The sequence below is a fragment of the Vulpes vulpes genome, chromosome 11 (genome assembly GCF_048418805.1).
Source record: "Vulpes vulpes isolate BD-2025 chromosome 11, VulVul3, whole genome shotgun sequence".
Classification (NCBI taxonomy): Eukaryota; Metazoa; Chordata; class Mammalia; order Carnivora; family Canidae; genus Vulpes; species Vulpes vulpes.
Window position 1 is genome coordinate 22,763,943 of NC_132790.1, and position 72,089 is coordinate 22,836,031.

Genomic DNA, 72,089 nt, shown 5'->3' on the forward strand with positions numbered 1-72,089 from the left:
TCAAGTTCTCCAAGAACTGCAAATAGCTATTGGAAAAATCAGGATGGGATGTCCCTAGAATTCCATCCTAGGTGTGTTAAATTCAAGAGTAAATCTCTATCCTCACTCTACAGCAAAACCAAATAGAACTGAAATCCAAAACAAAAGTCCCAGCTTCCCAGAAAATGCTAATGTACAGTGAGGGTAAAGATGACTATACTCAGATAAACATGTTCTATTTTACCAATGTCAAAGCAATTATTATTGATTTAGACAAATGTCCATTTCTTCGTTTATAATCAGAGAATAGTATCCTTATTTCTAATATGTTAACCTGAATTTGTTTTTACATTTAAACTGTGTGGATTAAGATTGCATTTCATAATCAACATATATAACTATTGTATGATTTTTATTTACCTAAAACATATTAATAAACTAATGTGTTTCTTACCATTGATTAAATATATATTTTTATGTTTTAAAGCATTATATATATAAATAAGTATATATAAAAATATATATTTTATATATATAAATAAATATAAATATTTTTATATATATAAGAATCATGAAATTTTGCTTTCTCTCTCTCTCTTCTAGCACAAAAGGTCAGATTTATGGTTACCATAAGTAGTATGGAGTATGGGGAGGAAGAATTGGGGAAAGGTGGTCAAAAGCACAAACCTCCAGTTATAAGATAGGTAAATACTAGGGATGCCCTATACAGCATGATAACTATAGCTAACACTATTGCGTGATATTTAAGAAAATTCTGAAAGAGTAAATCCTAAGAGTTCTCATCACAAGGAGAATATTTTTTCTTTTAATTACAGCTATATTAGCTGTAATAGCAAAAGCCATTATAATCATTTTACAAAGTATGTAAGTCACACCATCATGCTATATGCCCTAAACATATACAATAATATGTGTCAGGCATTTCTTCAACAACCTGGAAAATATTAATAGTAATCTGAGCTTCAATTTGCACTATGACAAAACAGTGATAGAGATATCCCATGCTTAGTCCTCTGAATTCTCATTTGTTATCCAAAGAACAATAATGATAATTTTTACTTGGGGATGTGTTCATGTCCCTTCATAATTAAATCCTACTGTTCTTTATTGTTTCAGAATAAAGCTGAAAGCCATGCTTTCCTAGGCTCCAGCTGCAAGCCTTCCTTCAGATTCTTTCATCCTCGGGTCTTGAACATGCACAGCTTCCGCTTGAACCACATCTCATCCTCCACTCTCTCATTTATTCCCTGTTTACCCTTTAGGCCCAAGCATAAGGTACATTTAAGTACATTTAGGGTATCTGTTTACCTCATTATTAAACCTCACCATCAGAACAAGATAGCTCATAGTAAATATTCAACATAATTTTTTAAAAATCAATTTGTTAATTAAAACAATGACAAGTGGAAGTATTAAGCCATAAAATATAGCATATGGTGGCTGTTCAAAAAATAAAAAAATACAATAATAGTAGTTCAGCAAATAATTTCAGCAAATGCCAAAAAATTCTACTTTTTGGAGACTCACTTTCATGCTTTATTTTTGCCTTTGATCCTTTTTCCTTCCTTAATTCATGAAAAATAATATATACTAAGTGCTTTCTTCCTTCTGTTTATGGTACTGAGTCTTTCTTTTAATACAGGAATGAGACAAAAATTAAGAATGTTGATAGAACTGGAGGGTATTATGCTGAGTGAAATAAGTCAATCATAGAAGGACAAACATTATATGGTCTCATTCATTTGGAGAATATAAAAAATAGTGAAAGGGAATAAAGGGGAAAGGAGAGAAAATGAGTGGGAAATATCAGAGAGGGAGACAGAACATGAGAGACTCCAAACTCTGGGAAACGAACAATGGGTGGTGGAAGGGGAGGTGGGTGGGGGGATGGGGTGGCTGGGTGATGGGCACGAGAGGGGCACTCGATGGGATGAGCACTGAGTGATATGCTATATGTTGGCAAATTGAACTCCAGTAATAAATAAATTAGTTAGTTAGTTAATTAATTAATTAATTAAGAATTTTAGATGATGCACATACCAAATCTGGCCCTGTGCTGGCCTTGTTACACTCAGTTACACTACTTCCCTTCCCTTTGCCTTGCAGTCCACTTCATCCACAGCTGGAAAGATTTGGCTAATGTCCAAGCAAGAATGTTCCTTAGTGAGGGTTTCCTCAAGCACACTGGATGCCTGAGGAAATTATACATTTTTCTTAGTGATGGGTTAGGAGGCCGCACTGGAGCCACGGATCCTGCTCTTTGTAACTCAGTCACCTGGATACTTGGTTCCTACCAGAAAAGGTTGAAATTCTCCCCGACCAAGTATCTCAGAAAGAGCTCAGGAGTTCTCACTTCTCTTCTGATAGGACGCTGCGAGGACAAAGTAACATCTTCCTCCCATGATTAGCAGGTAAGGAATCAAAGAGAAGAGCAGAAGAAGAAACAAGGAGACAGAGAAGTGGGGAAAACTGGAGTAGAAATGTGAAAAAGAAAGAAGGAGAACTATCTCTTTCTTTCCTCTCTAAACTCAGGGGAGCCGTGGGAAGGGTATTGGAAATGGTGAGTGAGGGGAAAATATCCTACAGATGCTCTCTAGAAGTCTAAAATAAACATGAGTATTCAAACTTACCCTGAAACTGAGAATCATGAAAATTTCCCTGGCCTCATTCTTTTGAGATGCAGAGATACATATCAAGACCAGGAACTTCTGAGGGACAACACTACCTTCAGGAGAGGGCAAAATTTAGGGCAGACATAAAAAATTCTGTAATGGTGATTAGAAAATTTTAGCACAATATTCTTAAAATCTAAATTATTTTTAATCCATAATTAATAAAATGCCAAAATTTTAAATAAACCCCAGAGCTATGCCAAACCATATTAGAGCCTAAGGCAAAAGGAAAAATGTGCCTAGTAGTTTTTATGGAAGCAAATTTATCTCTAATACTTTGAATATGTACTTCTCATTTCGAAATGAGAAAACTGTCCTGCTGGAAGTTTTCACCTGCCTAAGTGAGGATTCTAAACAATTTTAATGGACTGTAGATGAAATAAAATTATTAATAAATTCTATTATGATGTAAATAAAATATTTAAATTTAAAATAATGATGTGATGTTTAACACAATTACTTTTCAAGTTTTAAGTATTTTAATGTTTGAAAAGATTAAGTATTGAAAAATATATTCAAATATGTACATGGGGATGCATATTTTGCATTTTGGCACAGACCACTGTGGCTTGGCACTGCTGTAGTGTTTTTTTCAGAATTTTGATGTTCTGTTCATCATGGATTTTTGCATTAATTTTGATTTCTCTAAATATTGCATAAAATGTTATTTAACTGACTGGTGAACTTTTTATAGCACCCTTCTTATATTTCATGCCCAAGACAAATGATGGCATTCAAATCTTGCTTTCAGCTCAGGTCATGATCTTAGGGTTGTGAGACTGGGATCCACAAGGGGCTCTGTGCTCAGTGCAGAGTCTGCTGGAGATTCTCTCCCTCTTTCTCTCTGCCTCTCCCTTGCTCTCTCTCTCTCTCTCTTAAATAAATGAAAAAAATAGTCTTAAAAAACTAGTATTACAGAAATATATAGACACTGAAGAAGATATCTAAATCATAGTGGAGATTCAAAAAATCCTTAAAGGAAATGACTACTTGGACTAAAAATAATATGAAACAAATAAAGATGGAAAGAGTTGTCCAGGGCCAGAGCATGGCACTATGAAAGCAATGAAATATGACAGAGCCTAAGACACCAAGACCTTGTATGTGGTCAGTAGAGCTGCAGTAAGGGAGGTATATGATGGGGGCAAAAGGAAGAAGGTTATAAATGAGATTATAAAATAATATTTTTGTTAGGAAAAGGTAAAGTGGAGAAACTGAAAAAAAAAAGAATGATTAACTGAATTGAGAAGCTTTCTTAGATTCCCTCTTAAGGAAACTCCATTGGGTTCTGGAGAGAAACATTCTTCCTTTAGACTCCTGATTTAAGACAATCTTTATGAAATCTTACTGTTGTCCTTCCAGTGTAAATTTGGACTACCTCATAATACTTTCACTCCCTGAATGTCATCTGATAAGTTTTCCTTTATTTGTCTTGGTTTATATGTAGGAGTTACTTCCGTTATTATCATCTACTATTTCTAGACTTGAAATAGATTCTAAGATTTCTAGTATGAGTTCAGATCCTTAAATCGTCAAAGGTAGATAACTAACATAAGATTACAAGAGCTCCACGGAGAAGACAGAATTGAAGCAAAGTTTAGTGCTTTCTCCTCTCTCCTAACAGTATCATTTCCAAATATCCTCCCTCTTCTCCTCTCACAAAACCCTCTAAGATATAAGATGTATAAAGGGTAGGTCAAAATTGGGAGGAGAGTATGAAATGTTTCACTAAAGAAAGATATTTTAGAAAAAATATCTTTTAGGAAAATTTACATCTTAAAGTGATGTGTAACTCATCGGGTTTAAGAGGATTATGGCAAGAGCTTACTATAAGCAATATTGTTGTTTTTTCCTTTGTTAAATTTCCCCAAAAGTAGCAAAGGAATTGAACTAAAAATGGAAGATAGAGAAATGATATATTAGTAGAATTGTAATATTAATTATGTATATGCAAGTATGCTTCTGGTTACCCCCTAGTAGGTTTTATTATGCCTTTCCCCATTTTCATCCTCCACAAATGTAGTCTCATCACTTTGTATGTTTCCTTCCTGTTGTAATACTATTATATATTTCCTTCTCTTGCCATTTCTTCTTCAGCAAATCAAACATTTGGAGATCCAGCTAAAACTGGGCTTAGGAAGAAGTTTCTGGACTAAACTATATATGATAGGAAATAAATGGAAGGCTGAAGACACATTATTTAAGTATTCATCTCCAAAATTTAGAAAATAGAAAAAAATTAAGTGTAATAATGAAATAATAAACATTAGTGCAAAATTTCATTTTATAAGTCATCACACAAAATATTAGTCATAAATAGAAAGAGATCTTGCCATTAGCAACAACATAGACATAGAAAGTACAATGCTAAGTGAAATAAGTCAGAGAAAGACAAATACAACATGATTTCACTCAGATATAGAATTTAAGAAGGAAAACAAATGAAAAAGAAAAACAGAGATACACAAAAAAACAGACACTGAAATACAGAGAACAAACTGGTGGTTTCCAGAGGTGAGATGAGTGGGGGGATGGGCGAAAAGATGAAGGGAATCAAGAGTATAGTTATGTTGATGAGAACTAAGTATTAACAGAATCATTGAATCGCCATATTATACACCTGAAAGTAATATAACACTCTACGTTAATTATACATACATACATGCATAAATAAATAAATAAATAAATGCCATAAGACAATAAATAAGACAAAGGAAAAAATTAATCCAAAAGACTAATAAAATTGACTGGCAAGAGTGATCAGTTATAATTGAGGAAAAATGAAAATAATCAATGTCAGGAATGAATATATAACAACACTACTGAACCCACACTTTTAAAGAGGTAAAAGAAAATAACTTTTAAAAACTTCATGACAATTTTCTGAAAATTTATGTGAAATGTAAAACATCTGGAAAGCACAACTTAGAACAGTAATAAAAGAAAAAGAAAGGCTCAATCATCCCATGTAATACATTATATTCACACTCATAAACCAATACAAAAACAAAGAAGTAGAAACAAAACAGGAAGGAAAGGAGGGGGGGAAAAGAAAGAGAAGAGAAAAAAAAAAACTGAGAGAACAACTGGCTTCTAACCCATAGGCTCCAACTTCATACAAACTCTAAGAGTGCAGGAAAAGAAGAAGCACTTTCTAAGGAGTTTTATAAAACCAATTTTATCTATAACGCAAAGAAGGATCCAACCAATGCAGTAAGGCAAAGGAAAATAACAAACACACTCATGCACAGACACACACATGCACATAATAAATACAAAAGACATATAGTTTTATTTATGGAAAGCCCTGATAGGTTACACAGAATACAAAAAGAATGGACAAACTTTTAAATTAACATATGGATGTAGTAAGATTTGTGACTCAATGTCACCACACAAAAGTGTTTTTGATTTTTTCCATTAACAAACAAAAGAGTATATTTGAAGGGTTACCATTTAAAATACATAAAAACCAAACACTTAAAAATAAATGTTATACATACCATAAAATACCTCTACTCTGAAAACCATAGAACAACATTGAAATTAACGAAATCCTAAATAAAGGGAAAGATAAACCACATTCAAAGATTGGATAATTCAGGACTTTAAAGTATTGCAAATTCTCAGGTTATAGGTTCAGTGCAATCCCATCAAAACCTCAGAATATCTGTGTGGACTTGTATGTGTGTGTGTGTGTGTGTGTGTGTGTGTGTGTGTGTGTGTACATATAGTGAATTAACAAACTAAATCTAAAATCTATAATGAAAGATTTAAAATTGAAGTCTTAATCAATGAAGAACTATTACAAAGCTGTAGTAATCAACACAATTTGGTTTTTGCCTAGAATTAGACAAACTTATTAGAATAAGCAAGCAGAGAGTCCAAAGCAGACACAAGAAAAATATAGACACACTATAATAAATGTGTAACACACAGCAATATAGGAAAAATGGTTTCTTCAATTAAAGTTGCTGAGTTAATTTTATATTCATATACAAAATTCTGACATACGTTATGATACAGATGACTGTTGGGGCTACTACACTAAGAGAAATATGCCAGTCACTAAAAGACAAATACTGTGTGATTCTACTTATGTGAGATATTAAGAGTAGTCAGAACTCTAAATAGATAACTGGGAATGAGGAAAGTTTAATGGGTACATAGTTTCAGTTTTACAAGATGAAAAGAGTTATGGAGATGGATGGTTGTGACGGTTAAACATATCTTATGTATTTAATACCATTGAACTGTACACTTAAAAATACTTATCATGGTAAATTTTATATCAGGTGCATTTGACCACAATTTTTTTAAAAAGAAAAAAAGAACAAACCAAGTAGGCACTGCATTATAATGCTCTCACACAACCCCCCACCAATCTCCCCTTTTGCCATTTATCTTTGAGGATCAGTGGAAAGGATGATCTTCATCTTTTTGAGGGTGAATTACTATCATGCTCCATATTCAATCACCTACTATTTTCTTAATGAGTTTTCTATACCAATTAATCTCTAGTGTTCTATATTTTCCATCTCTCACTATCTTCTATAACTTTACATTTATCTAAGTCTGTTCAAGCTTGTAAAAATCCTTCATCCATCTATGGTCTTAGTGATGGCCTATTTCTCTCCCTGCCTTCACTGAGGAGTTTCCAGAAATAATATACACTGTAGCTCTACCACTTATTTGTCCCTTCATCCTCAAGCCACTGTAGCCGGTTCTCAGCTTTCTTCATTGGACTTCAACTGTTTTTCCTAGGGCCACTATGCTCTTGGCTGCATTTGAATTTTTTCATCCTTAGAGGACCTGAGCACTTCAATAATTTGACATTGTTGTTCATGTAACACCCAGTCATTACACCACCTCTCTTGGTTTTAATAGTTTAAGTAAAGCCGTCTAGGCTCATCTTGCTTTAGTGTATACAGTTCTTTCCCATAACTCTGTGATAAGACAGAGTTTGTCTTCATTGGTTTTCTCTTGTAAATGTACTCTGAGGTTCACTCACACTGTTAGACTAAAATGGTATGTATACAATGATAACTTCAAAATGTTCAGGTGACTTTTGCCTGGAAATTCACACCTATGTGGGCACTTAAGATTCATGGAAATAAAAAAAAAAAAAAGATTCATGGAAATCTTTAGGTGGTTTTCCCTTAATCATTTCATATACAACATATTTAAAATCGAATGCTTTGTTTTTTTATTAATTATTATATATTATTTATTCATAGAATCTTATGATATAATGGTGCTTAAAATTCTGTCAGTATAGGAAAAATTATCAAAATGTGTAAGATTAGTTGAATTTAAAAGTGTTTATATATGTGTGTGTTTTATAGAGACACAGAAATACTTAAAATAGACTAAAATGTATAGAACTACTATACATTTGCTGCATACTTAAAAAATTTATTTCAGATTTGAACTAGAGGTGGAATTGCTATGTCAAAAAGATGCTCATTTTATTAAAAACTGCCTAAATGTTTGCAATGTAGCTGTACTCAGTGCCTGGCTGTTCCAATTGACCCACATTTTCACCGCTACTTAGTGCTGTTATTGTAATTGATTTTAGTTATACTAATAAGTTTTTATTAGTATCTCATTCTGACTTTTTTCTTATGAATAATAAGAAATTGTATTAACCATTAATGGTAATTAGATAAAAGCAATAGAAAATGGTTAATACCCATTCATCTACTGCCTTTAGTCAAGTGCTTGTTTAAATCATTTCCTTAAATTGTTAGTGAATTACTTGTCTTTCCATTAAATGATTGTGGGACTTTATTTTTCAGTTACATGCATTGTGAATATTTTCTCCATCTATGACTTGCCTTTTCAAATTTATAAGGCTGTCATTTTAAATTGATGTTTTTATCTTGATCAACTTTTTTTCTTTTCTCTCTAATGCTTTTTGCAGAGTAAGAAACTTTCCATTTCTCAAGTTCATAAAAGTATTATTCTATTTTTTTCTTTTCAAATCTATACAGCTTTGGCTTTCAAATTTAGGTTATTATAACTCAAAGGTTTTTCTGTGAGGTAGGACTAGGAGGTGATACCCCGTCATTGAGGTAGGAGATGAGTTACATTTTGTTTTAATATAAACAATTAGTTTAGTGCCATGACATTTTTCTGTTTCTTAATTTCATTGATCTCCACTGCAAATTAACTGTGCTTGGAACTATTTCTGCTTTCTTTATCATTTTTCAATAATGTACCGATCTATCCTTATATAAAAACAAGGCCACCATGTAGGATACTGCCGGATCCCTGTCTGGATAAAATATTTATTAAAATTATATTTAAAATCCATGGCTTGGGATCCCTGGGTGGCGCAGCAGTTTAGCGCCTGCCTTTGGCCCAGGGCGTGATCCTGGAGACCCGGGATCGAATCCCACGTCGGGCTCCCGGTGCATGGAGCCTGCTTCTCCCTCTGCCTATGTGTCTGCCTCTCTCTCTCTCTCTCTCTCTCTCTCTCTCTCTCTCTCTCTCTCTTTCTGTGTGACTATCATAAATAAATAAAAATTTAAAAAAAAATCCATGGCTTCTGTAGAGTACAATTATTTATAGATGAAGACTTGAAATAATGGATAAAAATGTATTTATTGTTGTATTAGTTTTCTAAAGCTGCCATAGCAATGTACAACAAACTAAATAGATTGTACAACAGAAATGTATTGTGTCATAGTTCTAGAGTTTAGCAGGCCAGGATTAAAGAATCATCCAGGTTGGTTTCTTCTGTTGGCTATGAAGATGAATCTGTTCAATGCTTTCCTCTGCCTTCTGGTGGTTTGCTGGAAACTTAGACTAGAGACACATTATCTTTTTATTTTAAGATTTTAATTTTATTTATTTAATCATGAGAGACACAGAGAGAAAGGCAGAGACATAAGCAGAATGAGAAGCAGGGTCCCTGCTGGGAGCCTGATGCAGGACTCAATTCCAGGACCCTAGGATCATGCACTGAGCTGAAGGCAGACACGTAACCACTGAGCCACCCAGGCATCCCTGGAGACACATCATCTTGATCTCTGTCTTCTTACCCTCATGGCATTTCCTCTCTGTTTATATGTCTCTGTGTCAAATTTGCCCTTTATAAAAGGACACCAGTTACATTGGAGTAGGGCCTACGCTACTCCACTATGACTACATCTTAACTAAACTACATCTTTAATGACCCTATTTCCAAATAAGGTCATATTCTGAGGTATAGGGATTAGAACTTCAACATGTGAATTTGAGGGGGGAACACAATTCAAACCATAACAATTCTCCAATCAATGACATACATTTTCTTGCCTTTTTGCAGTGGTTAGGACCTTTGTTATAATGTTGACATCAGTAAGGTTCTCCCTGAGGATTGAGGAAGCAGAGCATAGACCGAATTATTTCCCCTCTACCCAGATTTGATTTCCTTATTTGAATGTGGTAATGAACCATGAATGCTGGAGCAACTGGCAATGAGAACAGCTGGCTCAGGTATGTAAGAAATGAGGCAGGCAAAAGCCATCTGGTGTTACACCTTCTGAGGCCCAATAGAAGGAGGTTTCCTCTTCAACATTATGGTTGGAAGTTCTGCTTCTTGAGGTGATGCAGAAAAGAAAAGAAAAAGATTTTAACTATAATTAGGGGACAGAGTCTGAATAATATACTTAGGGAAGCCAGTTATTATAGTTTCCTAGCACCATGTCTCAGCACAATGACAGTGAGAGAAATGTGAAAATAGTTAGGGCTGTTTTGAAAGCTCAGGTAAAGTCAGTTACCATGAAACTGTGATGGCTCCAATATGATCGTTACTACTTCTTGCAGTTGCTGTAGTGCAGGGGTAGCAGGAGACTATCACACTCGGAGTAGTGTGTTTAGAAAACTAATACAACAATAAATACATTTTTATCCATTATTTCAAGTCTTCATCTATAAATAATTGTACTCTACAGAAGCCATGGATTTTTTAATTTTTTTTAAATTTTTATTTATTTATAATAGTCACAGAGAGAGAGAGAGAGAGAGAGAGGCAGAGACACAGGCAGAGGGAGAAGCAGGCTCCATGTACCGGGAGCCCGACGTGGGATTCGATCCCGAGTCTCCAGGATCGCGCCCTGGGCCAAAGGCAGGCGTTAAACTGCTGCGCCACCCAGGGATCCCAAGCCATGGATTTTAAATATAATTTTAATAAATGTTTTACCTAGACAGGGATCCAGCAGTATCCTACATGGTGGCCTTGTTTTTATATAAGGATAGATCGGTACATTATTGAAAAATGATAAAGAAAGCAGAAATAGTTCCAAGCACAGTTAATTTGCAGTGGAGATCAATGAAATTAAGAAACAGAAAAATGTCATGGCACTAAACTAATTGTTTATATTAAAACAAAATGTAACTCAACTCCTACCTCAATGAAAGGGTATCACCTCCTAGTCCTACCTCAAAGAAAAACCTGTGATGCATAGATAGGTGTTGAGATTATTCATATGAGTATGGTGAAATGATGAACTATGAGGACTAGATTTCATAGAAAAGAACTATAAAAGAAAAGAGGGCTAAAAGGATTGGAACAAATATATAGGGTTTAAAGGATTTGATGATGTAGAAAATAGGGAATGAGTGTCAAAAAAAACTAGAAAGATAACGTGGTTATTAGATGCTCGAGAATTCAGAGATTGAGTAGCTCTGAGCTGTGACAAGGTACAGTCCATGTCCATACACGATTGACTGAGTACTATGTAGATAAAGGTCAACACGAGTGAAGATATAGGAGTTATGAGGTTATGAATGTGGATGAGTTTTCAACATAGTTATATTGAACTGTCCCAGAATTCTCATGTCAATATTCTCAATAATGTTTTATTCCATCAAAACTTCCTTTCCAAACATTTTTCTCTGTCTCCCCCCTCAAAAGCCTACAAAGCATAATTTACATGCGTGTGCTTAAAAGTTTATAGTAACTAACTGTAACTAGTCTCTTAATATAGCTCACAAAACTGCACATTCTACTGGAGACTGAGGTTTAGAGCAGGGCTATGAGTCAAGTGCCCAAATCCTCAATGCATCCTGCAGAGATACCAACTTTTGTGATAATAACCATGAGGAGAACTTTAAGAGGATAAATCAGGAAAGGACTCATCTGCCTACAGTGCACTCATTTCAGCAATTCATGCCCAACTACACTTGATAAACAATGTAATTATCCTAACAATAACTTCCACAAGAGCTTGGATGTCATGTGTGTTTGGAGCCACCATGGCACCTGCAACTGGGGAAGATTCAAGAGATAAAGACACACAGGACCTATCCCTAGATATCACATTTTATTTGAGGGGAAAAGTTCCTCCAGTTATGAAGGAGGAGGAGGAGGAGGAGGAGGAGGAGCAGAGGAAAGGGAGACTGGAACTCGTTTCTACTTTCCTAATACTGAATTTTTAATCTACAAGGAATAAAAGAAGCAGACAAAGAAAAAGAATTTGCAAGCAGAGATAAATCTAAAATACCAGCCTGATTCCCAAAATAAAAAAAAAAAAAGAAAACCTTGGATCTGTCCTGTAAACCTGGACTCTCTCACAAAAACAGTTCTATCCCAGATTTTTGTTATGGTGATATCTTAAAATAAATCCTGACTTTGTGAACATGATGATGGCAATTCACCATAAACAGATTACTATAAACCTAAAGTCATGGTAAAATTCTAGGTGATTTGTTTCCCTATAAATGTATGTGGGGTTGTGGATTTTGTGAGGCATAGCTTCTGAAATCTGACAGTTTTGAATTCTACACATAAATTCTTACTTTCTGTTTTCATATACTTTTCTTCTCAAATCTTCATTTGACGTATCAGACATCAGGGAATGCTGAGAAAAAAGAAGAAAGAGATTCCAGCAAGGCCCTATATGGGGAGTAAATGAGAGGAAGCTCTGCATAAGCTTAACTGTTCAGGCTGAGTGAGGAGGGCCTTCCAACTTCACTAAGTTTCAAAAATAACTATGGCAAGTCCTCCATCTGGAAGTCCTCCTGCCTTTCCAGGTAAGAAGGACAACAGAACCAGAACTACCTAGGTACATATGATATCACCAACAAATTGTTGACACCTCTTCAAACCACACAATTTGTCTATACATGCCCATGCATATACACACACTGATATATAATCTCACACTGCCAGCTTTGGAGCTCAGGATATGTCTTCACAAAGTATGTGTATGCAGTGGCCTTGTACTCACAGAGCCATGCTGTCCCACTAAATGTGTATACTTACCACCAATGATTAGTCACACCTGCACAAACACACAAGGTTATGCACACGCATTCACAGGCAAATCCAGTCCTTACATACGTTTATTAACACGTCTCTCAGGTATACACTCCAACAAGCATCAACAAACTTTCACGTTGTATAAAATACCTCTCAATTGTAAATACTTTTGACTAACAAAAAATACATGCATAGCAATAAGCTCACAATTGTGTTTTCTCAACAACACACATTCTTGGCCATGCATTCAATTCCCCACCCTTTGCATTTGTGTACACAGAGGACAGAGGAAAGTTAGGGGTTAATGGTTCTAGCTTCACTCTCTGGTCTCAGAGGAAGCCAGAGTGGGAGGCAGGGGAGCCTAGCAGGAGGGGGAATATTAATGCTTGGGGAAGGGAAAGGCCAGACTTTAAAGGTCTTTAAATAGGTCCTAATCTACAGTCTGCTAAAAGCTGAATCACAGGAGCCAGTTAGAGATGCTCAACCAGTTAGAGAGCCAGTCAGAGGTGAAGCAGAGCTCAAGGTGAGTGCTTTCCCTGTGCCCCAGTCACTTCTGCCCTTCCCAGAGAACAGCAGGACTCACGGAGTTTCCAGAAGCTGGAAGACAAGGCAATACTTTGTGCAGATGGCCTGCTTCCCTGGGCGCTCCAGGTCCAGAGATCTCTGACTGATGGATTTCCTTCTGAGATGGAGAGAAGATCTGCTATTCACACTGTGTCCTCCAGGGAAATTCTGGAAAAGTAAGAAGGCGGCCTCCACACACAGTCCCTCCAGGAAGGACACTGTATCTGAAACCATGCTCCAGCATCATTACTCTGTGCCTTAGTTTTAGATACCCCAAAGTGAGAAAACAGACTAAATGTCTCTGAAACTATTCCTTGGCAAGCTCTCAGTCCACTTTATCCTCCACCCTTTCAGGCTTGAGCAACATAGTTAAAATGATGGACATAAATAACTCCACCTAATGAAAGGAGTACTTGAAGTCCAGTAGAGCCAATGGTACCAGCACTGGACTCAAACCAACACTCACAGATGAAATGAGCTCCCTCAGTGTAAGAACATCCTTCTTGCAACCATATTTCCTCAACCAAAAGCTATGCCAAGTTTGCTCAAGTTAGCCTGTACTTTGGAGAACAGAAAAATTGACTCTGAAGTTCAATGTGTGATCACCCTAGCTTTAAGATCAAAAAAAGATAATTTAATTTTTCTTTCACTAGATATGAGACTCACAAGATGTCTTGCCCCTGAGGGACAGGGACGGGTACATATTTAAAAGCAAGGAAAGAGGGAAGGAATATTGGGCAAGAAGGGAAAGTATATTGCTCTTCTTTTCCTACTCTTTCGGGAATGCACATTTCCATCCCTCCCCCCAGCAGCAAGTTGATAACCTGTGCCTCCCTCAGAAATACTATTGCAAACCTCACACACTATAGAGAATGATCTAACATTGGTTAACTCCCTCTCCAAGCCACATGACTTGTAGTCCTCACTCTACACATGCTGAGTTTAAGCCTGAGGGTGAAAAAGGCAAAAGGATTGCTGATAGTGAGGATACCAGATTCCATGGTATTGTAAGTGTAGAGAAGAAAGAAAGGCACCTGTCAAGAGCCCTCATCTCCTGTTTCAGACTTGGGTCAGGCTCACTACCTACAAAGACTCACTACTCCAAAAGGAGTATGGAGAACAGGTGAGTTCTCCATTAAGGTTCTCATTAAGGCTTATGGGCAGAAACTTTATGTGAATTAAAAACAATAAATGTAAAAGCTTACAGTGTTATATTTATAAAAACAGCAATGTCTTCTACTTTTAAAGAGATTATTATGCACTTTGAGAAATTGTAGGTTTAGCCAGCACCTTCACCAGCACCCAGTGCAGGAACGAAGATGGTCTAAGTAGTTTTTCAGGTGCCCATGAGTCTCAGTGACCATGTCCTGACAAATGGAGGGTGACATACGGGGGTCAGAGGGAGGTTAGATAGGAAGACTCTGGTTCAAAGAGAACATACGATTAGAAGACCAAGCCAACAGAAGGGGAGAAAGCTAGAGCCCTGGATCCCAGATAATTTGTGTGTTGAATTTTCACCATATCCTAGATAGGAGTATTGTTTTGAGCAAGCCTATAGCTATTTTCAAGTTAGGATGGTAAACTTTCCAATTAGAGTAAAATTGATAAAGCCTGAGCCTCATTTCTTCAAGATGTTATAGAGGTAGGAAAATCAGAAAGATCAGGTCTATTTGGGATCTCAAAGATAGTCTTTTTGGAACCATTAGGTCTGGTTGTATGAAACATTTGTTGGTCACTAGAGGTGATTTGTTAAGGGGGATTTGAAAAACACTCCTCTTGTCTCAGTGTTTTTGTTATGGAGACCTAAAGTCATGGGACAACCAAGATGAACTCGTGAAAAAGTCCCTAGTAAGAACCAGATAAGCTTTTTGTGTCATCAACTAATATAAGTGATAGTAATCACTAGGATCAGACAAAAAGACCATGTAATGCAATCCTAGGCAGAGGAGGCATCCATGTCCTTCTTATGCCAGCAATAGCAGACTCTAGTAGGAGAATTATATATAACTCTCTGGTGGCCATGGTGCCAAGTAGTATTTAAAAAGTATCTCTCAGGCTTTTATTTTTTTCCTCTCAGACTTTTAAGGTATGGCTCATTGGTTAAAAAGTCCAAAATTACATTTAGCCACACTCATAAATTGCTCTATTGACTGTGGCTACTATTATGCCATAGTGCTAAGCTGACTAGTTACAACTACAGATCACAGAGCTTAAAATATGTATGATCTGGCTTGTTACAAAAAAAGTTTGCTGGCCTCTAATCTAGGAGGACATACACTAAGGATAGTAGGTTTAATTAGAGGTGTATAATCCTCAGTTATCCTTCAGCCCAAATTCTCCTGGTAACTCCTAGATTCAAAGCAAGATCAAAATCACTACATACATTAGCCTCCTACCCTGAAATGTTGCCTAAGTGGCTTAAAAAGAGGCCTGAAAAGAATCTATGGGAAAAGTTAAACAAGTCAATTAGTTCTGAAGAATAGAAAAGCAAGAATTAATATTACTGACATTATTAGGATAGTTTCCCCTTGGCAGATTCTACTTTTAAAATATATATATATTATTATTGTTCTACAAAATCACACAGCTAGTATGTTCTGATCCCATTTGATGACAAAATATAAATGAGGAATAAAAAGTTTCATCGCTTTATGTTGCAAAATTTTATTTATTAAAACAGTTAAGATTATTATATTTTATTATTAAATGCTTTTGCTTTATTATTCAATTGTTCTTTACAAAAGAATATAAATAATATTATATAATAATATATTATATAATAATATATAAATAATATTAATTATTTGATTACTATAATCTGTATAGAGTATATACCTTCTCAGGGGAGAACAATTTTCCCATCCAGTGATGCTGGCTTCAGGGAACAGCTCTTCACAACCTGTATCCTTTATCCTACTTGGGATCCCAGGACTGGAGAATTACCAATTTTGGATTGCCTTTCCATTTTGTGCCATGTATCTCATAGCTATAGTAGGCAATGTCATTGTCCTTCATATAATCCGAACTGACCACACCCTGCATGAGCCCATGTACCTTTTTCTAGCCATGCTGGCTATCACTGACCTGGCTCTATCCTCCTCCACACAACCTAAAATGCTGGCTATACTCTGGTTTCATGCTCATGAGATTGAATACCATGCCTGCCTCATCCAGGTGTTCTTCATCCATGCCTTTTCCTCCGTGGAGTCCGGGTTGCTCATGGCTATGGCCTTGGACCGTTATGTGGCTATCTGCTTCCCACTCCACCACTCTACTTTCCTGACCCCAGCTGTAGTGGGTAAACTGGGAGCAGCTGTGATGATGAGAGGATTGCTATGGGTGAGCCCCTTCTGCATTATGGTCTCCAGGATGCCCTTCTGCCCCAACCATGTCATTCCCCAGTCATACTGTGAGCACATGGCTGTGTTAAAGCTGGTGTGTGCAGACACTAGAGTAAACCGTGCATATGGGCTCTTTGTGGCCTTCTCTGTGGTTGGCTTTGATATGATTGTCATCAGTATATCCTATGTGATGATTCTGAGAACTGTTCTGGGGTTGCCCTCTGATGAAGCCCGGTTCAAGGCTTTTGGCACATGTGCTTCCCATATCTGTGTCATCTTGGCTTTTTATATCCCAGCCCTCTTTACTTTCCTCACACACCGCTTTGGACACCATGTGCCCCGAGTGGTACATATCATGTTTGCCAATTTCTATCTACTGGTACCTCCCATGCTCAACCCCATCATCTATGGAGTCAGAACCAAGCAGATCAGGGACAGGGTTATTCAAGGTTGTTGTGGAAAAGATCCCTAAGCCAAGGGTCACCGCATCACAACCAACCCCGCCACCCCACTGATCTGGGAACATAAATGCAAAAAGGTTGCCAGGCCATCGCATATCAGCGCAAAGTCATCTTTGTGAACAAAAGGCCCAGAGGTTAGCAATCCCCCAGAGCAAAAGGAACAATTTTCAGAATGTCCAGAACAAGAGCTCTCTGAGGCATGTGACTGATCATAAATGCTGAGTGGACAAATGTTCATCATCACAAAAGCACAATAAAAATATGTCCATCTATCAAATTACTGAAGATTTCAACAGAATGCTATCTTCTACAGACTAAGGGGGAAATGATCTTTACGCCGCCAGGAGAAATATAAGTTGCTACACCTAATTAAAAAGGAGATTAGAACTGCCACTAAGACAGCAAAAAAGTGTACATATTTTCCCATCTTGGAATGTCATTATAAAAATAGAATTGAGGGAAAAAGTACAAAGACATGTATAGATTGGTCATTTATAAAAACAGGGAAACGTCCACATATTGATCTGTAAGACCCAGAGACAGAATGAGCAATTGAATATCATGTATCATTTAACTAATGTATTTGCAAAGAGTATTTATAGACGTGAAAGATGATCAAGATATAATGGTAAAGAAAAAAGACACATAACATTTTCCCATAATGCTGATAACAATTTGCATAGAAAAAGATTCCGGGAATACATCTAAATGATAATAATAGCAACTCTGAGTAGTGAGATTTGTGGTATTTCCATTTCCCTTTTGCACTTTCATGTATTTTTTGAAAATCATCCTTAATTTAGGAAGTTTAATTTTAGTATGAGGAAAAAGTAACTGCCACAACAACAAAAAGTGTACAGAACAGGTTAACTCAGTGCCAAAGCCTAGGAGAATGGAGGGGTAATCTGAGAAGATGAAAGACTCCTGAATACAGCAAATTCCAGAAAAGCTTGTAAATCTTGATGTAAGAGTGCTGCCAGAATCACAACTCCTTGAGACTGCTGACTGTGAGGAATAGGGATGCTGAGTGTTGATCTCTCTTTCCACAAATGGCCTATTCCCTGTTGACAATAAAGTTCACAATGAAGAAGTTTTGGAAAAGAAAGAAAAAGGAGATTGTCTTCTGAAGATATATTGTATGGTTACAGGTAGTGAGAAAGTCACTAGAAATTTGAGTATTTGTTAATATTTAATTTCCTTTTAAATTAAAAATTTAAGCTGTTTTAGAAAACTGTATTTTTTCTTATTTTTTTCAACTCTATTGAGGTGTCCTTACACAAAAAGTTGCACATGCTTAATGTATTCATTTTGATGAATTTGGACATATGCATACACACATAATAGCATCATCACAAGCAAGGTAAAAACCTTCCATCACTATTGTTGCATTTGTCCTTTTATCCTCTTTCACCATTCTCCTGTCAAAGCCAATAGTGAAGAAGGTTCTAGACCTCAGGCTCTCATGTTACTAAAACCAACATCAGATGAAGGTCATCTCTCAACCACTGAGCCACCCAGGTGCCCAAGGAGGGAAATTTTGACATATCATACGACACTGATGACTGTTGAAGATACGACACTAAGTGAAATAAGCCAGTCAATAAAGGACAAATATTCTGTGATTCTACTTATATGAGATATTAAGAGTAGTCAGAACTCTAAATAGATAACTGAGAATGAGGAATGTTTAATGGGTATACAGTTTCAGTTTTACAAGATGGATGGTTGTGATGATTAAACATTATTTACGTATTTAACACCACTGAACTGTACACTTAAAAATGCTTACCACAGTAAATTTTATATTAGTTGTGTTTGACCAAAATTTTTTAAAAAGAAAAAAAAGAACAAACCAGGTAGGCACTGCATTCTAATGCCCTCACACAACCCCCCACCAATCTCCCCTTTTGCCCCTTATCTTCGAGGGTCAGTGGAAATTATGATCTTCATCTTTTTGAGGGTGAACTACAATCATGCTCCATATTCAATCACCTACTACTTCCTTAATGAGTTTTCTATACCAATTAATCTCTATATATAGTGTTCTATATTTTCCATTTCTCACTATCTTCTATAACTTTACATTTATCTAAGTCTGTTCAAGCTTGTAAAAATCCTTCATCCATCTATGGTCTTCGTAGTGATGGCCTATTACTCTCCTTGCCTTCACTGATGAGTTTCTAGAAATAATATACACTGTAGCTCTACCACTTATTTGTCCCTTCATCCTCAAGCCACTGTAGCCAGTTCTCAGCTTTCTTCATTGGACTTCAACTGTTTTTTCTAGAGCCACTATGCTCTTGGTTGCATTTGAAATTTTTAATCCTTAGAGGACCTGGGCACTTCAGTAATTTGACATTGTTGTTCATGTAACACCCAGTCATTACATCACCTCTCTTGATTTTAATAGTTTAAGTAAAGCCGTCTAGGCTCATCTTGCTTTAGTGCATATAGTTCTTTCCCATAACTTCTACAGAGTTTGTCTTCGTTGGTTTCCTTTTGTAAATGTGCTCACTGAGGTTGTTCACTCACACTGTTAGACTAAAATGGCATGTATACAATGATAACTTCAAAATGTTTGGGTGACTTTTGCCTAGAAATTCACACCCATGTGGGCACTTAAGATCCATAGAAATCTTTAGGTGGTTTTCCCTTGGTCGTTTCATATACAACATATTCAAAATTGAATGCTCTTATTTTTATTATTTATTATATATTATCTATGCATAGAATCTTATGATCAATATAGGAAATAATTATCATCAAAATGTATAAGATTATTTAGATATATTTTCCTTGAATTTAAGAATAAAATGTATATATGTGTGTGTGCATTTTATTTATATAAATAATTAAAATAGACTTTGATTCGAGTTTTCTCAATAATAGAATACTTATCCATGACCTAGATAGCTCTCCTAACTAAAAAGAAAATTTCTCTGAATATTTATGTGTGACGATGTAATTCATTATCTCTATAGGATGTGAGAATTGAAAGGACAAATCCTACAAATCCAAGATAACATGCAGATCTTAAGCAACTTGACATATAAATTTCCAACCTTCTTGTTGGCTGGCATTCCTGGCCTAGGATGTGTCCATGTGTGGATCTCTATCACCTTCTACTTTCTCTATACCACTGCCCTCTCCGGGAATAGCATGATCCTGTTTGTCATCATTACCCAGAAGAGTTTCCATGAGCCCATGTACTATTTTCTTTTTTCTTTTTTTTTTTTTTTTTTTTTTTTGGCGTTTTGAACAAACCCATTTATTTATTTTATTTATTTTTTTATTTTCTTTTTTAATAAATTTATTTTTTATTGTTGTTCAATTTACCATAATACAGAATAACACCCAGTGCTCATCCCATCAAGTGCCTCCCTCAGGGGATCCCTGGGTGGCACAGCGGTTTGGCGCCTGCCTTTGGCCCAGGGCACGATCCTGGAGACCCGGGATCGAATCCCACGTCGGGCTCCCGGTGCATGGAGCCTGCTTCTCCCTCTGCCTATGTCTCTGCCTCTCTCTCTCTCTGTGACTATCATAAATTAAAAAAATTTTTTTAATAAAATTTTTTTTAAAAAAGTGACCCACTCAGTGCCCGTCACCCATTCACCCCCACTCCCCGCCCTCCACCCCTTCCACCACCCTTAGTTCGTTTCCCAGAGTTAGGAGTCTTTATGTTCTGTCTCCCTTTCTGATATTTCCCAATTATTTTTCCTCTTTTCCCCTTTATTCCCTTTCACTATTTTTTATATTCCTAAATCAATGAGACCATATAATGTTTGTCCTTCTCCAATTGACTTTTTTCACTCAGCGTAATACCCTCCAGTTCCATCCACGTCGAAGCAAATGATGGGTATTTGTCGTTTTTAATGGCTGAGTAATATTCCATTGCATACATAAACCACATCTTCTTTATCCATTCATCTTTCGATGGCCACCGAGGCTCCTTCCACAGTTTGGCTATGGTGGACATTGCTGCTAAAACATCGAGGTGCAGGTGCCCGGCATTTCATTGCATCTGCATCTTTGGGGTAAATCCCCAGCAGTGCAATTACTAGGTCGTAGGGCAGGTCTATTTTTAACTCTTTGAGGAACCTCCACACAGTTTTCCAGAGTGGCTGCACCAGTTCACATTCCCACCAACAGTGCAAGAGAGTTCCCCTCTCTCCACATCCGCTCCAACATTTGTGGTTTCCTGCCTTGTTAATTTTCCCCATTCTCACTGGTGTGAGGTGGCATCTCATTGTGGTTTTGATTTGTATTTCCCTGATGGCAAGTGATGCAGAGCATTTTCTCTTCTGTGTGTTGGCCATGTCTATGTCTTCCTCTGTGAGATTTCTGTTCATGTCTTTTGCCCATTTCATGATTGGATTGTTTGTTTCTTTGGTGTTGAGTTGAATACGTTATTTATAGATCTTGGAAACTAGCCCTTTATCTGATACGTCATTTGCAAATATCTTCTCCCATTCTGTAGGTTGTCTTTTAGTTTTGTTGACTGTATCCTTTGCTGTGCAAAAGCTTCTTATCTTGATGAAGTCCCAATAGTTCATTTTTGCTTTTGTTTCTCTTGCCTTCGTGGATGTATCTTGCAAGAAGTTACTGTGGCCGAGTTCAAAAAGGGTGTTGCCTGTGTTCTCCTCTAGGGTTTTGATGGAATCTTGTCTCACATTCAGATCTTTCATCCATTTTGAGTTTACCTTTGTGTATGGTGCAGGAGAGTGGTCTAGTTTCATTCTTCTGCATGTGGATGTCCAATTTTCCCAGCATCATTTACTGAAGAGACTGTCTTTCTTCCAGGGGATAGTCTTTTCTCCTTTGTCAAATATTAGTTGATCATAAAGTTCAGGGTCCACTTCTGGGTTCTCTATTCTGTTCCATTGATCTATGTGTCTGTTTTTGTGCCAGTACCACACTGTCTTGATGACTACAGCTTTGGAGTACAACCTGAAATCTGGCATTGTGATGCCCCCAGCTATGGTTTTCTTTTTTAAAATTCCCCTGGCGGGGATCCCTGGGTGGCGCAGCGGTTTGGCGCCTGCCTTTGGCCCAGGGCCTGATCCTGGGGACCCGGGATCGAATCCCACGTCGGGCTCCCTGCATGGAGCCTGCTTCTCCCTCTCTGCCTCTCTCTCTCTCTCTCTGTGACTATCATAAATAAATAAAAATTTAAAAAAAAAATAAAATAAATAAAATAAAATAAAATTCCCCTGGCTATTCGGGGTCTTTCCTGATTCCACACAAATCTTAATTTATTCTAACTCTCTGAAGAAAGTCCATAGTATTTTGATAAGGATTACATTAAACATGTAAATTTCCCAGGGTAACATTGACATTTTCACAATATTAATTCTGCCAATCCATGAGCATGGAATATTTTTCCATCTCTTTGTGTCTTCCTCAATTTCTTTCAGAAGTGTTCTATAGTTTTTAGGGTATAGATCCTTTACCTCTTGGTTAGGTTTATTCCTAGGTATCTTATGCTTTTGGGTGCAATTGTAAATGGGATTGACTCCTGAATTTCTCTTTCTTCAGTCTCATTGTTAGTGTATAGAAATGCCACTGACTTCTGGGCATTGATTTTGTATCCTGCCACACTGCCAAATTGTAGTATGAGTTCTAGCAATCTTGGGGTGGAGTCTTTTGAGTTTTCTATGTAGGGTATCATGGCATTGGCGAAGAGAGAGTTTGACTTCTTCTGTGCAAATTTGAATGCCTTTTATGTCATTTTGTTGTCTGATTGCTGAGGCTAGGACTTCCAGTACTATGTTGAATAGCAGTGGTGAGAGTGGACATCCCTGTCTTGTTCCTGATTTTAGGGAAAAGGCTCCCAGTGCTTCCCCATTGCGAATATTTGCTGTGGGCTTTTCGTACATGGCTTTTAAGATGTTGGGGAATGTTCTCTCTATCCCTATACTCTGAAAAGATTTGATCAGGAATGGATGCTGTATTTTGTCAAATGCTTTCTCTGCATCTAATGAGAGGATCATATGGTTCTTGGGTTTTCTCTTGCTGATATGATGAATCATTGATTGTTTTATGAGTGTTGAACTAGCCTTGTGTCCCGGGGAGAAATCCTACTTGGTCTTGGTGAATAATCTTATGAATGTACTGTTGAATCCTATTGGCTAGTATCTTGTTGAGAATTTTTGCATCCCTGTTCATCAGGGATATTGGTCTATAATTCTCCGTTTTGGTGGGGTCTTTGTCTGGTTTTGGATTTAAGGTGATGCTGGCCTCATAGAACGAGTCTGGAAAGTATTCCATCTCTTTCTATCTTTCCAAACAGTTTTAGTAGAATAGGTATGGTTTCTTCTTTAAACGTTTGATAGAATTCCCCAGGGAAGCCCTCTGGCCCTGGACTTTTGTGTCTTGGGAGGTTTTTGATGACTGCTTCAATTTCCTCCCTGGTTATTGGCCTGTTCAGGTTTTCTATTTCTTCCAGTTCCAGTTTTGGTAGTTTGTGGCTTTCCAGAAATGCGTCCATTTCTTCTGGATTGCCTAATTTATTGATGTATAGCTGTTCATAATATGTTTTTAAAATTGTTTGTATTTCCTTGGAGTTGGTAGTGATCTCTCCTTTCTCATTCAAGATTTTATTAATTTGAGTCTTTTCTCTCTTCTTTTTAATAAGGCTGGCTAATGGTTTATCTATCTTATTAATTCTTTCAAAGAACCAACTCCTGGTTTTGTTGATATGTTCCACAGTTCTTCTGGTCTCAATTTCGTTGAGTTCTGCTCGAGTCTTTATTAACTCCCTTCTGCTGCTGGGTGTACGATCTATTTGCTGTTTTTTCTCTAGTTCCTTTAGGTGTAAGGTTAGCTTTTGTATTTGAGTTCTTTCCAGTTTTTGGATGGATGTTTGTATTGCGATGTATTTCCCCCTCAGGACTGCTTTTGCTGTATCCCAAAGATTTTGAATGGTTGTATCTTCATTCTCATTAGTTTCCATGAATCTTTTTAATTCTTCCTTAATTTCCTGGTTGATCCTTTCATCTTTTAACAGGATGGTCCTTAACCTCCACGTGTTTGAAGTCCTTCCAAAATTATTGTTGTGATTTAGTTCTAATTTCAAGGCATTGTGGTCTGAGAATATGCAGTGGACGATCTCAATCTTTTGGTATTGGTTCAGAACCGATTTGTGACCCAGTATGTGGTCTATTCTGGAGAAAGTTCCATGTGCACTTGACAAGAATGTGCATTCAGTTGTGTTTGGACATAAAGTTCAGTAGATATCTGTGAAATCCATCTGGTCCAGTGTATCATTTAAAGCTCTTGTTCTTTGGAGATGTTGTGCTTAGAAAACCTATCGATTGTAGAAAGCACTAGATTGAAGTCACCAAGCATAAGTGCATTATTATCTAAGTATGTCTTAACTTTGGTTATTAATTGATTGATATATTTGGCAGCTCCCATATTCGGGGCATATATATTTTTGATTGTTAAGTCCTCCTGTTAGATAGATCCTTTAAGTATGATATAGTGTCCCTCTTTATCTCTCACTACAGTCTTTGGGGTAAATTTTAGTTTTTCTCATATAAAGATGGCTACCCCTGATTTCTTCTGAAGACCATTTGAGTGGTAAATGGTCCTCCAACCTTTTATTTTCAGGCTGTAGGTGTCCTTAGGTCTAAAATGAGTCTCTTGTAGACAGCAAATAGATGGGTCCTGCTTTTTTATCCAGTCTGGCACCCTGCGCCTTTCGATGGGGTCATTAAGCCCATTCACGTTCAGAGTTACTATTGAAAGATATGAGCTTAGTGTCATCATGATACCTATTTAGTCCCTGTTTTTGTGGATTGTTCCATTGGACTTCTTCTTAAAGGATAATTTTAAGAGTTCCCCTTAAAATTTCTTGCAGATATGGTTTGGAGGTCACATATTCTTTCAGTTCCTGCCTGTCTTGGAAGCTCTTTATCTCTCCTTCTATTCTGATTGAGAGCCTTGCTGGATAAAGTATTCTTGGCTGCATATTTTGTCTCATTTAGGACCCTGAATATATCCTGCCAGCCCTTTCTGGCCTTCCAGGTCTCTGTGGAGAGGTCTGCTGTTAATCTGATATTTCTTCCCATATAAGTTAGGTATTTCTTGTCTCTTGCTCTTTAAGGATCTTCTCTTTATCTTTGGAATTTGCAAGCTTCACTATTTTTTTTTAATTTTTATTTATTTATGATAGTCACAGAGAGAGAGAGAGAGAGAGGCAGAGACACAGGCAGAGGGAGAAGCAGGCTCCATGCACTGGGAGCCTGATGTGGGATTCGATCCCCGGTCTCCAGGATCGCGCCCTGGGCCAAAGGCAGGCGCCAAACCGCTGCGCCACCCAGGGATCCCTGCAAGCTTCACTATTAAATGTCGAGGTGTTGAATGGTTTTTATTGATTTTAGGGGGGAATCTCTCTATTTCCTGGATCTGAATGCCTGTTTCCCTTCCCAGATTAGGAAAGTTTTCAGCTATGATTTGTTCAAATACATATTCTAGACCTCTGTCCCTTTCGGTGCCCTCAGGAACCCCAATTAAATGTAGATTTTTCAGGTATGTGTGTGAAGAGTGGGCTGGTTGGCATGTGAAGGTCATTGGTGGACAATCCTGGACACATACCATCCTCAGAGAAGAACAGGCCTCTATCCGTCGTGACACATTACCCCACTGCCCATCCCTACTCAGGAGCTCCCACTGTGACTCTCCAGCAGCAGGACTTCTATTGCCTCCAGAGCAGAGTGGATGATAGAGCTGGTTCAATGGAGGAAGCATAGATGTGAGGCAGGACTTTTGTGTGCTCCTCCCCGATGTGAATAGTGCATCAACAGCATCCTGTCATGCCTTTGTCCCGTACCAGCCCTGGAGCCTGATTCACTACTCGTAGGTCAAAAGATCCCATTTCTGCTTTTACCTTTTCTGGGGGGGGTTATGAAGCCATGGGCTCTTGTTGGTTTCTTTCTTGCCTGAATGTTCATGTTGCCTTTGTGCCGAGGCTAAACTCATGGTGTCTCATGTGTTCTCTTTTCCCAGAACATCCACACATGCCGATGCCCGTCTACACCACCAGGAGGCCTTCTATCCCTGAGCCTTCCCTGCCAATGAAGGCACATACTGAGACCCCTAATATGAGAGTCCGGTCCCGTTCCACATCTCCTCTCAGTAGCCCTAAAGTTAGCCTCTGCCCACCGGTGGACCTCCTGGTGTCCAGGAAATGCCGGTCGCTGACACACCTCAGCCGGCACGCCAACCCTGTGTCAGGGCTGATAGCCTGGTTGTGCAGCAGAGAGCCAAGAGTCCCTGCCAAGTCTGCCTCTAAGGTCCCCAGGCTGGCACCAAGGTCCATGGGCTGGAACACAACTAGGCACCACCCAAGTATCCTGCGGAGAACACCTGTCCTGCTGTCAGCAACGCATTGGCAGACAGTTCCCAAATGCCCCTCCAGACTCCAGGCAAGAACTGTGCCCAGATGCCCCTAGACAGTTCCCAGGACCCCAGAAAGAAAGCGCAATGGAGCCCCTCCCATCACACCCCCAAGAGCATCCAAGGAGCCCATGTGGGGATTTCGGGGAATCTGTGTCCTCCAGGAAGCAGATGTGCACGTGGATGCACAGCCGTGCCCCCGCAGACCAGGAAGACACCTGCCCTCCTGCCAAGCAAGGGCACCTGGCCCACACCTGCCACACCTCACCTGGAAACGCTGCAGCCGTGCACCGTGCCCCCACGGCCGCCCTCTGTGCTGGCCCCCACTCAGCCCCTGAGAATGGTCTTCATCAGTTTGGACAGAAGCTGCTGGAGCTCCAGGTTCCTAGCAGCTCCCTCATTCCTTCCTCCCGAGAAGCCAGGCCCTGCTCAGGGCCCTCCTGCTGCCTACATGTTGGATGAAGCCTGTGTTTGTGTCCCCTGGAGTATCCTCCATGTTGACCTACAGGTGTCCTCATCCTCAGAAGACACTGAGAGCGAATGTGCCAGCTCCTGGTCTCAGGCACTTGTCCTCCACCCCGCTGCACCCTGACCAGGTGTCTGTGGACCTGAGGATGTGGCCCACTCCTGGACTGATGTGGGGAATCAGCCGTTGCTCAGCTGCATTGCATGGAAATTCTCGGGTCCACAGGGTGCTGCGTCTCATGCTCCTGGGGGCCGTGCGCAGACACCCAGCCCCCAAAACATAGCTTGCACTTTTCTTTAGGCAAATCCATGTGCTGTGGCAAAGAGTACTCTTCCCTCTGGAATGTCAATTTTCTCTCCTGCAAATAGATTCTCCAGGAAATGGAGGGAGTTTTTGACGTGCACTTGTCACTCCAATGGAAATAGAATCTAAGATGTTAAGATCTTTGGTGTACACGTGTTGGCCTTTGGGTTTTTGGCATCAAGCACCCACTGTGGGCTCCGCAAATGGGCAGTGTGTTTTCTCCTGAGATTCATTTTTCTTGACTGTGGTGGTAGCTCTGTGGGAATTGTGATGGGCAATATTTCATCTGTGCATTTAGTTTATTTTTCAGTGTTAATTTAGAATTGTGTGTGTTATTTATTTCCCTTAATAAAATGTTAGCACCAATGACTAACATGCATGTCTTTCTTTTGATTTTGTTTTCTAGGTTTTTTAATCTCAGTATTTCTGAAACTCTCTATAGTTAATTTAATTCCACCAGGCTTAATTAACTGAGAGGAGACAACAGCTTGATAGTAGCAGGGGATACCTAGACATTGAGGGTCTCATGTACACCCAGTCTCCTGCGTGAAGTACTGCATAGGGAACATTGATCCCTGTGCATCCTGTGAGGGAGCCATGTATACTATATGGGCCCTTGGTCGCAAGTTGGTCTGTAATGGGATGAGTTGGTTGTTTCCCTCTATAATATTCTGGATCCACTTTAATATTGGGTCATGATGCTCCCTTTCTGAGACCTGGCCAAGGAGATTTTTCACCCTCTTGATGATTTCCTAAGGAGGCAATGTTTGTAAAGTGGTCCAAATAGCACAAAACCCAGGCCACGGTCTCTCTCTCTCTCTCTCTCTCTCTCTCTCTCTCTCTCTTTTCCTTCTCTCTGTCTGTCTTTCTCAGGGATACCTCTGGTATGGACCAAAGGAAACAAAACAATACAACACCATGCCAAACCAAACCACACCAAACCAAACCAAAGCACATCCATACTTGTATTGAGAAGATTTCTTCTTTTAGGAAAAGCAACTGACTGCTCTTTCCTCACTCCAGAGAACCTGTTTAAGGTTGCTTCTGCCCTCTGTACAGATGCCTGTAGGTAGAGGGTAGAGGAGATCCTCGATGAGCACATTAGATTTTTAAAAGTCAGAGGACAGTACAGAAGCCATGGTGTGGGATCCTTCTTCCATCCCCAAGACCTCTATAACTCCTATCCATGTAGTCATTATGTGCCCCGGGTCAGAGTCTGGCCCCTTGAGCCTCAGGGCCCTGTCTCATCCCATGAATGCTGCCCTATTGATATCTCATGACTTCTGAGGAAAATGCAGCTTCCTGGCTCTTGATTTCTGGGCACTCAATGATAAGTGAAGAAACAGAAACATTTCCTACTTTCTGGAAGCCTGTGAAGATCCCAGAGGTCCATGCGTAAGAAGGCTTATCCTCATGGGGGGATCTTGGGATTGGTGCTAGTGGAGTAGTCTAAGGATTCTCGTACCTACAGGAATATAGGGCATAGGGCTGAGGAGGCAGACAGGGTTGATCAAAGGGCTTTAATGCTGGGCCTCCACTCCTAACTCTGGGAAATGAACAAGGGGTGGTAGAAAGGGAGGTAGGTGAGGGATGGTGGTGACTGGGTGACGGGCAGTGAGGGGGGCACTTGGTGGGATGAGCACTGGGTGTTATTCTATATGTTGGTAAATTGAACTCCAATATAAAAACTGAAATATTATACAGAGCATCCTAGTTAAGCCTCTTCTTGGTTTCTAAATGTTTCATAATCAATTACCTCCACAGGGTGGCTTAAAAGGTAGCACATTTATCATCTCACAGTCCAGGGGCCAGAAATGAACATTAAGACACCAGCAGGGCCACTTTCACTCTGAAGCCAAGTCAGTGACCAAGGCCTGCAAAATGCTCCTGTTTTCTTGAACTCTAGTTAGTAAAGAAGAGAAATATATTCTGGGTTCCACCTTTCTTAAGACTTAACCTATTTCAGAAACCACTTTTTTATTGTAGCTTCCATAGTGCACCAGAATGCCTCCTTTTACAATGGGAAATGATCATGAGAACAAGTAGGAATTAATTGTCTTCTCGATCCAAAACTATTTCAGCAGACACTACCCATTCTGCAAACTGAACAAGTCATACTGACACTTTCAAACCACAAGTGAAACCCAGTGCATTCCTCCCTGCATCTACAAATGCCAAAGACAGAATGTGTAGAAAAGGCACAAGCCTACAGCATGCTTCACCTGAATCAAGAGATCTTAAAGGATATTGCTGTTGAATTTCATGAGGGAACAGTTAAAATTGGGCAAATATACACTGGATTTAGGTATGTGCTCCTGTAGGAAATGGAGGCTCAAAGTAAATGTTTTCCCAAAAAGCATGAAACCATCCAGAGATTTCTCTTGTTGTAGATCCCAGGCCACACTTCGGGAGAAAAATCATATGCATCAAAACTTTCATAATCTTTGTAGATTGCAGTCATAGTAGACAGAGATGGAAGTGTACAAGCAAAGCAATGGACGCCATAATCACAAAATAATTTCTTAGAGCTACACACATTCTGGCTGGTGAGGAGAACGTGTTCTTATGTGACAGCTGAGCTCCTTTAGGAAAGTGATCCTCCCGTCCTGGAGGACTAATGTCCAACACTCCTTGGCTCACTTGACCTTACTCAAAAAGCAAACAGACATTCATTGTAGATGAAATTATCTGGACTCCTTGATGTTACTTTTTTGAGATTGTAATGGGGAATTTTTTATCAACTTTGTTCAGTTTTCTTCTTAATTGTTAACAGAAAATTGCTTGTCATGTTTTTTTCTACTTAATAAAACTCCCCCATATACTTAGTGTGCATGGTGTTTTTCCCCAGCATTTCAGATCCCTTAATCAATTATTTTAGTTGGTCAAACCTACATTTCCTGAGTGGATTGGGGAGTTGGAAAGGACCTGGGAATCCTTAGATATTGGGCCTCTCAAGTACACCCACCTCTCAGGCATGAAGAGACGCCTGGTAAACATATTTACTCCTGTATCTTTTGTATGTGCAATGCACACTGTGTGGGGCCTCGGTCTCACTTTGGGCAGTAATGGGATGATTTGGTGCATTTTCCTCTCTGCGTCATCTCAATTCCACTTTCAGAGATGGATATTGAGAGACCCATTTGAGATCTACACGTGGAGTTTTATCTTCCTCCAGATGATTTCCAAAGGCATCAAAGGTTGACAACCCGGGTAGGTAATGTTCAAGATATGACCTTAGTTCTCTGCCTCCTGCTTTTGTCACTCAGGGAAATCCCTGTCGTGGATCCAGAGGATACTCATAGCTCTGTTGAGGTTTTCTTTCTTATTAAGCACAAATGACTGCTCCTTCCTCTCCACAGAGCTCCTTTTGGTTGTTCTCTACAATTTTCCGTAGTTGGAGTGCAGGGCCACTACTGGTGATCATGGGAGTATGCTTCTTTGTTTTCAATTATTTTATTAATTCATATATTTGAGAGAGATAGAAACAATTCACAGAAGGGGGAGTAAGCCAAGAGGCTCAGGGGAGGGAATGGAAAGCTGAGAGAGAACCCTAAGCCAACTCTGCTGAGCCTGGGGCCAGATGTGGGCACCACACAGGATTCTGAGATCATGAACTGAGCTGAATCCAGGAGTCAGAGGGTCAACCAACAGAGCCATCCAGGGCCCCACAAGGTCACGTAACAAAAGAAGCAAGTACAGCAGCTCCAATTTGATCCCCAACTGAAACTACTGTAACTCTGCTCCATACAGTCTGCATGTGAACAGGGCCGAGACTGCTCTGTATATATGTCTTTAATTTGGTTGCTAATCAGTTGAATAATTGACTGATTCTATGATAGGAGCATAAATATTTATAAGTGTGATATTTTCAGGGTAATGTCTGAAGTATGAAGTATATTGTCCCTCTTCATCTCTTACTTCTAATCCTGGCTTAAAATCTAACTTGCTATATATATACATATATACATATATATATGTATATATGTATATATGTATATGTATATATGTATATATATATATATACACAAACACACACAAAATGGAATATTAATCAGCCATTAAATTCAATGAAAGCCACATTGCTCGACATGAATGGAACAGTTCCATCTGCTGAGTGAAGCAAGTCAAATGGAGAAGGACAATCATTATATGATTTCAATCATATGGGGATTATAAAAAATAGTGAAAGGGATTATAAAGGAAAGGACAGAAAATTACTGCGAAAAATCATAGAAGGTGACAAAACATGAAGGAATCCTAACTCTGGGAATCTGAGAAGGGATAGTGGAAGGGGAGGCAGAAGGGGGATGAGGTGACTGTGTGACGGGCACTGAGGGGGACACTTGATGGGATGAGCACAGGGTGTTAAACTGTTAAAATAACTATATGATGGCAAATCGAACTCCAATTAAAAAAAAAAGTAGTTGTTTCCTACTTGCAGAATTCTAGCAATTCTTATCCTACAGGAGAGTTTGAATTCATGGACATTCATAATGATTTGATTGGTATCTACCTAAGTTCTAATGATGAGGTGATATGAGGTCCCCTATTCTTCTACCAGCTAGCCCCTTCTCTATAATATTTATTTTCTAAATGTATTTTGTTACTGTTTTACATAGTTAACTCCACTCAATTATGAAATACATTTATTCTTGAGATGACAATAGTCAATTTTAAAAGGTTCCTCAGGGAGTTGATACATACAAAATGCCTAATGTCTACTGTAAGTTACTGTGAAAGATCGACTATTGTGCAACAGATATTTTGAGTTTATTGTGTACATAGACACATTGTTAGAGGATTTTAATATGTAGGTTCATAGCAAACATTAATAATAGATTCATTTAGGGACAGTTGAATGCACATTGGGTGAAACCTCCCCTCCTTCAGCCTTAGGGAACAAAGGGGCAACTTGCACTTGAAAGGATTAGAAGCAGTGAGCACCCAGCATTGAGGGTGGAAATGATGCTGAGGGCCTGGAGTCGGTGTGAGCATGTCTGGCATGTCCTCATGCTCCCCCCCATCCCATTGCTTATCTTCTCTTGATATTGAAAGACTATTTGTCCAAGTAAGCCTGGGTGGAGTCTTGGTAGCAACGTTTTTGGTAATATACAACCAGCACCAATTTGAAAAAACAGGGCGCCTACACAAAGAAATGACAAACTACCATGTAAGACGATGACTTACAGCCTTGTATGACAACACACCTCTTTTCAGGAAATTATGTGCACAAAAATATTGAGAAGTCAACCTATAAATACGGAACCGCTTGATACTTTTTGGAAATGCAAAGAGGAATGAAATGCTTCTATTTCAGGAGTTAAATGCATCCTGCCTGATTAGATCATGTTGATTAAATCACAGTCCTTTCACAATCAACCCCCCACCCCTTTGACTGAAGAGAAGATGACTGGCAAGGACCCTTCTCCCCCAGGGAATTGCTCCATATCCCAGCAACTCTAACCTGTCCAGAACACTATACTATCATCCATCTGTGTGACAATCTCCTGACAAAGAAGAGGTGGGCACAGGATTTCAGATCACTTCCACTCCAATTTTGGTCTTTGGGTGACACCTCAGAAAGACATTCTCAACTGAATGAATGTGAGTAACTAATGGATGCTAGGTTACAATTATATTTCTTAGAGGTAGATTGACTAAATCCATTGTTGAAAGGTAATTAATGCATGATTATGCAGATTATTATAATTTGGGCGATCATCTCATGGTGTTTTAAACTTTGGTCAATATGCATGCATTTAAGGTTTCAATTATTTCCTTTCAGAATGGATTATAACATGCACGTATCACAGTTATTAGAAAATAATGTGACCATTTGAATTGTGTAGAGAAAATATCAGGTTTTTTTATGACATTTTATTTATTCATTAGTCCGATTGAGATAGAAACCTAAGGCGATAGATCTGTGCCAGCTGGAGAGTGAGATGGAACTTCTCACTGAGCAGAGACACAGACTGTGCATGGCAGACCAAAAAATTAAACTACATTGTTGGAGAAGTCTGGAAAATGTCCCTGAGTTGGAAGGTGGATTGGACATGAGAGAGGAGGTCAGTGTAGCAAAGTCCAAAGGACTTCAATACTTCCCACACCATGAAATACTGAGTAACACTGGGCTCCACGGATCTAATTGACTTGGATGTGGGAACATTGATGCAAAGATGCAAACATGTTTCATTGTTTGTTTCTTGTTTAAGATAGATAGATGATAGATAGATAGATGATAGATGATAGATAGATAGATAGATAGATAGATAGAGACTGATTTGAGACAGGAAGAGATCAGAGAGAAACCACAGAGTAGCGGGAGAGTGGGGGCTGAAAAATAGAGAGAGAGAGATTCTCAAGGAGATTGTCCAGCAGCCGTGCTGCTGGGTTCTGAGCTGCCTCCCACATTCCTGAGACCAACGTGTTTCGCATTATTTTTCATTTCCAGTTAAGAAGCATAGGACAGTAAGGCCCTCGACCAGACATTATCTAGAACACCCCAACTACGAAAGAAGCCACATTGGAAGGAATTGGCATCGGATTCCTTCCTGAGAGTGGGGCTTGTCCTTATCCACTACTGCCTCACATCTCTGTAACCAGAGTGTCTTCACTCCCATGCTCTTACTCTCTGAGGGATTTCTTAAAATTCCATTCTCTCCCTGAGTTCCTTTCCTTGTTTATGGAGTCTTCAGGTACCATGTTTCCTTCCATTTTTTGCTTCTGTATGATCACTGGCATGTGAGACCCAATATGCTAGAGCCACCACATGGAACTGATTTACTTAGATGTCTCCAAATGGAAAAATCCCAAATGCAACAAAATGTATTGATTCCATAAAGGTTCCAAATTGTGTATCACACACACTAACACTAAAAATTTTAAAGACAGGATTAGCTCTGTCCACTGCCAGAGAGTGAATGCAAAGGCTTCCACTAAAGAAGCTAAAATACTGTATTGAAACCTTCTCATCTCACCCTCTGGTACCAGGAGGCTAATGTATTTTATGTCCCCTTATCACCACTCAGTTGGATTTCTTTTCCCAGTAAAAGGAGCACTTTTAATAATATCACTGTGAAATGGATTGTTCCTATCTCCATGCCTTTACTGTGGTTGATTGCCAACAAGGGGAGAGGCAGAGGTAAGATGTGGTCCATCTGTGGTATCTTCTATTAGAGCAGTTGGTAATGTGATGATGCATTCCCCATGTGAGGAGGCAATCTCCCTAGAAGCTGTTTCCACAAGTCTCCTGTGTGAGCTCAAACCTGTCATGAGACACACATGCCCTAGGATATCTCCTGTGAAAAGCCCTGACTTTGTTTTCTCCTGCTGGACAACACAAAAGCTCAGGAAGGGAAGTCAAGTAATCCTTCAGCTTACATTCACCCACCATGGCCAGGAACCTACCCTCGTTGTCAACCTCACAGACCACTGATTTGATGTGGCCTCCCAGATTAAACCTACACATACCACCATGGAATCTAGCATTGGGGCTGTCCCAAAAACCCAGTTCTAGCCCAGATCCCTGTTGTGAAAACATTTCCAGCCTGACATCTTGCCACAGGTTGATGGAGCCAGGACTCAACACATTATAACCTGGAAACAGGTAGGAGGTCTCCCTAGAACTGCATCCAAGATCGGCAATTCCGGGTTCCCAGGAAAGGACTGGGTAATCTGTTCTGTGGGAGGCTATGCAGATTCTTTGATCTGTTCTCCTGACTAATAGATCTTGATATAGAGAGACACCCCTTAAGTGACTAATGGATACCTAGACAGGATGAGCATTGACCTCCAGACACACCTACCCAGAGAATTCATCTGCTGACTTTCTAGCCTCCACAGTCCCCACAATGTGCTATCCAACCATCTCCTGGTTATCCCTCCCAGGGGTCTCTACTAGCCTTGGCCAGAGATGGTGTACTCCTGGTTCAAATAGACTCCCCCCACCTAATTTTTCACACACACTTCTTCCTGGTCAGAGCCCTCACAACTGAAGAGACCCTGAAGAATAATGTGCCTATGTCCCATTGCATTTCCTCTTAAATGGCTCCTGGTGCTTCCCCTATATTGATCCAGTGAGTAAGAGTGAGACATTCCCATAGGGGGAGGATATGACTTTAGGCTACAGGTGACCTAGAGGTGGCTGTGGGAATTCCACTCAGGGTCAACAGGCAAAGAAGCCTCTGTGAGGAGCCAGCCTGGAAATAAAATAATTATTTCAAGGATCTGAAATACTGGGGAGTAAAAGCATGCACACCAAATCATATGTGGGAATCTTCTATTAAGAATAACAAAAACACACAAATTCCTAATAATATTTTAGATCAAAAATGAACAAAGCAGATGCAATATTCCCCATAACAAATTCAGAAAAATAATATCAACAAGTATAGAAAATGTCTTCTAGGAAAAAATATGGTGTAATTTGCAGAACTCTGGATGGATCTTTTTTTAAATTAGATTCATTTTTTATAATAAACTTATTTTTATATATATTTTTTATAATAAATTTATTTTTTATTGGTGTTCAATTTACCAACATACAGAATAACACCCAATGCTCATCCCGTCAAGTGCCCCCCTCAGTACCCATCACTCAGTGACCCCCAACCCCCGCCCCCCCTCCCCTTCCACCACCCCTAGTTCGTTTCCCAGAGTTAGGAGTCTTTATGTTCTGTCTCCCTTTCTGATATTTCCCACACATTTCTTCTCCCTTCCCTTATATTCCCTTTCACTATTATTTATATTCCACAAATGAATGAGAACATATAATGTTTGTCCTTCTCTGATTGACTTACTTCACTCAGCACAATACCCTCCAGTTCCATCCACGTCGAAGCATATGGTGGGTATTTGTCATTTCTAATGGCTGAGTAATATTCCATTGTATACATAAACCACATCTTCTTTATCCATTCATCTTTCGATGGACACCGAAGCTCCTTCCACAGTTTGGCTATTGTGGACATTGCTGCTAGAAACATCGGGGTGCAGGTGTCCCGGCGTTTCATTGCATCTGAATCTTTGGGGTAAATCCACAACAGTGCAATTGCTGGGTCATAGGGCAGGTCTATTTTTAACTCTTTGAGGAACCTCCACACAGAAATTCAGACATTTATAAAACAATTTCAGATTAACTTGTTTATTTCTGTTTACAACCAATGTACAATTTGCCAGGATGATTTACCTACATTTTTTACAATTTGAACTGGTCTGAAATCCAGAGTCCACTTCTTCTGTGTCAGGAGGTTCCACATAGCAGACGGTAGCAAAATATTCATAGAAACTTATGTTCAGTAGGAGGCTAAGCATTTCCCTTTGGAATAAGAGTCCCTGTCAGGTTTCTTCTCTGCAGTCTTAATGTAGGAGTAAGTGAAGGGAACATAATATTATCAACGTGATTCAATCAGGCTGGATGCAGTTATCTCCCCCAAATAAGCATTTAATTCCTTTCTTACCATTTCCAAGCAATGACCGAAACACATCGCTAGCAAGGCCCCACACGTACTTCTGTTCAGGCAAATACTCTTTCGACATAAATAGAAGATAAGCAATGGGAAGTGGGGAGCATGATGAGAGGGTCGAACATACTTCAAATCCAGGTCCTCAGCATCATATCCACTCTCAATCCTGACTGCTCACTGCCTCTACTCTCCCCAAGGCTGAAGGAGAGGCAGGTTCCTGGATAGACCCCATATGAAATCCACACTATTCCAATATAAGATCATGACAATGAACCCGCTTTAAATGTCAGTGTCCTCTAGTTTCAGTTGAAGGCCATAGCCCATGAACACACCCAGATAGATGGTTCTTCCATACATACAGAACACACATTTCACACAACACCAAATATTTCCAGTATGGGACTGTGTTCAGGTTTGGTGAGTGTGACGCCATGTATGTGTGTGTGTGTGTGTGTGTGTGTGTGTGTGCGCGCCCATATGCAGCAAAGTTAGGAGACACATCCCTGCACTGCTTGCCCAGACCTCTGTCCCTTCTTGCTCGTCCTCTTGGTTGGTCTGGCTCTCCCTGGCACATGCGGGACTTGGCCACGTCCCCGGCCACCTGAGGTGGGATCATCCCAGTTGCAATGTTGAGCAGGTCCATGGTTTGCTGAGGAAGACTCTTGGGCATCTCATGTCTGTATTTGGAGTGGTGAAGGATGACTGCATTCTCAGGAAGAACAATTTCTCTTCTCCTGACATGAAGTTCAGGCTTAGGTTAGTTGCATTCTTGGAGGCATCTCCCCTGGTCTAACGTGGTTTGTTGCCTTGAGGTCTCTTCCCCATGCTCCTCCGACTCAGCAAGGTTCACAGTGGGATCCCTTGTGCTCTCTCCTGAGGCCTCACCCACCACCGTGGGGTCTGCCTCGGGAGATCTGATTCCTCCCTCGACTGACTCACTCACAAGGTCTCTTTCCATATCGGTCTTCTGCATATAAAAGAGGACATAGGCAGGTTGGCGCAGGGCACAAGTCACAACGCAGGCGCTGACCTTAGCATCATCCATTTTATACCACTGGCCATTTCCTGCCTTTACAAAACAGAAATAATGTCTGCTGTGGCACCTCCACCCAGCATGCACCAGCACGGCATAGAGCACATAAACCAAGGGTCCTGCCCTCTGCTCAGACAGGTAGTGTTGCATACAAGGCACTCAGGATATTGCACCTCCTTATTCATTTTGTTGCCTGTGAAGTCTGAGAATCGTTTCAAGACCAGGATGAGGATTTTGCGCAAGTGTGCAAAGTCAACACCTTGGACGCAGGCACCTTCCCTAGACACTTACTACAATGGTAGGCATTTTCACCTTCAAGCATTTCGGGCTTCACCAACTGCTCCAAAGCTTGGCTGACACTCTGAGCAGCCCTGATGTCCAGGCTGATGTCCAGGTGAGGTTCCAGAGTGTAAGAAATGCCTTGGCAGTGGAGACACTGGATTTACAACCTCCAGTACCCACCAAAGATTTGCTGGATGAGGGTGCTGTCCTGAGCATGCTGAGAGTCTGAGGGCTTGTCCTCAAGCAAGCATGCTTGCTGCATTGCATCCAGAATGAATATGAGACACTCATGGGCATCTTCTTGCTTGTGTGTGTGGAAGGCAGCGAGCAGGAGTGGCAGGGGCCGGAGCACACGTCCAGGATGGCAGAGAACCCGGGTCATGTGAGCCTGAGGAGTACACAGCATGCAGGATGTCTGCTTCCTACAGGCTGTCCCATGCTTCTGGGACAGCATGTAGCTGGCAAGGGGCTCTGTGTAGGTCAGACACTGTAGGGTTGCATTCACGTTGCAAGTGTTCCCCATGTTCTGAAGCCCAGCTCCCACCTGGGAAAGGCCCTCCCAACTCAGAGGCATCTTGGTGGGAGGCAGCCCTGCTGATGCAGGAGCCAAAGGATCAGTCAGGGAGGAGAGTGTCTTTGATGCAGGGGATGTCTTCTCAAGTAGAGAGGGTCCTCCATGGACTTCAGCACCACCTCTCTTTGACCACCATGATTGGGGTTTGGGAGAGTCCTTGAACTGAGACTCCTCTGAGCGGTGGAGGTAGGCAGCCTCCATGTCGGCAGAAACAGTGTCCACACGATAAATTCAACCAGGAGCTTCAGGTCACAAAGGGATGCTTCTCTCACTGAGCCAGTTTCCAAATGACAGATAGTGACCCTCACCTCCAACTTTTATGGCTTTTGGGCCCTGGGATAAGGCACAAAATCCTCTAATCCACTCTAATCGCTTGATTGGATTATGGGATTTGGGGGTAGTCCCTCTTTCATAGAGACCATTCAGGTCAGCCCACCTCCTAATCTTGCCTCCCAAAACAGGCAACACTTTCAGATTCTTCTCAACCTCCTTAACTGTCCTTGCATTTTTCTGAACAGAATTTGTTCAGAGTTTCTATGTTCAGAGGAAATCTTTTTGAAAGTCCTTTTCCTTTGAATAACCACAAGTAAGCCAAAGAGTATCAGATGTTAGTCCTGTAGGACAGGGAAGATCACTTTCCCAAAGGAGCTGAGATATCACATAGGAACACGTTCTCCTCACCAGCCAGAATGTTTGTAGCTGTGACCAATTATTTGGGAACGTGGCATCCATTGCTTTGCTTCTATACCTTCATCTCTCTCTACTATGTTTCCAATATACAAAGATTATGAAGTTTTTGATGAATATCATTTTCTGCTTAGGTGTGTCTCAGGTCTACAACAAGAGAATTCCTCTGGCTGGTTTTATGGTTTGGGAAACATTCCTTTAAAACTCCTTTTCCGGGATCCCTGGGTGGCGCAGCAGTTTGGCGCCTGCCTTTGGCCCAGGGCGCGATCCTGGGGACCCGGGATCGAGTCCCGCGTCGGGCTCCCGGTGCATGGAGCCTGCTTCTCCCTCCGCCTGTGTCTCTGCCTCTCTCTCTCTCTCTCTCTCTCTGTGACTATCATAAATAAATAAAAAATTTAAAAAAAATTTTAAAACTCCTTTTCCTACAAGTCTATATCTTAAATCCAGTTTTTATATGCCTAATTATAACTGTTCCTCGGATAATTCTATACCAATATCCTTTATATACTTTTGATTTAATTGGAGTATGTTGTAAGCTTGCACATTTTAACACATTATGGTTTTGTCAGTTGTAGATGCAGGGAGGAAGGCACTGCATTAGCTTGTGGTTTGGAAATGTCATTATGGCTTATTCTGCTTACAGAATTAGTAGTGTCTGTTGGAAATTTTGAGTTGAGAAGACAATTTCTACTTGTGACCATGACCATTTCCAGTTTATGAATTTGGGTAAGTGTTAGGAAATTTGGAAACCTAAGTCCATTTGTCTTCTTTACTAAACAGAGGCCAAGAGAAACAGGAGCATTTTGCCAGGCCTTGGTCAGTGACTGGGCTTCAGAAGCACTGGGGCCCTGCTGAATTCTTGATGTTCACTTGTCATCACTGGACACTAAGAGAATAAAAGTGTCATCCCTTAAGCCACCATATTTTTGAATATCTATTCTGAAAACACGGAGTCCAAAAAAAATTTTGTGTAGGATGCTCTTTATGATATCTCCATTTTTAACTGGAAGTTTTAATTGACAAAATGAATATTACAATCTTGAATATCCTCAAACTTTGACCCCAATTTTATTGCCATTAGCTCTAAATTTAGAAGAAGTGTCGGTAAAATACCAATAGTCAGGAAACAGGAGTCCTGAGGTTAATTCCCACGCAAAAAATGTACCACTGTAATTTCGCTTGCAGAAATTTTGGTATCCACCAAATCCGCATGGACTTACATCTCCATTCAGAGAGACACACACACACACACAGGCACACACACATAGTCATTGAAATCGTTCAGATGAGGGCATCATTAGCTTCCTTGCAGCTGCTGATGGGCTCAATCCCTGCTGTAGCTAAGAGGATTTGGTGGATGTCTTTCAAGTGGCTGAACCGTCACGTGACCTTGGGGCAGTATAAATGTCCAGGAGGAACGGAAGACGCCATTCCTGACCATCCCTCTGGACACATAGTCTCCTGCAGTGGAGTCTGTCCAGGACCTTTTTCAGCCTCTCCTGACAGACGGAAAGTCCACAATTGCGCTTCAGGTGAGCTTTTCGGACCACTGGTCTTACCTTCCCTGACTGAGCAATGGGACAGTGAGGAAATCTTGGAGGGATTGGCCTTAAAGCATGGATGCTTTAAGGACTCTTTCTGGTCTAATATGTTCTGAGAACAGAGACTGAGCCAAGGCATGGCTGTGAATGCCCCGGACTCCTTGGAGGTTCCAATTCAAATGGAATGGGGACTCACGTGTCAAATTGGTGTGGGGTGGTGTACGAGCAGGGACAGAAGGCCCACAAATGTCTCAGTGGGCACTGCAGGCCTGGAGGAGACACAGCATCAGGGCACCTCGCCAGCTCCATTGTTTCAGGGACTGACGTGGATCAGGTCATGATCTCAGGGTCTGGAGATGGATCCAGGCCCTCACTGGGTTTCCTGATAACTGGAGTGTCTGCTTCTCCCTCTGTCCTTCGTACAGCTCAGGTGACCACTTTCCCTTACACACGCACACACTCTCTCTAGTAAAAAAATTACATTTTTCAAAAGAAGAGTGAACTAGTTCCCACAAGCTAAAATATATATATATATATATATGTATATATATATATATATATATATATATATATATATATATATATAAAATATATTTCTCATATTTGGTGGGGCTGTATTGGGGACATTGCCCATGAAATGGAAGTGTTCATAGGCTCAGATGGGCAGCTTCCCATGGAGTAGAGGAGAATGTGTTTCCCAAGTGACTTTGGACATAATCATGGCTTCCTCCGGTGTCACCTGGGGCATTCAGATATTAGAAAGGGAATTCCACTTTCCTGAAGCCTTTTCACTTTGAGTCCTCCATGGTGGATCCCTCTAGACCTCAGTTGGGAAAAGTGCCATCCCTGATTTTGGTTCCCAAGGGATTTTGGTGAGACTTAATGATAGTGATGGCAACAGTCCTTCAAGGCAGACTCAACAACCTTCCTTATTGGTGGCATCCATCAGAGCAGGGATGTGGCTTGGCCAGGAGGGCATAGACAGGAAGGAGGAAACAGAAGTGAAAGGGGGAAATGTGAGTTTGGCACGATTGTCCTGAAACTCGCTAAAGCCTCCTTGGGGAGACAGTACAGGGAGGAGGCCCATGTCATGGTGAATAGGACCCACTTGTTTCTTTTCCCTCAGGCTACTGGAAACCCATCCCTGAAGCAGACAGACTTGTCCCTCTAAGATGTGGTACTGATGGTGGCCCATCACTTCCAGCTTAGGCCCGACAGACACTTGAGAGCCCAGAATGGCAAGAGGCCTGAGACAGCAGGACTGGTCCTCAGAGATCCCAGATAAGACAGGAGGATGCCAGGGTAAGTGTGAAGGCTGGCATGGGTTTTGAAGCAGAAGCTCTGCCAGGAGTCTTGAGACAGGCAAGGCTCCCAGAAGATCATTGACCAGACCCTGTTGTCCATCCTGACATGGGCTGGAATCCCAGTAGGCTACACATTGGGACACTCAGAGGCTCTGAGCATCAGCCCCAGGGCAGCATAAGATCAGATCCAGGCTTGTGTTTCTCCTGAATCTTAATGATGCTTCCACCTGTCTTCAACTTGACACCTGTAATCCCTCCTCCGTGCCCCTCCCTCCCACTGGCTGGGGGAGGAAGCATCCTGAGGTCTTCATTATGCTGGCACCTCACTAGCCAGATACGTTGTCACCTGTCCTCATCCCATGTGCCACTCCCTGAGGATGGCCTCCCATTCCTGTGCTTGGCAGGTTCCCTGGCATTTGAATGGATGCACTGACTCCTCCCCCTTCCTCCCCCAGGTAAAGTGAAGGGACTGCAGAGCATTTGGAAACAAGGCATCAAGCACCAGATGCCCCATAAAACACTGAGGTGCCACCCTCCTCCCCTTGGCCTAGGGCTCCAGGAGGCTGAAGGAGAACATGGAGCCGTGTAGTCAGCGGGACCAGCGGCACAAGGCTGGGCTGTTGAACCAGGCTGAGAGGGAGAAGGTAGAGAGACGAAGGTGAGTCATGGGGCTTGCTGACCCGAATGCCAGGGATGACACCGACAGACACCGTGTCTGTGTGCATGCACACTGTGTGCACTGCAGCGTGCGGGCAGAGTCAGGCGAGGCGAGGCAGGCAGAGGAGCTCCCAGGCTAACAGGGGTCCACATTTGGGTGATGGTGCTGTCCTTGCTGATTTGGTGTGGGGTTTTGTGGCTGGAGCAGTGTGCCTGCACCAGTGAATGTATGGAGCTTGGCACAATACAAGGCAGACTCTCTCATAGGCTCTGAATGAGAGAAACTGCCTGGACGACCTGGTGGGCTCACTTTAGTCAGGGTGAGGGGCAGGCGTGGGCGTCAAAGGGCTGAGAAGGGAAAGGACCATGTTGGCCCAAGCCCGGGGCTGGTGTCCAGCTGGAAGACAGGGAAGGGGCTTCCTTCTCCTTTCCATGCTTTGATTTCTTGTGCAGGCAAGAAGCCGAGCAGAGGAAGGCCCTGCTCCAGAGGTTCCCCAGGAGACCCCGAGAGGGGCAGAAGCGCACCTGGAAGGAAGGCACAGAATCTTGTGACTCTGTGAGGGTGAGTGTGCGCTGCTTCCCGGCTGCTGTGCTCTGTGGGGGACTCGCTGGGCTCCACTTGCCTCCTGGGGGAGGGCGGGGCTCCACTTCAACTCTGACTAGGGGCAGTTGAATGGCGTGGGCTTTGCATGCAGTTTTCCCTTCGTGCCCATGATGTTGCTTGATGTCTTGTATGTTTGTGAACAGTGGGCTGGTTCACGTGTGAAGGTCATTGGTGGTCACTCCTGAAATACATACCATCCTCAGAGAAGAACAGACCACTGTCCTCGTGACACATCATCCCACACTGGCCACCCCCACTCAGGAGCTGCCACTGTGACTCTCCAGCAGCAGGACTCCTTTTGCCTCCAGAGCAGAGCATATGGAAGAGCCGGTCCAACAGTATAAGCATAGAGGTGTGGCAGGACCCTCCGATGTCAAAAGTGCATCAACAGCATCCTGTCATGCATTTGTTCCACCCAGCCCTGGAGCAGGATTCCCTACTCCTAGGTCAACAGTTGCCATTTCTGTCTTTCCCTTGTCTGGGGAGGTTACGGAGGTCTTGGGAATTTGTTGGTTTCTTTCCTGCACAAATGTTCATTTTGCTTCGTTGCCAAGGCAAAACTCATGGTGTCCTGTGTCCTCTTTTCCCAAGGTGTCCGCATATGCAATGCCCGTCTACACCACCAGGAGGCCTTCTATCCCTGAGCCTGCCCTGCTGATGCAGCCCCATACTGAGGCCCCTGACATGAGACTCTGGTTCCATTCCACATCTCCTCTGAGTAGCCCTAAAGTTCACCTCAGGCCACCTGGTGGACCTCCTGACGCCCAGGAAATGCCAACCGCTGACACCCCTCAGCCGGCACGCCAACACTGTGTCAGGACTGGTAGGCTGTTAGTACAGCTGAGATCCAAGAGGGCCTTCAGAGTCTCCCATGAGGGTCCCCAGGTTGGCTCCAAGGTCCATGGGCTGCAACACACCCAGGCACCACCCAAGTGTCCTGAGGAGAACACCCCACCAGCTGTCAGCAATGCGTTGGCAGAGAATTCCCAAATGCCCCTCCAGACTCCAGGCAAGAAATGTGCCCAGATGCCCCTAGACAAGTTCCAGAACCCCCGAAAGAAACCGTGATGGAGGCCCTCCCAGCACAGCTCCAGGATCATCAAGGAAGCCCATTTGGGGATTTTAGGGAGTCTGTGTCCTCCGGCAAGCAGATGTGCACGTGGATGCACAGTCATGCCCCCGCAGACCAGGAAGACACCTGCCCTCCTGCCAAGCAATGACCCCAGGTCACACATGCCACACCTCACCTGGAAATGCTGCAGCCATGCACCGTGCCCCCATGGCCGCCCTCTGTGCTGGCCCCCACTTAGTCCCTGAGAATGGTCTTCACCAGATTGGACAGAAGCTCCTGGAGCTCCAGGTCCCTCATTCCTTCCTCCCGAGATGCCAGGCCCTGCTCAGGGCCCTCCCTCCCCTCCGCCCCCATCTCTGACGGAGCCTGTGTCTGCATCACCTGGAGTGTCCTCCATGATGACGTACTGGTGTTTTCATCCTCAGAAGATACTGAGAGCGAATGAGTCATCTTCTGGCCTCAGACACTTCTTCTCCACCCCACTGTACCCTGACGGGGTGTCTGTGGACCTGAGGACGTGGCCCACTACTGGACTGATGTGGGGAATCAGCACTTGCTCAGCTGCATTGCATGGAAATTCTCAGGTCCACAGGGTGCTGCCTCTCATGCTTCTGGGGGCCGTGCACAGACACCCACCCCCAATAGACACCCTTCACTTTTCTTTAGGGAAATCCATGGGCTGTTGCAAAGGCTACTCTTCCATCTGGAATGTCAATTTTCTCCTCTTCAAATAGATTCTCCAAGAAATGGAAAGAATTTCTAATGAGCACTTGTCACTCCAATGGAAATAGAAACTAAGACTTTAAGCTCTCTTTGGTTTACCCATGTCTGCATTTGGGTTTTCAGCTTCGAGTACCCGCTGTGGGCTCTGCAAACGGACATTGTGTTTTCTCCTGAGATGAGTTTTTCTTGTGTCAATGCTGGTAGCTTTGCGGGTACTGTGTTTGCCAATATTTAACCTATGCAGTTCGTTTATTCTTTAGTGTTAATTTAGAATTGTGTGTAGTGTTTTATTTCCCTTAATGAAATATTAGCACCAATGAATAGCGTGCATGTCTTTCTTTTGATCTTGTTTTCTGATTTCTTTTTTTCCTCGGCAATTCTGAACCTCTCTATAGCCATATTAATTCCTCCAGCCTTAGTTACCTGAGGGGAGACAGCAGCTTGATCAGTTCAGGGGATACATAGACATTCAGGGTCTCCTGCACACCCAGTGTTCTGCGTGAAGTACTGCATAGGGAACATTGATCCCTGAGCATCCAGTGTGGGTGCCATTTGCACCACACGGGGCCTTGGTCACACGTTGGTCTGTAATGGGATGAGTTGATGGTTGTCCTCTATACATATCCCGAAACCCACTTCAATGTTGGTTCATGCTGCCTCTTTTTAAGGCCTGGACATGGAGATTTTTCACCCTTCAGATGATTTCCCAAGGTGGCAATGTTTGACAAGTGGGCACATAATGGTCCAATAACACGAGACCCAGGACCGGTTGCTTCCCTCTGAGTCTCTCTCTGTCTCTCCTTCTCAGGCATATCTCTGACGTGGGATCATGGAAACAAAACAATACAACACCATGTGAAACCAAACCAAATGAAACTAAATGAAACGAAATCAAATCAAACCAACCCAACCCAACCCAAACCAAACCAAACCAAAGCACGTCCATAGTCGTGCTTGAGAGGATTTCTTTTTTTAGGAAAAACAACTGACTGCTCTTTCCTCACTCCAGAGCACATATTTAAGGGTGTTCCCTCTCTCTGTGCAGATGCCTGTAGGTGGAGGGTAGAGGAGCTCCTCGATGAGCGCACTGAGCTTTTATAAGTTAGAGGGCAGTAGACAAGCCACGGTGTGGGATCCTTCTCCTGCCCCCAAGGCCTAAGTGACTCCCATTCATGCAATCATTATGTGACCCAGGTCAGAGTCTGGTCCCTTGAGCTTCGGGCCCCAGTCTTATCCCATGAACACTTCCCTATTGCTATCTCATGGCTTCTAGGGAAAATGCAGCTTCCTGGGCACTCAAGGGATGCGTGCAGTAATAGTAATGTTCCCTACTTTCTGGAAGCCTATGAAGATCCCAGATGTCCAAGGGTAGAAAGGCCTATCCTCACAGGGGATGTTGGGATTGGAGCTCGTAGTAGCCTAAGGATTCCTGGACCTGCAGGTATATAGGGCACAGGGGTGAGGAGGCAGGCAGGCATGAGCAAAGGGCCTTAATGCTGGGCTCTCCAGCAGAACTGGCACTTCATGTGCAGTTGAGGGGATTCCTTCCATGTGACAGGGAGACCAGGGAGAAAGGCTAGCTGAAGAAGTCCTGAGCAGGCCCATGCTCTCCCCTCTAGTCACCTCACGTGTCTTTTGCTTCCCCAACATCCATTAACCAAACCAAAGCAAAGCAAAGCAAACCAGACCAAACCTGTCTTCCCAAAGGAAAATCCACTCCCATCCAGATATGGAGGAAGACAGAGTTATCTGGACAAACTGGCATAGGTTATGGAAACACCATGAGTGTGAGACACTAAATCTCAAAATTGTCAAGAAGCAAAACTTATAGATGGAGAACCATAAAATTCATTCCAGTGACAAAAAGACAAACATAAAGAATGTATCTATAAAATATAAATGTAAAAAATTGATGTTAACAAAAGCCTTAAAATCAGAGTTGAGAAAATATGAAACCAGTTGAAAAGGGGAAAAAGACAAAAAAGCATCATAAAATTTTAAACCGCAGGTATAGGAATCATTAGATAAATCCTCAAATTCTGTACGCTGTGTTGTCCCAAACCCAGAATACGCAGTCCTTTGATGTCCACAAACATGGTGTTCATGGGATCTTCGGAGCTGATCTTCTGGGAAGAGGTGTGCTGCACTGATGCTCAGGGGTCTGTTGCTTGTCCGGTTTACACCTCCCCTTACCAAGAGGCCTGGTTCATTGTGAGCTTTTTCTGGTTTTCCTGTGTGGCTTTGTTCCCTGAAAGCTCCCTGTGCCACTTTAGCAGACCAGCACAAATGGCTGGAATCTGATCTACAGCCTCAGAGCAGAGAATCAGGCTCCCGCTCTTCAGTAAGCTCTCAGGGACAAGCAGGAGTCACTGCTGGGGGTGCCAGACGCTGCAGACTCCTGTGGTGGATGCCCAGACCAATCCGCCTGGAGGAGAGAGAGGGTTGCCCTGTTACTGTTTGTTCCAGGGTCTCTGCACTGACAGCTGTCCCCAGTGGTGCACCTACACTCTCTGTCTCTCGCAGGGGAAAGTGCAGGGTCCCCACTTCTCTGTCCCTTGCAGAATACCCATGTGGAGAGTGATCAACGGACTAGGGAAAGTGGCTCCATTTTTATGGCCAACTGAGCTGAGAGCATCCCTCTCAATCTTGTTGGCCATGACCAGTGTCCACACCCCAGGATTTGGGAACGCCACCCCCTTGGGCATTCCCATTCTTTATGGAATCCTGGGAATTCTGAGACACTATTTCCAGACTAGTGTCTGCCCATTTCACCAATTGAGCTCATTTCAGGCAAGGTTGTCTCTCACCAGATCAGATTGCTAAGGCTTGCAACTGTGGGCTCCGTGGACCTTTCCTTTCCCAATCCTGGGATGTGTAAACTGCCTTCCGTGGCTTTTGCCTTCTGATGAATCACCTTGGATTCTCGTCTCGCATCTCCCCCCTTGCCCAGGGTGGTCGCTTTTCTACTTGCAGAGGTCCAGCAAGTCCTTTATTAAACGTCATGTTGACTTCCTGGCTGTTCACAATGATTTGATAGCATCTACCTACCTTCAAGGATCCAGATGAACTGAGGTCCCCAATTCTTCTATCATCTTGCCCCTTCCCTAGAATTTTTCATTTCAATTGTAAGCATGCCACTGATTTACAGACTTGAACTCATTGCGTTTTAAATATATTTATTCTTGAGATAACAATAATCAATTTGTCAGGCTCCCTGTGGAGTTGGTACATGCACAATGCCTAATATCTTTTGTAAGTTCTTATGAAAATACAAGTACTGTGGTGAAGCTATTTTGACTTTATGATGTGCATAGAAGCAGGGTAAGAGGATGATAATACCTCAGTTCATACCCAACAGTAGATACCGATGCATTTATGGGAAGCCAGAATGGTCACTGTCCTCCTAATTTCTGTCAAATGCACCTAGTCCTATTGGGAAATTTCAAATTTGATGTAGAATACTCTTCTTGCTTAACTGATGTGCAGTGTCTGATGACTCCGGCTTTGCTTATTTAATAGAGGATGCACGGGCATAGCTCGTTGTTTTCCTATCCCGAGGAATCCACGCACACGGAGAGAAAGTATCCTCTTGTCTTTTATAATATAAAATAAATACGTGTCACTTGCTTCCAAAAGTTAAAATACACTGGATCCAGAAGTGATGAGGTCTGAAGACAGGTGGAAAACCATTTGTCTTTCTTAGACAATATTTAGAATCGTTCATTTATGTGTGGATGTGTGTGTTCTCTGAGTATCTGTGTGTGTTGGGGGTTGGTTTCAGCAAAGAGGGTCTACCTGGAGGAAGACCAGACCTTGCCCATCCCACAACCTGTCCTCCGAAGCCCCATCTGCCCTGACAAGTCTAGTGAGGAATGACCTGTCACTCTTCCTGCAATTTTCTCTATCCTACAACAGTCATGTCTGGGTCCAGGTGTGACTCTGAGCCTGGGTTGGGGATCTCCTCCTAAATAGTTCCCTCTGTGCCCTGAAATCCTGTGTCTGTCATTTTGGCTGGAGCCATTTTGTAACACCTACCACCCTCTCCATCCCTGGATCCAGGAGTTCCAGATCAAAGAAGACTGATATTGTAGTTTTGGAATTAAAGGGTTTAAATTCACAAAGTGGAGTTCGATTTTGAATGACTATATCCAATGATGTCAATTTTACTGTTGATTTCATCTAAACTGACAAGAATCTTAAGTGAAACGGAAATAGGGCAGCACGCATAATGACGAAGGAAAAAGCCACAGAAAAATCCACATATACAAGTCAATCTGTAGATTTTGGTTTCCAAATTTCTGCTGGATTAACATGTGCTTTCATACACACAAACACACAAGCACACACATTATTTGATCTGAGATCAGATCAAAAGAAAACCCCCAAAATTACCCATTCAGCTCCCTGCACGGTGTGGCCAGCACCTCCAGGAGGACCTTCTCCCACCTGTGCTACCCACACCTGAGGAAGTCCACCCACCTGTTTCCCATTCCATAGGGGAGGTCACAGGAAGGAGCCTTGCATGGTGATCTCAGACCAGCAGAGGGAGACGCTGGCCAGCACAAGGTTTTCCTAGGCTTCCAGGAGGACCCCACTTTGTGCAGTAGCTCAGGCTGGCAGGTGTGCAGCTCCACACTTTGGGCTGCAGCGTAAGCATTTTCTAGAGCTGCAGAGGCACGATGAATATTTGCATGAGGTCTGCGAACGGGGTATTCCCACCTTACAACTCTAATGTTGGCACAGCTGGACACTGCATTCTGAGGAAAGGTGAAAAAATCCTTCATGTGTTGTGCTTCCAATACTCTGCAGTCCTTGCTCATCCCCTGTGCAGCCCCTGCATCTGTGGAAATCATGGCTTTCAATGGAAGACTAGAGGCCCTACTGAGAGTTAAATATTGGTTTGGAAAAGAGTAGATAAGGTTGTGACCCTGTAGGTGCCAGGAAGTTTCTGATAATATTGCCCTGCTGGTAACTGCTCCTCAAGATTCACCTCTGGCTAGGACCTTCCAAGCAGGGAAGGAGGCCTGAGGAATCGCTCTCAAGAACAATGTTACTCCCTGTCTATTTCTCCATCTACTGTTTTGTCCACCTATCCCTGAAGAACCTCTCTGTAATCCATCTCTCCTCCATCATCTCTCCATCATACACCCAAAAATTTCTCATGCATCACAATGCACATATTCACTTTCACAAAATAGGAGAGGAGATGATTTTCCCGCTGCTGTGCACCTGATGTCACAGAAACGACTAAGGCAGGACTGTCTTGGCCCAGTACATGGTCTTGTGTTTTAAACATAACTGTCTTGGGGGGAGGGGCAAGATGGCGGCAGAGTAGGGTCTCCAAGTCACTTGTCCTCAACAAATTACCTAGAAAACATTCAAATCATCCTGAAAATCTACGAATTCGGCCTGAGATTTAAAGAGAGACCAGCTGGAACGCTACAGTGAGAAGAGTTCGCGCTTCTATCAAGGTAGGAAGACGGGGAAAAAGAAATAAAGACACAAAAGACCTCCAAGGGGGAGGGGCCCCGCGAGGAGCCGGGCTGAGGCCGGGGCGAGTGTCCCCAGGACAGGAGAGCCCCGTCCCGGAGGAGCAGGAGCTGCACCGACCTTCCCGGGGGAAAGGCCTCCCGGGGAATTGGAGCAGGATCCCCAGAAAGGCGGGGACGTCCTCGGGCTCCCGGGGACAGTAACAGAGGAACTGCGCCCCCGAGAGTGCACCGAGCTCCCTAAGGGCTGCAGCGCTCGGCGGGCCCCGGAGCAGCTCGGAGGGGCTCGGGCGGCGGCTCCGCGGAGGGGGCTGCGCGGCTCCGGGAACAGCTCAGCGGCGGCGGCTCGGGCGGAGGAAGAAGCTCCGCGGAGGGGGCGGCGCGGCTCCGGGAACAGCTCAGCGGCGGCGGCTCGGGCGGAGGAAGAAGCTCCGCGGAGGGGGCGGCGCGGCTCCGGGAACAGCTCGACAGCGGCGGCTCGGGCGGAGGAAGAACCTCAGCCCGGAGGGGGCGGCGCGACTCCGGGAACAGCTCGGAGGGGCTCGGGCGGCGGCTCCGCGGAGGAGGCTGCACCGCCGGGAGCGCGAATCCAACAGCGCAGGCCCCGGAGCACAGGGCGCCGGGACACAGCCCAGGATCCGGCCTCCCCCGGGACAGGCAGAGGCCGGGAGGGCCCAGGACAGCGAGGACGCTCCTGCCTGGAACTGAGCAGATCAGCGGCCCCGCCTGGGAGCCTCCAGGCACTGCAGACGGAGAGCCCCGGAGCTACTGCGGGAGCTGACTTCAGGGTCCCAGAGCTGCCCCCGCCACTGTGGCTTCCTCCCGGGGCCTCACGGGGTGAACAACCCCACTGAGCCCTGCGCCAGGCAGGGGCAGAGCAGCTCCCCCAAGTGCTAACACCTGAGAATCAGCACAGCAGGCCCCTCCCCCAGAAGACCAGCTAGAGGGACAAGTTCCAAGGGAAGTCAAGGGACTTAAAGAACACAGAATCGGAAGATACTCCCCCGTGTTTTTTTTGTTTTGTTTTTTTCTTTTGTTTTTTATTTTGTTTTGTTTTGTGCTTTTTTTTTTCTTTTCTCTCTTTCTTCTTGATTTCTGATTGCGTCCCCCACCCCCCCTTTTTTTTCTTTTTTCTCCTTTCTTTCTTTTTCTTCTCTTCCCCCCCCCTTTTTTTTCTTCTTTCTCTTTTTTCTTTTTCTCTTTTCTTTCCTTCTCTCTCTTTTTCTCCTTTTCCCAATACAACTTGTTTTTGGCCACTCTGCAATGAGCAAAATGACTAGAAGGAAAACCTCACCTCAAAAAAAAGAATCAGAAACAGCCCTCTCTCCCACAGAGTTACAAAATATGGATTACAATTCAATGTCAGAAAGCCAATTCAGAAGCACTATTATACAGCTACTGGTGGCTCTAGAAAAAACCATAAAGGACTCAAGAGACTTCATGACTGCAGAATTGAGATCTAATCAGGCAGAAATTAAAAATCAATTAAATGAGATACAATCCAAGCTAGAAGTCCTAACGACGAGGCTTGACGAGGTGGAAGAACGAGTGAGTGACATAGAAGACAAGCTGATGGCAAAGAGGGAAACTGAGGAAAAAAGAGACAGGCAATTAAAAGACCATGAGGATAGATTAAGGGAAATAAATGACAGCCTGAGGAAGAAAAACCTACGTTTAATTGGGGTTCCCGAGGGCGCCGAAAGGGACAGAGGGCCAGAATATGTATTTGAACAAATCCTAGCTGAAAACTTTCCGAATCTGGGAAGGGAAAGAGGCATTCAGATCCAGGAAATAGAGAGATCCCCCCCTAAAATCAACAAAACCCGATCAACACCTAGACATTTAATAGTGAAGCTTGCAAATTCCAAAGATAAGGAGAAGATCCTTAAAGCAGCAAGAGAAAAAAAGTCCCTGACTTTTATGGGGAGGAATATTAGGGTAACAGCAGACCTCTCCACAGAGACCTGGCAGGCCAGAAAGGGCTGGCAGGATATATTCAGGGTCCTAAATGAGAAGAACATGCAACCAAGAATACTCTATCCAGCAAGGCTTTCATTCAAAATGGAAGGAGAGATAAAGAGCTTCCAAGACAGGCAGGAACTGAAAGAATATGTAACCTCCAAACCAGCTCTGCAAGAAATTTTAAGGGGGACTCTTAAAACTCCCCTTTAAGAAGAAGTTCAGTGAAACAATCCACAAAAACAAGGACTGAATAGATATGACGACACTAAACTCATATCTATCAATAGTAACTCTGAACGTGAATGGGCTTAATGACCCCATCAAAAGGCGCAGGGTTTCAGACTGGATTAAAAAGCAGGACCCATCTATTTGCTGTCTACAAGAGACTCATTTTAGACAGAAGGACACCTACAACCTGAAAATAAAAGGTTGGAGAACCATTTACCATTCAAATGGTCCTCAAAAGAAAGCAGGGGTAGCCATCCTTATATCAGATAAATTAAAATTTACCCTGAAGACTATAGTGAGAGATGAAGAGGGACACTATCTCATACTCAAAGGATCTATCCAACAAGAAGACTTAACAATTCTCAATATATATGCCCCAAATGTGGGAGCTGCCAAATATTTAAACCAATTAATAACCAAACTGAAGAAATACTTTGATAATAATACACTTATACTTGGTGATTTCATTCTAGCTCTTTCTATACTAGATAGGTCTTCTAAGCACAACATCTCCAAAGAAACGAGAGCTTTAAATGATACACTGGACCAGATGGATTTCACAGATATCTACAGAACTTTACATCCAAACTCAACTGAATACACATTCTTCTCAAGTGCACATGGAACTTTCTCCAGAATAGACCACATACTGGGTCACAAATCGGGTCTGAACCGATACCAAAAGATCGGGATAGTCCCCTGTATATTCTCAGACCATAATGCCTTGAAATTAGAACTTAATCACAACAAGAAGTTTGGAAGGACCACAAACACATGGAGGTTAAGGACCATCCTGCTAAAAGATGAAAAGGTCAACCAGGAAATTAAGGAAGAATTGAGAAGATTCATGGAAACTAATGAGAATGAAGATACAACCGTTCAAAATCTTTGGGACGCAGCAAAAGCAGTCCTGAGGGGGAAATACATCGCAATACAAGCATCCATTCAAAAACTGGAAAGAACTCAAATTCAAAAGCTCACCTTACACATAAAGGAACTAGAGAAAAAGCAACAAATGGACCCCACCCCCAGCAGAAGAAGACAGTTAATTAAAATTCGAGCAGAACTAAATGATATCGAGACCAAAAGAACTGTGGAACAGATCAACAGAACCAGGAGTTGGTTCTTTGAAAGAATTAATAAGATAGATAAACCATTAGCGAACCTTATTAAAAAGAAGAGAGAGAAGACTCAAATTAATAAAATCATGAATGAGAAAGGAGAGATCACTACCAACACCAAGGAAATACAAACGATTCTAAAAACATATTATGAACAGCTGTATGCCAATAAATTAGGAAAATTAGAAGAAATGGATGCATTCCTGGAAAGCCACAAACTACCAAAACTGGAGCAGGAAGAAATAGAAAACCTGAACAGGCCAATAACCAGGGAGGAAATTGAAGCAGTCATCAAAAACCTCCCGAGACACAAGACTCCAGGGCCAGATGGCTTCCCAGGGGAATTCTATCAAACGTTTAAAGAAGAAATCATACCTATTCTACTAAAGCTGTTTGGAAAGATAGAAAGAGATGGAGTACTTCCAAATTCGTTCTATGAGGCCAGCATCACCTTAATTCCGAAACCAGACAAAGACCCCACCAAAAAGGAGAATTACAGACCAATATCCCTGATGAACATGGATGCAAAAATTCTCAACAAGATACTAGCCAATAGGATCCAACAACACATTAAGAAAATTATTCACCATGACCAAGTAGGATTTATCCCTGGGACACAAGGCTGGTTCAACACTCGTAAAACCATCAATGTGATTCATCATATCAGCAAGAGAAAAACCAAGAACCATATGATCCTCTCATTAGATGCAGAGAAAGCATTTGACAAAATACAGCATCCATTCCTGATCAAAACCCTTCAGAGTGTTGGGATAGAGGGAACTTTCCTCGACATCTTAACAGCCATTTACGAAAAGCCCACAGCAAATATCATTCTCAATGGGGAAGCACTGGGAGCCTTTCCCCTAAGATCAGGAACAAGACAGGGATGTCCACTCTCACCACTGCTGTTCAACATAGTTCTGGAAGTCCTCGCCTCAGCAATCAGACAACAAAAAGACATTAAAGGCATTCAAATTGGCAAAGAAGAAGTCAAACTCTCCCTCTTCGCCGATGACATGATACTCTACATAGAAAACCCAAAAGCCTCCACCCCAAGATTGCTAGAACTCATACAGCAATTTGGTAGCGTGGCAGGATACAAAATCAATGCCCAGAAATCAATGGCATTTCTATACACTAACAATGAGACTGAAGAAAGAGAAATTAAGGAGTCAATCCCATTTACAATTGCACCCAAAAGCATAAGATACCTAGGAATAAACCTTACCAAGGAGGTGAAGGATCTATACCCTAAAAACTATAGAACACTTCTGAAAGAAATTGAGGAAGACACAAAGAGATGGAAAAATATTCCATGCTCATGGATTGGCAGAATTAATATTGTGAAAATGTCAATGTTACCCAGGGCAATTTACACATTTAATGCAATCCCTATCAAAATACCATGGACTTTCTTCAGAGAGTTAGAACAAATTATTTTAAGATTTGTGTGGAATCAGAAAAGACCCCGAATAGCCAGGGGAATTTTAAAAAAGAAAACCATAGCTGGGGGCATCACAATGCCAGATTTCAGGTTGTACTACAAAGCTGTGGTCATCAAGACAGTGTGGTACTGGCACAAAAATAGACACATAGATCAATGGAACAGAATAGAGAACCCAGAAGTGGACCCTGAAATGTATGGTCATCTAATATTCGATAAAGGAGGAAAGACTATCCATTGGAAGAAAGACAGTCTCTTCAATAAATGGTGTTGGGAAAATTGGTCATCCACATGCAGAAGAATGAAACTGGACCACTCTCTTTCACCATACACAAAGATAAACTCAAAATGGATGAGAGATCTAAATGTGAGACAAGAGTCCATCAAAATCCTAGAGGAGAACACAGGCAACACCCTTTTTGAACTCGGCCACAGTAACTTCTTGCAAGATACATCCACAAAGGCAAAAGAAACAAAAGCAAAAATGAACTATTGGGACTTCATCAAGATAAGAAGCTTTTGCACAGCAAAGGATACAGTCAACAAAACTAAAAGACAACCTACAGAATGGGAGAGGATATTTGCAAACGACATATCAGATAAAGGGCTAGTTTCCAAAATCTATAAAGAACTTATTAAACTCAACACCAAAGAAACAAACAATCCAATCATGAAATGGGCAAAAGACATGAAGAGAAATCTCACAGAGGAAGACATGGACATGGCCAACATGCACATGAGAAAATGCTCTGCATCACTTGCCATCAGGGAAATACAAATCAAAACCACAATGAGATACCACCTCACACCAGTGAGAATGGGGAAAATTAACAAGGCAGGAAACAACAAATGTTGGAGAGGATGCGGAGAAAAGGGAACCCTCTTACACTGTTGGTGGGAATGTGAACTGGTGCAGCCACTCTGGAAAACTGTGTGGAGGTTCCTCAAAGAGTTAAAAATAGACCTGCCCTACGACCCAGCAATTGCACTGTTGGGGATTTACCCCAAAGATTCAGATGCAACGAAACGTCGGGACACCTGCACCCCGATGTTTCTATCAGCAATGGCCACAATAGCCAAACTGTGGAAGGAGCCTCGGTGTCCATCGAAAGATGAATGGATAAAGAAGATGTGGTTTATGTATACAATGGAATATTACTCAGCGATTAGAAACGACAAATACCCACCATTTGCTTCAACGTGGATGGAACTGGAGGGTATTATGCTGAGTGAAATAAGTCAATCGGAGAAGGACAAGCAGTGTATGTTCTCATTCATTTGGGGAATATAAATAATAGTGAAAGGGAATATAAAGGAAGGGAGAAGAAATGTTGGGAAATATCAGGAAGGGAGACAGAACATAAAGACTCCAAACTCGGGGAAACGAACTAGGGGTGGTGGAAGGGGGGAGGAGGGCGGGTGTTGGAGGGGAATGGGTGACGGGCACTGAGGTGGACACTTGACGGGATGAGCACTGGGTGTTTTTCTGTATGTTGGTAAATTGAACACCAATAAAAATTAATTTAAAAAAAAAAAAAAGATAAGTAAAACATCTGTCATCTTGGTGTTGGCATCTATTAAAAAAAAAAAATAAAAAATAAACATAACTGTCTTGTGTTTTAAAATGACTTAGCTTGTGGAAAAACCATTTTTTTTAAAAAACCATTAAAAATGACATTGGCACAGGCATGTTGACTTCTACCTCTCTTAAACATCCTGCCTGCAATGCTGCTACTTCCTGGTGAATAACTCCATGACCAAGAGAAGAGAAAAGGAAAGTAGAGGAACCCCAGTTTGCACAAACACCACAGTGTCCTCCATTAACTTGGGAATGAACATATCTGCACGTGGCCTGGCCCAGAGCCTGATCCTTTATAGTCCTGAGCGCTTGCCCCAAGGCCTATAGCCTTCCCCATCGCTGTGACACAGTCAGCACACACTAGCTGCACTGGAGCTTCAGTTCTGTGAAAGCAAGTGTCCCAGAAGACATAGGAAACAACCAGCCTCCTTCTGGACTCTTCTAGATAGCACATGAGTTAGTGAGCGTGCGTGTCCAACATACAGATCATTTAATTTGTAATAATTTGTGTGGAGTCAGTCTTCTTGAATGTGTAACTCAAGTGATGTGAATCGAAGTGTGAAGAGAAAGGACGGTTTTCTGAAATAGCTGCAGTTTTGAACACCTGACCCAGGCTTACACGGCACAGAGGGTCCCATTCAGGAGCAAATCCACAGTGCCAGACTCAGAATCACAACAGGAGTCCAGATGTATACCTTCTGACTCCGACCTTCTTCCATGCAGACTTCCTTCCTGGAAAACACTCACAGTCAAACACACACACACACACACACACACACACACACACACACACATTAAATAGAATTGTTGAATTGGAAAGACAAATGGTTTTCGAGATATTTTCCCATCACTTTTGCTTCAATGTATTTCCGCACGTTGAAGAAAACAACTCATCTCTAACACATGTTTCAAGAAGAGGACAAGTGGTTTGTTACTTGGATGTGTCTCTGAATTACTCAGGAAAGAGAAATGATGAGGCACATTATTACGTCATAGTTTCTTTTGTTTTTGTTTTTGTTTTTGTTTTTAGAGAAGCAAAAGTAACACTCATCAGAGAATGCATCATTTTCTCTTGACAAACTTTGGCAAGAACACTGTTCTATTTAAACTTTAATCCTTCCAAACAATACTCCATGAGTGTGATGGAAACCGAAAGGACAAGGAGATAACTTGCCTTCCCTAAATGCTTCCTTTTGACTGCACGATATGAAATGAGTTTTTAAATTGTCTGACGATAGGCTCATCAATGCTCTGTATAAAAAGAAGTGTTGTTTCTGTGAGTGAATATTTCCTTTAGAAACGTGGATGTTTAGGATGACTGCATGGGGCAAGACCAAATCCACTGCCTTGGCATCAGTAATTGCTCAAATACTGGTCCAAGGGAGGGCACCCTCTGGTGTTCCCTTAACCAGTGTCTCTTGGCCAATCACTGCGTTGTTATTATCCAAAGCCTTGACTGAGTTGGATACAGATTTTGGAAGAAGTTTTCCTGAAAAGCTTCGAGAACGTAATACCATTGCCTGAGCCTCCTGCAAATCTTTCACCTGAGTTCAGAGCCCAGGGTCCAGCATTTCTCAAAGTAGCGTCACTAGGGGCAATTCTGGGCCCCCAGATATTCTGTAATTACCCACTGTCCCCTTAGGGCCCTAGGAAATGCTCACACTGCAACCTCAAGCCATGGAGATGCAGACCTCCCTCCCTGGGCACCTGCACAGTGTCAAAGCCTCCTGGAAGCTTAGGAAAGGATTCTGGTGGCCGACGTCGCCCCCTGCTGGTCCAAGGGCTCCTTACACGACATCCTGGGGTGGCCTCCCTGGAGAACATGAAGCCAAGAGGGTGGACTTCCTTAGGTGTGAGTGCACTGCAGAAATCCGTGTGGGAGCTGCCAGCAGCAATCATGCAGGGAGCTGCGAGGATGCTAATGAATGTCCTCTTGAGGACCATTTCAATCACGATGAGCATGTGCCGTGTGCACGTGGCTCTGTGATTAGAGATGGAAGTACATGAGGAATTTGGAGCAGGGTTTAAGACTGGATAAAAAAGCAGGACCCATCTATTTGCTGTCTACAAGAGACGCATTTTAGAGGTAAGGACACCTACAGCCTGAAAACAAAAGGTTGGGGAACCATGTACCATTCAAAAGGTCCTCAGAACAAAGCGGGGGTAGCCGTCCATATATCAGATAAACTAAAATTTATTCGAGGACTGTAGTGAGAGATGAAGAGGGACACTATATAATACTTAAAGGATCTATGCGAGAAGAGGACTTAACGATCATCAATATAAAGGCCCCGACTGTGTGAGCTGCCAAATAGATCAATTAATAACCAAAGTTAAGACATACTGAGATAAGGATACACTTATACTTGGTGACTTCATAAAGCCCTTTCTACACCCGATAGGTCTTCTAAGCACAACATCTCCAAAGAACAAGAGCTTTAAATGATACGTTGGACCAGATGGATTTCACCGATATCTACAGAACCTTACATCCAAATACAACGGAATACACATTCTTCTCAAGTGCACATGGAACTTTCTCCAGAATAGAACACACATTGGGTCACAAATTAGTTCTGAACTGGTACAAAAGATTGGGATCGTCCCCTGCATATTCTCAGACCATAATGCCTTGAAATTAGAACTAAATCACAAGAAGAAGTTTGGAAGGATTTCAAATACGTGGAGGTGAAGGACCATCCTGCTAAAAGATGAAACGGTCAACCAGGACATTAAGGAAGAATTAAAAAGTTTCATGGAAACTAATGAAAATGAAGATACAACCATTCAAACTCCTTGGGATAGAGCAGTAACAAAGTTTCTATAAATAGTCCCATATTGGTTGATTTTACTGTGGGTTTTTTTTATTTTTTATTTTTTTAATTAATTTTTATTGGTGTTCAATTTGCCAACATACAGAAAAACACCCAGTGCTCATCCCATCAAGTGTTCACCTCAGTGCCCGTCACCCATTCCCCTCCAACACCCGCCCTCCTCCCTTCCACCACCCCTAGTTCGTTTCCCAGAGTTAGGAGTCTTTATGTTCTCTCTCCCTTCCTGATATTTCCCAACATTTCTTTTCGCTTCCTTTATATCCTGAGGCCTCGGGTCTGCTGAATTTTTTTAATTTTATCACGATTCTGCTCAATTTAGAGCTAATAACAATGGGATAGACCTACAAATGTGGATCACCAAATTAACTGAAATAGTTATCAGTCTACTAGTTTCATTCTTTAATAGCATGTAGCAAGGATTATTTTATTTTTTAATTTATTTTTTTTTATATTTTTTAATAATGAATTTATTTTTTATTGGTGTTCAATTTGCCAACAGACAGAATAACACCCAGTGCTCGTCCCATCAACTGTCCTGACGGGGGCAGTCTACTAGTTTTCAAATGACCAATGGACGCCTGCCAGGCTCAGTCTGAAGGTCCTGTGCTTATTGATGTCGGAGTAGTGAGTTTGAGTCCCACATCGGGCACAGGGTTTCCTTTAAAAAAAAAGAAAAGCACAAGTATTTAAAAATGCCCCAAGTCAATATGGCTCCCACCGCTGAGCTGGCCCTTCGTGGGATGGGATATCCCACCTGCTCCTTCAGCCACTGAGCCCTGAGCACGGAGAGGGCCAGAGCGGAGAAGCAGACCAGGTCCTCCCTCTCGGAGCTCATGCTCCAGGGGGAAATATGGACAAAATACAGAACATCATCAGGAATGAAAAGAGCAATTGCTCCCTAGAAAAAGAGCCTGGTGCTACCTCAGGCTCCTGAGCTCTGCAGGTGAGGCTGTGACAAACTGTGGAGCTTTGAGAAACGCAGCAGCTGGGGCTCCAGGGAGCCAGTGAGGGGAGGAGGTGCAGACCCCAGCAGGGCCACTGCCTCGCCAGGATCACAGCCTGGGAAGGAGGCAGAAGGGGGCATGAAGCCAGCTCTGTGTCCTCTGTTAGGGGCCACTGCTGCCCCCCCTTTCCTGAAGGGGCTGGGAAAAGGTTGTGTGGATGCAACTGACTACAGACATGGAGATGTGGCGGGGGTGGGCGTGGGCATTGACAGCCCAGACGGGAGGCATCCAGCACGTTCTAGTATGAGGAAGAGCCCAGGTCAGGGGAACACACTGGGTGCATCGCTGTCCACAGCTCACCCAGTGGAAATGAGGCATGGCCTGCAACACACGAGAGGCAGAGTTCAGGATGAGGACAGCCTCACACCTTCTAGGCCAAGACGCTGAGACCTTCTGCAGGGTTTACCTTGGATTCAGGAGCCTAGGATCATGCGAAGCTATCACCGATCCTCCCCCAGTGGGACTGTCATCTTCTGGGCCTCCAGAATGAGAATACTGCTGCCCACATGTGTGCACACAGGAACTTGTGGGCCTGGACGCATGTACACACCAAGGAAGAACATGTGGTGGGAGGTATTTCCTGCATATGACACCCACCTTCAATGTCATAGATATGATGCCACAGTGGCCTGGGGACGTCTGGAGGAAGCACGTGCCAGGATACTCCCTGTCCCACAGGCAAGACGCAGACCAATCCCGACGGGCACAATGGCTTCTGAGGGGTCAAAACCAGGGAAGAATGGAAAGTTGTGTCTGAACCCAGGTGTGTTTCCAGGCTGGGGCCCTGGCTGCACACAGTCCTTCCCTGGGGCCTGCGGAGAGGGGTGCGGTTGTGTCCCTGTGTGCACACAGGCCATTGCCTGCAGGGAGTGGGGAGCCGCTGGCAGCCCCGAACACTGCTCCTTAAGCTTCCTCCAGGAGTGGACTCAGGTAGGGGGATCCAGGCAGTGATGTCCCGTATCCTGGCTCATTGAATTAAAATAGGAAATGAATGAAGTAAAAGATGAATAAGCTTGACAACTACTGTTTAGTGCTTTTATTGTTCCTATATTCATACCAAATGAAATAGGTGGGGGCAGTAGAAAGGACTTGAATTGCCATCAGCATGGAGGTTACAGGCTAGGAGCCAAAAATTACAGGCTCACTAAGAAGTACAAAAATGTTGGATCGTCTCAGCCGCTTCCCAAGGGGATGCCTGTGTTCTCACATCCACTTGCAAAAATGGAGTCCAACTGCATTGCGCATTGTCAATCCCCATCATGAATTTGAGTGAATAATAGGGGAGCTGGTCTTTCTAAGAATTTTGGAGGTCCATGCTGATGGACTGTGGCCAATACCAGTCCTACTGTCTCTGCTCCAGAAATTGCTCCTGGGTTGATTCCAAGTGAGGGCACACTCCTGGTATATCCATAACCTATACCAGTTTGTCCAGAATTTAACCCTTCTTCCATATCTGGATGAGAGTGGATTTTCCTTTGGGAAGATAGCTTTGGTTTGGTTTGGTTCGGTTTGGATTTTTGTTGGCGGAGAAGCAAAAGACACGAGAGGTGACTAGAGGGGGAGAACAGGCCTGCTCAGGACTTCTTCAGCTAGGCTCTCTCACTGATCTCCCTGGGCACATGGAAGGAATCCCCTCAACTGCACATGAAGTGCCACTTCTGCTGGAGAGCCCAGCATTAAGGCCCTTCGCTCAAGCCTGCCTGCCTCCTCACCCCTGTGCCCTATATACCTGCAGGTCCAAGAATCCTTAGGCTACTTGACTAGCTCCAATCCTGAGATTCCCCCGTGAGGATAGGCCTTTCTAGCCTTGGGCCTCTGGGATCTTCATAGGCTTCCAGAAGGTAGGGAATGTTTGTTTCCCCACCTATACTTTGAGTGGCCAGAAATCAAGAGCCAGGAAGCCGGGTTTTCCTCAGAGGCCATGAGACAGCAATAGGGCAGCATTAACGGGATGAGACAGGGGCTGGAGGCTCAACGGGCCAGACTCTGACCCCGGTCACATAATGACTGCATGGATGGGAGTTACGGAGGTCTTGGGGGCAGGAGAGGGATCCCAAACCGGCTTCTGTACTGTCCTCTGCCTCTTAAAAATCTAGTGTGCTCATCGAGGAGCTCCTCCACCCTTCAGCTACAGGCATCTGCACAGAAAGAGAGAGCACCCTGAAATAGGTGCTCTGGAGTGAGGAAAGACCAGTCAGTTGCTCTTCCTAGGAAAGGAATCCTCTCAACACCACGATGGCTTTGTTTGCTTTGGCTTGGTGTGGTATCGTTTTGTTTCCATGGGTTCTCATCAGAGATTTCCTAGAGACAGAAAGACAGACAGACGGACAGACAGAGAGAGAGAGAACTGTAGCCTGGATCTCATGCTATTTGGGCCAGCACGGACCCAGTTGTCAAACATTGCTTCCTAAAGCATCTTGAGGGTGAAAAATCTCCATGCCGAGGCCTCAGAAAGGAGTCATCATGATCCAACATTGAAGTGGGTTCCGGAATATGCATAGAGGGAGACCACCAACTCATCCCTTCATAGACAAACGTGTGACCCTGGCCCCTTGCGGTGCACATGGCACCCACACAGGATGCATGGGGATCAATGTTCCCTATACAGCTCTTCATGCAGGAGAGCTGGGCATACCCAGACCCTCGATGTCTAAGAATCCCCCGGTCATAACATGCTGCTGTCTCTTCTCAGGTAATTAAGGCTGGAGGAATTAAAATAACGATAGAGAGGTTCAGAAATGCTGAGCAACAACAACAACAACAACAAAACTCCACAAAACAAAATCAAAAGAAAGACATGCACACTATTCACTGGTGCTAACATTTTATTAAGGGAAATAAAACACTACACACAACTCTAAGGTAACGTTGAAGAAGAACAATGAACTTCATGGGTGAAATATTGCCCATCACAATTCCCACAAAGCTACCACCAGAGAGTCAAGAAAAACTCAACTCAGGAGAGAATACGGCATCCATTTGCAGAGCACAGAGCGGGTACTCCATGCTGAATCCCAAAACGCAGACATGCGTAAACCAAAGGGAGCTTAACATCTTACATTTCATTTCCATTGGAGTGACAAGCGCTCACTCAAATCTCCCTCCATCTCACAGATAATGTATTTCCAGAAGGACAACTTGACATTCCACAGGGAAGAGTAGCCTTTGCCACAGCCCATGGATTTCCCTAAAGAACAGTACAGTGTGTCTGTTGAGGGGTGGGCATCTGAGCACAGCCCCCAGAAACATGAGAGGCAGCACCCGGTGGACCTGAAATTTTCCATGCAAGGCAGCTGAGCAAGCGCCGATTCCCCCCATCAGTCCAGGAGTGGGCCACGTCCTCAGGTCCACAGACACCCCGTCAGGGTACAGTGGGGTGGAGGACAAGCGTCCGAGGTCAGAGGCTGGCTCATTCGCTCTCAGTGTCTTCTGAGGATGAGGACACCTGTAGGTCATCGTGGAGGATGCTCCGGGGGACATAGTCACGGGCTCCATCCGACATGTGGGCGGCAGGAAGGCCCTGAGCAGGGCCTGGCATCTCGGGAGGAAGGAATGAGGGAGCTGCTAGGAACCTGGAGCTCCAGCAGCTTCTGTCCAATCTGGTGAAGACCATTCTCAGGGGCTGAGTGGGGGCCGGCACAGAGGGCGGCCGTGGGGACACGGGGCATGGCTGCAGCGTTTCCAGGTGAGGTGTGGCAGGTGTGGGCCAGGTGCCCGTGCTTGGCAGGAGGGCAGGTGTCTTCTTGGTCTGCGGGGGCACGGCCGTGCATCCACGTGCACATCTGCTTCCTGGAGGACATAGACTCCCCGAAATCCCCACGTGGGCTCCCTGGATGCTCCTGGGGGTGTGCTGGGTGGGGCTCCATCGCGCTTTCTTTCGGGGGTTCTGGGTCCTGTCTAGGGGCATCTGGGCACAGTTCTTGCCTGGAGTCTGGAAGGGCATTTGGGAACTGTCTGCCAATGCGTTGCTCACAGCGGGACAGGTGTTCTCCTCAGGATACTTGGGTGGTGCCTGGGTGTGTCCCAGCCCATGGACCCTGGAGCCAGCCTGGGCACCTTCGAGGGAGACTCGGCAGGGCCTCCTCACTTTCTGCTGCACAACCAGGCTATCAGCCCTGACACAGGGTTGGCGTGCCGGCTGAGGGGTGTCAGCAGCCGGCATTTCCTGGACACCAGGAGGCCCACTAGGTGGGCTGAGGCTAACTTTAGGGCTACTGAGAGGAGATGTGGAATGGGACCGCACGCTCACGTCAGGGTTCTCAGTACGTGCCTCCATAGGCAGGGACGGCTCAGGGAGAGAAGGCCTCCTGGTGGTGTAGACGGGCATCGGCATGTGTGGACGCTGTGGGAAAAGAGAACACACGGGACACCATGAGTGTGGCCTCGGCACCAAGGCAAAATGAACATTCAGGAAAGAAAGAAACCAACAAATGCCTAAGACCTTATTAACCACCTCCTCCCCCAGAGCAGGGAAAGAAAGAGATGGGATCTGTTGACCTAGAAGTAGGGAATCCGGCTCCAGGCCTGCTCCGGATCAAAGGCATGACCGGATGCTGTTGATGCACTTTTGACATCGGGGAGGAGCACACACATTTTAGCCTCACATCGATGCTTCCTCCATTGGACCAGCTCTTCCATCCGCTCTGCTCACGAGGCTATAGGAGTCCTGCTGCTGGAGAGTCACAGTGGCAGCTCCTGAGGAGGGATGGGCAGTGGGGGAATGTGTCACGAAGGACAGCGGCTTGTTCTTCTCTAAGGATGGTATGTGTTCCAGGAGTGTCCGCCAATGACCTTCACATGTCCACAGACCCACTGTTTGCACACATTCAAGGCATAAGGCAACATCATGGGCACCAAGGGAAAAATGGGTGCAAAGACCGGGCCACTCAACTGCCCCTGGTCAGAGTGGAAGTGGAGCCCCGCCGTCCCCCAGGAGGCCAATGGAGCCCAGCGAGTCCCCCACAGAGCACAGCAGCCGGGAAGCAGCGCACACTCACCCTCACATAGTCACAAGATTCTGTGCCTTCCTTCCAGGTGCGCTTCTGCCCCTCTCGGGGTCTCCTGGGGAACCTCTGGAGCAGGGCCTTCCTCTGCTCGGCTTCTTGCCTGCACAAGAAATCAAAGCATGCAAAGGAGAAGGAAGCCCCTCCCCTGTCTTCCAGCTGGACACCAGCCCCGGGCTTGGGCCAACATGGTCCTTTCCCTACTTAGCCCTTTGACGCCCACGCCTGCCCCTCACCCTGACTAAAGTGAGCCCACCAGGTCGTCCAGGCAGTTTCTCTCATTCAGAGCCTATGAGAGAGTCTGCCTTGTATCGTGCCAAGCTCCATACATTCACTGGTGCAGGCACACTGCTCCAGCCACAAAACCCCACACCAAATCAGCAAGGACAGCACCATCACCCAAATGTGGACCCCTGTTAGCCTGGGAGCTCCTCTGCCTGCCTCGCCTCGCCTGACTCTGCCCGCACGCTGCAGTGCACACAGTGTGCATGCACACAGACACGGTGTCTGTCGGTGTCATCCCTGGCATTCGGGTCAGCAAGCCCCATGACTCACCTTCGTCTCTCTACCTTCTCCCTCTCAGCCTGGTTCAACAGCCCAGCCTTGTGCCGCTGGTCCCGCTGACTCCACGGCTCCACATTCTCCTTCAGCCTCCTGGAGCCCAAGGCCACGGGAAGGAGGGTTGCGCCCCAGTGTTTTATGGGGCACCTGGTGCTTGATGCCTTGTGTCCGAAGGCCCCACAGTCCCTGCACTTTACCTGGGGGAGGAAGGGGGAGGAGTCAGTGCATCCATTCAAATGCCAGGGAACCTGCCAAGCACACGAATGGGAGGCCATCCTCAGGGATGGCACATGGGATGAGGACAGGGGACAACCTATCTGGCTAGTGAGTTGCAGGCAGAGTAAAGACCTCAGGATGCTTCCTCCCCAGACCACAGAGAGGGGAGGGGTGGGGAGGGGAGGGGACGGGAGGGGAGGGGAGGGGAGGGGAAAGGAGGGGGCGGAGGGGACGAGGCATTGGAGGTGTCAGGTTGAAGACCAGTGGAAGCATCATTAAGATTAAGATTCGGGACAAACACAAGGCTGAATCTGCTCTTACGGTGCCCTGGGACTGATGCTCAGAGCCTCTGAGTGTCCCAATGTGTAGCCTGGGGTATTTCCTGCCCATGTCACAATGGACAACTGAGTCAGGGCCACGATCTTCTGGGCTCCTAGCCTGTCTCAAGACTCCTGGCAGAGCCCCTGCTTCAAAACCCATGCCAGCCTCCCCACTTACCCTGGGATCCTCCTCCTCTGCTCTGGGAACTGTGGGGGCCAGTCCTGCTGTCTGTGGCCTCTTGCCCTTCTGGGTTCTCAAGGGTCTGTCGGGCCCAAGCAGGGTGTGACGGGCCGCCATCAGTCCCACGTCCTGGAGGGACAAGTCAGTCTGCCTCCTGGATGGTTTTCGGGTAGCCTGAGGGAAAAGAAACAAGTGAGTCCTATTCACCATGACATCGGGCTCCTCCCTGTACCATCTTACCAAGGAGGCATTAGCGAGTGTCAGGACATTTGTGCCAAACACACAATTCCCACTGCCACTTCTCTTTGCTCCTTCCTGCCTACGCCCTCCTGGCCAAGCCGCATCCCCGCTTGAGGAAGCCCACCCTTAAGCAGGGACTCTTGTTGACATTATCATTAAGTCTCTCCAAATCCCCTGTGGAAACAAAACCAGAGACGAGGCCTCTCCCAATTGAGGTCCAGTGGGATCCACCATGGAGCACGCAAAGGGCAAAAGCGTCAGGAAAGTGGGCTTCCCTCTCTCATATCTGAATGACCCTTGTGACGCCAGAGGAAGCCATAGTTAAGTCCAGATACATTGGGAAAACACAGTCCCCTCTACTCCATGGGAAGCTGCCCATCTGAACACTTCCATTCCATGTGTTCGTGGCAGGGCCCCAATTAACTGCCATCGAAACTTTGGGAAGTGAATTTCTTTTCACCTCGGGAACCAGGTAATTCTTCTATAACTCTGGGAAATTTTTCCCTAACTCTGGGAAATGAACTAGGGGTGGTGGAGGGGGAGGAGGGCGGGGCGTGGAGGTGAACGGGTGACGGGCACTGAGGGGGACACTTGACGGGATGAGTACTGGGTGTTATTCTGTATGTTGGTAAATTGAACACCAATAAAAAATTAATGTATTTAAAAAAACGAAAAAAAATATCAGTTATTATTGGAGAGGGAGAGTGTTTGTGTGTGTGTGTGTGTGTGTGTGTGTGTGTGTGTGAATAAGGGAGAGTGATCACCTGAGCCGTACGAAGGACAGAGGGAGAAGCAGACACTCCCTGGCAGGAAACCCAGTGGAGGCCTGGATTCATCTCCAGAGCCTGAGATCATGACCCGACCCAAGTCAGACCCTGAAACAATGGAGCTGCGCAGGCGCCCTGATCCTGTGTCCTCTCTAGGTCTGCAGCGCCCACTGAGACGTTTACAGGCCTTCTGTCCCTGCTCGTCTACCACCCCACACCAATGTGACACTCGAGGCCCCATTCCATTGGCATTGGAACCTCCGGGTGTCCTGGGCATTCACAGCCATGCCTTGGCTCAGTCCCTGCTCTCAGAACATGTTAGACCAGAAAGAGTCCTTAACCCGTGGAGGAAGGGCCAATCCCTCCACCATTTCCTCACTGTCCCATTATTCGCTCAGGGAAGGTAGGACCAGTGGTCCAAAAACTCACCTGAAGTGCAATTGTGGTCCTCACGCCTGTCGGGAGATGCTGGGAAAGGTCCTGGGCAGGCTCCACTGCAGGAGACTGTGTGTGTCGTGGGAGGGAGGGATGGTGAGGAATGGCCACTTCCGTTGCTCCCAGACTTTTATACCGCCCCGAGGTCACGTGACGTTTCACCCACTTGAAAGACATCCATCTAATCCTCTTAGCTGCAGTAGGGTTGGAGCCAATCAGCAGCTGCAAGGAAGCTAATGATGCCCTCATGAGAAAGATTTCTATGACTCTGTGTGTGTGTGCCTGTGTGTGTGTGTGCCTGTGTGTGTGTGTGTGTGTGTGTCTCAGTGTGAATGGAGATGTAAGTCCATGCGGATTTGGTGGATACCAAAATTTCTGCAAGTGAAATTATATTGGTATATTTCAGCGTGGGAATTAACCTCGGGACTCATATTTCCTGAACTATTTGTATTTTGCCAACACTTCTGCTCAATTTAGAGCTAATAGCAATAACAATGGGGTCAGACTTTGAGGTTATTCATAATGTAATATCCTTTTCGTCAATTAACTTTCAGGTAAAAAGTGTAATATTATAAAAAGCATTCTACACAAGATTCTTATTTGACTACAGAATCAATATCCTAAAACATGGTGGCTTCAGAGATGACACTTTTATTCCCTTAGTGTCCAGGGATGACAAGTGAACATCAAGAATTCAGCAGGGCCCCAGGGCTTGTGAAGCCCAGTCACTGACCATGGTCTGGCAAAACTTTCCTGTTTCTCTTGGCCTCTGTTCAGTAAAGAAGACACATAGACTCTGGTTTCCACCTTTCCTAAGACTTTACAATTTCCTAAACTTCATTATTCTGGTAATTCTATCCTGCACAAGGATGCCTCCTTTTCCTGTGAAAGTGATCATGGTCAGAAGTAGGAATGAATGGTCAAGTCGACTCAAAAATCTTTCAGCAGACACTACCAATTCTGTAGGCGGAATAAGCCATAATGACACTTTCAAACCGCAAGCTAACCCAGTGCCTTCCTCCCTGCATCTACAACTGACAAGCCCGTAATGTGGAAAAAGGCACAAGCCTACAACGTACTCCAACTGAATCAGGAGAATATAAAGGATATTGGGGTGGAATTCCCTGAGGAGCAGTTAAAATGAGGCATATAAACACTGCATTTAGGATATAGACTCTTGTAGGAAAGGGAGTTTCAAAGGAATGTTTCCCAAAAGCATAAAGCCAGCCAGAGGATTTCTCTTGTGGTGGACCCGGGCCACACCTAGGCAGATACTGGTGTTCATGAAAACCTTCATACACTTTGTAGATTGAAATCATAGTTGAGAGAGATGGAAGTGTATGAGCAAAGCATGGACACCATATTCCCAAAATAATTGGTCACAGCTACAGAGACTCTGACTGGTGAGGAGAACGTGTTCCTATGTGATACCTGAGCTCCTTTGGGAAGGAGATCTTCCCTGTCCTAGAGCACTAACGGCTAACTCTCCTTTGCTCACTTGATGTTGCTCAAGAAGAAAACGGACATTCATAAAGGTATCCATTCAACATGGAAGCTGATCAAATTCTGTTCAGAAAGGTGCAGGGGCTGTTAGGGAGGTTGAGAAAGACCTGAAGGTGCTGTCTGTTGAGGGAGGCAAGATTAGGAGGTGCGCTGGCCTGATAGGGCTCTATGAGCAAGGGACCACACCCAAATCCCTTAATCCAATCAAGTGATTAGCGCCAATTGGAAGCTTTTGCTCTTTATGATATTTCAGTCTTTTACTGAAAGTTAATTGACGAAAAGGATATTACATTACGAATAACCTGTGGTTGTCTCCCACCAGATCAGATTGCTAAGGCTTGCAACTGTGGGCTCCGGGGCCCTTTCCTTTCCCAATCCTGGGATGTGTAAACTGCCTGCCCTGGCTTTTGCCTTCTGATGTATCACTTTGGATTCTCGTCTCGCATCTCCCCCCTTGCCCAGGGTGGTCGCTTTTCGACTTGCAGAGGTCCAGCAAGTCCTTTATTAAACGTCATGTTGACTTCCTGGCTGTTCACAATGATTTGACAGCATCTACCTACCTTCAAGGATCCAGATGAACTGAGGTCCCCAATTCTTCTACCATCTTGCCCCTTCCCTAGAATTTTTCAATTCAATTGTAACTGTGCCACTGATTTACAGACTTGAACTCATTGCGTTTTAAAATATATTTATTCTTGAGATAACAATAATCAATTTGTCAGGCTCCCTGTGGAGTTGGTACATGCACAATGCCTAATATCTTTTGTAAGTTCTTATGAAAACACAAGTACTGTGGTGAAGCTATTTTGAGTTTATGATGTGCATAGACGCAGGGTAAGAGGATGATAATACCTCAGTTCATACCCAACAGTAGATACTGATGCATTTATGGGAAGCCAGAACAGTCACTGTCCTCCTAATTTCTGTCAAATGCACCTAGTGCTATTTGGGAAATTTCAAATTTGATGTAGAATACTCTTCTTGCTTAACTGATGTACAGTATCTGAGGACTCCGGCTTTGCTTATTTAATAGAGGATGCACGGGCATAGCTCGTTGTTTTCCTATCCCGAGGAATCCACACACACGTAGAGAAAGTATCGTCTTGTCTTTTATAATATAAAATAAATACGTGTCACTTGCTTCCAAAAGTTAAAATACACTGGATCCAGAAGTGATGAGGTCTGAAGACAGGTGGAAAACCATTTGTCTTTCTTAGACAACATTTAGAATCGTTCATTTATGTGTGGATGTGTGTGTTCTCTGAGTATCTGTGTGTGTTGGGGGTTTGTTTCAGCAAAGAGGGTCTACCTGGAGGAAGACCAGACCTTGCCCATCCCACAACCTGTCCTCCGAAGCCCCATCTGCCCTGACAACTCTAGTGAGGAATGACCTGTCACTCTTCCTGCAATTTTCTCTATCCTACAACAATCATGTCTGGGTCCAGCTGTGACTCTGAGCCTGTGTTGGGGATCTCCTCCTAAATAGTTCCCTCTGTGCCCTGAAATCCTGTGTCTGTCATTTTGGCTGGAGCCATTTTGTAACACCTACCACCCTCTCCATCCCTGGATCCAGGAGTTCCAGATCAAAGAAGACTGATATTGTAGTTTTGGAATTAAAGGGCTTAAATTCACAAAGTGGAGTTCGATTTTGAATGACTATATCCAATGATGTCAATTTTACTGTTGATTTCATCTAAACTGACAAGAATCTTAAGTGAAACGGAAATAGGGCAGCACGCATAACGACGAAGGAAAAAGTCACAGAAAAATCCACATATACAAGTCAATCTCTATATTTTGGAT

General features: G+C 43.4%; 2 protein-coding genes and 1 pseudogene across 3 annotated transcripts; 1 reads left to right on the forward strand and 2 right to left on the reverse strand.

Annotated features, from left to right (window-relative positions):
* The first annotated feature begins 8,560 nt into the window (after window positions 1–8,560).
* Window positions 8,561–17,298, forward strand: LOC112912081 (olfactory receptor 52R1-like). 2 transcript variants are annotated; one of them, XM_025988821.2, is made up of 2 exons: window positions 8,561–8,591; window positions 16,352–17,298. In XM_025988821.2, exon 2 carries the CDS (start codon window positions 16,354–16,356, stop codon window positions 17,296–17,298), a length of 945 nt encoding a protein of 314 aa, XP_025844606.2. In that variant the 5' UTR covers window positions 8,561–8,591; window positions 16,352–16,353. The 2 variants fall into 2 exon arrangements, with proteins under 2 accessions (XP_025844606.2, XP_072583556.1); XM_072727455.1 differs by lacking the exon at window positions 8,561–8,591 and having other exon boundaries at window positions 16,354–17,298.
* An 11,568-nt stretch (window positions 17,299–28,866) lies between these two features.
* LOC112912083 (ubiquitin carboxyl-terminal hydrolase 17-like protein 6) lies at window positions 28,867–39,012 on the reverse strand (annotated as a pseudogene).
* Window positions 39,013–64,469: 25,457 nt separating this feature from the next.
* On the reverse strand, window positions 64,470–70,801 carry LOC140594368 (protein FAM90A5-like). The gene is made up of 5 exons (XM_072725324.1): window positions 70,745–70,801; window positions 67,339–67,515; window positions 66,619–66,821; window positions 66,058–66,166; window positions 64,470–65,402 (listed from the first exon to the last, which is right to left on the reverse strand). Exons 1-5 carry the CDS (start codon window positions 70,799–70,801, stop codon window positions 64,470–64,472), a joined length of 1,479 nt encoding a protein of 492 aa, XP_072581425.1.
* Between the last annotated feature and the right edge of the window lie 1,288 nt (window positions 70,802–72,089).

What these genes read in the sequence shown, in the direction of transcription:
- LOC112912081 (XM_025988821.2), top strand. Translation starts at nt 16,354, where the DNA reads ATGCTGGCTTCAGGGAACAGCTCTTCACAACCTGTATCCTTTATCCTA.
- LOC140594368 (XM_072725324.1), bottom strand. Translation starts at nt 70,801, where the DNA reads ATGACGTTTAATAAAGGACTTGCTGGACCTCTGCAAGTCGAAAAGCGA. An exon ending in TCGAAAAGCGACCACCCTGG is followed by an intron (nt 67,516 to 70,744) that starts GCAAGGGGGGAG and finishes CTTTTCCCTCAG; the next exon opens with GCTACCCGAAAACCATCCAG. An exon ending in AATCTTGTGACTATGTGAGG is followed by an intron (nt 65,403 to 66,057) that starts GTGAGTGTGCGC and finishes CTTTTCCCACAG; the next exon opens with CGTCCACACATGCCGATGCC.